The sequence below is a fragment of the Pituophis catenifer genome, unplaced genomic scaffold (assembly GCF_029215685.1).
Source record: "Pituophis catenifer annectens isolate HBS135680 unplaced genomic scaffold, rPitCat1.0.hap2 SCAF_11, whole genome shotgun sequence".
Taxonomy (NCBI): Eukaryota; Metazoa; Chordata; class Lepidosauria; order Squamata; family Colubridae; genus Pituophis; species Pituophis catenifer.
Window position 1 is genome coordinate 4,811,959 of NW_027256891.1, and position 60,948 is coordinate 4,872,906.

At 43.2% G+C, this 60,948-nt stretch overlaps 2 protein-coding genes across 2 annotated transcripts; one reads left to right on the forward strand and one right to left on the reverse strand.

Annotated features, from left to right (window-relative positions):
- The first annotated feature begins 25,989 nt into the window (after window positions 1-25,989).
- On the forward strand, window positions 25,990-52,577 carry LOC139322673 (ligand of Numb protein X 2-like). The gene is made up of 9 exons (XM_070951849.1): window positions 25,990-26,378; window positions 29,428-29,654; window positions 34,707-34,903; window positions 36,297-36,653; window positions 40,910-41,098; window positions 45,624-45,798; window positions 45,971-46,199; window positions 48,471-48,629; window positions 49,898-52,577. The coding sequence occupies exons 1-9, from the start codon at window positions 25,990-25,992 to the stop codon at window positions 50,031-50,033; spliced, it is 2,058 nt and encodes a 685-aa protein (XP_070807950.1). The 3' UTR covers window positions 50,034-52,577.
- Window positions 52,578-53,928: 1,351 nt separating this feature from the next.
- On the reverse strand, window positions 53,929-60,083 carry LOC139322859 (uncharacterized). Its single transcript, XM_070952109.1, has 4 exons — window positions 60,003-60,083; window positions 59,409-59,517; window positions 57,512-57,670; window positions 53,929-55,186 (listed from the first exon to the last, which is right to left on the reverse strand). Exons 1-4 carry the CDS (start codon window positions 60,081-60,083, stop codon window positions 54,792-54,794), a joined length of 744 nt encoding a protein of 247 aa, XP_070808210.1. The 3' UTR covers window positions 53,929-54,791.
- Between the last annotated feature and the right edge of the window lie 865 nt (window positions 60,084-60,948).

The following is a 60,948-nucleotide window of genomic DNA, read 5'->3' on the forward strand; positions in this document are numbered from 1 at the left end:
TAGTCCAACCGGGAGGTAACAAGGGCGTGAGTGACCGTGCGCAGGGTGTCCCGGTCCAGAAAGGGCTGCAACTGGCGGATCAGGCGAACCTGATAAAAGGCCCCCCTGGCCACGGCCATCATATGCTCTTCTAAAGACAGCCGTGCATCCAGGAGGACACCCAGATTGCGAGCCCTCTCCGTGGGGGGCAAAGATTCACCCCCAATAGTCAACGATGGCACCTGCTGACTATATCGGGGCGCCGGAAGCCACAGCCAGTCGGTCTTGGAGGGGTTGAGTCTGAGCCTGTTCCTCCCCATCCAGACCCGCACGGCCTCCAGGCAGCAAGACATCACATCAAGGGCATCGTTGGGGTGGTCCGGGGTGGAGATGTACAGCTGAGTATCATCAGCGTACAGATGACACTTCACCCCAAAACCACGGATGATCTCACCCAGCGGCTTCACATAAATGTTGAACAGGAGGGGCGAGAGGACCGACCCTTGCGGCACTCCCCATGCGAGACGCCTCGAGGTCGACCTCTGTCCCCCTGCCAACACAAACTGCGAGCGGTTGGAGAGGAAGGAGGAGAACCACCACAGAACGGTGCCCCCTATTCCTAACCCCCTCAACCGCTGCAGCATGATACCATGGTCGATGGTATCAAAAGCAGCTGAGAGATCTAATAGGACTAGGACAGAGGAGCAGCCCCTGTCCCGAGCCCTCCAGAGATCATCCACCAACGCGGCCAATGCCATTTCTGTGCTGTATCCCTGCCTGAAGCCCGACTGGTACGGGTCTAGATAGATAGCTTCATCCAGGTGCCGGGGAAGTTGTCGTGCCACCGCGCTCTCAACAACCTTCGCCACGAAACGAAGGTCGGAGACTGGACGATAGTTGGCTAATTCAGCCGGGTCCAGGGAAGGCTTCTTGAGGAGGGGCCTCACTACCGCCTCTTTCAAGGCGGCAGGAAAGGCACCCTCACTCAGAGAAGCACTTACAATCCCCTGGAGCCAGCCTCGTGTCACCTCCCGGGAGGCCAGTACCAACCAGGAGGGACACGGGTCCAATAAACACGTGGCGGCACTAGTCTTACCCAGAACCCTGTCCACATCCTCGGGAGTCACAGGATCAAACTCCTCCCAGATAATATTCTCAAGACCTGCCCTCGTCTCCTCCTGTGGACTCTTCCAATTGGAGTCCAAGCCATCCCGAATCCGAGCGACTTTATCGTGCAGGAATTGCACAAAATCCTCAGCACGACCCTGCAAGGGATCTTCCCGCACTCCTCCCCGAAGAAGGGAATGGGTCACTCTAAACAGGGCGGCTGGGCGGTTCTCTGCAGATGCGATAAGAGCGGAAAAATGGTTAGATTTTGCCCCTTTTATCGCCACTAGGTAGGTCTTGATATAAGACCTCACCTGTGTCTGGTCGGAATCGGATTGACTAGCCCTCCAAATGCTCTCTAGGCGTCTTTTCCGACGCTGCATCTCTCTCAGCTCCTCAGAGAACCAAGGAGCTAATTGAGATCGGCATCGGGTCAGAGGCCGCAAAGGCACGACGCGGTCCAAAGCTCCAGCAGCCGCCCTTTCCCAGGCGGCCACCAGCTCTTCAGTCGAGTCGTGTGTTAGAGTCTCAGGAAACGGCCCAAGCTCCGTCAGGAACCTTTTGGGGTCCATCAGGCACCTGGGACGGAACCATCTAGTCGGTTCCGTCTCCCTGCGGCGGGGGCCGGCGGTAGGAAAGTCTAATTGAAGGAGCGAATGATCTGTCCATGACAAGGGTTTAATGTCTAAGTCCCCTCTACCAAGATCATTCAACCACTGATCAGAGATGAAAATCAAGTCCAGAGTGTGTCCTCCTATGTGAGTGGGGCCTTGAACTAACTGGGTCAGGTCCAAGGCCGTCATGGAAGCCATGAACTCCCGAGCCACCTCTGACGCCTCACCCGCAGACGGAAGGTTGAAATCCCCCATGACAATAAGTCTGGGGGTATCAACCGCCACCCCGGCAATGACGTCGAGTAGCTCAGGCAGGGTCGCTGCCACGTGGCAGGGAGCCAGGTACGCAGTCAGCAAACCCATCTGCACCCCATGGCCTCACTTCACACAAAGGGACTCACATCCGGCTATCTGAGGAACAGTGGTCTCCCTCAGACAAAGACTTTCCCTAATAATCACCGCCACTCCCCCACCCCTCCCCTGGGCCCTTGGCTGATGAAATGCACGGAAACCTGGTGGGCACATCTCAATGAGGGGGACCCCCCCTTTGGCCCAACCAGGTCTCCGTAATACCTGCCAGGTCCGCACCCCCCTCCAAAATAAGATCACAAATGAGGGGGGCTTTATTAACCACCGACCTGGCATTAGACAACATCAGCAGCGGACCCTGGGCCTGAGGCTCTACACAACGCAGGACACGAGTCACGCATTGGGGGCCGGAGTGCGCAATCGCTCGGAGACAGCGCGTGCGCACCCCCGACACTTGATATGACCCCCTGCGCCCGTCATACCGGCCCCTCCCACTCATTATTTCAATTACACAGCCCTTCCTGTCGTCCCCCTGCTTCCCAGTTAAGTTTCCTTTCACGACCCCTCTGCTGCAGCTAATTGACCCATCATCCCGCGCGGTCGCTATCCGGAGCCCCCCAGGTCCACTTTTACAACAAGAAGACCAAAGAATACCTGATCAATACTTAAGGAAGCTCTGGAAATAATAAAGTTGCAAATAATAGCCGGCTTGAGTCTTCGGAGAAAGGCGGCATACAAGTTGAACAAATAAATAAATAATAGCTATAGCCAAGAAGATCAGCAAATACAAAGCTCAAATTGCCCGTTATAGGCAGAATTGCCAATTTCAGTTAAATCAGAAACGTTTCCACCACTTTGCCATCTATGGAGAGACTACAATGAACCAATCAACACCTGACAACAAGAAACAATCCAAAAAAATACAGCAAAAATGTAGCTTGGATAAAGGAGGTAGACAACAATAAAATAAAAGTGTGAAGTGAACTTGGAATAACAGCAGAAATGATGGAAAAAAGGTAAGAAAGATAAAGAATTAGTCAGCACCAGGTGAAGATGAAGTGCATAGTTTTTGGTTGAAACATCTGACTAGTCTACACCCACTCATTGCCAAGCAGTTTAACAACATACTGCAAGCAGATGCAATTGAAGATTGGTTAACACCTGGCAAAACCTACCTGATAATGAAAGATTCAAAAACAAAAAGGGGGGTGGGATGCGCACCAGGCAACTACAGACCAATTACCTTGTAATTGCACACGGCAGTCAAGAAGAAGGTTAGAAGTGAATATATCGTGATAGTGATGAGAGAGATTTTAAAGTCTAAACTCAGTGGAGGAAATATCATTAAGACAATTAATACGGAGGCAATTCTAGTAATTAGATACACAACTGGAATAATGGACTGAAGTCAAGCAGAACGAAAAGCCCTAGATAGGAAAATCAGAAAAAATAGTGACAATGAATCATGCCCTTCATCCTTCAAGTGATGTTGACAGATTCTACTTACCTAGGAAAATAGGTGGGCGTGGGATGTTGCAAGTACATCAGACAGTTGAAGAAGAACAAAGGGCTTTGGGAGAATATTGGAAGGCCATGAAGAAGATGCGCTGTTGCTAATGGACCATGAAGGTTTACGGAGAGGCCACAATAGCCTACAAAAAAGACCAAATGGAAAATGGAAAAGAAAGTGCAAAGTACAGGTAGTCCTTGACTTACGATCACAATTGAGCCCAGAATTTATGTTGCTGAGAAATTATTTAAGTGAGTTTTGCCCCATTTTACAACTTTTTCCACCATAATTTTAAGTGAATCATTGCAGTTGTTAAATTAGTAACATGTTAAGTGAATCTAGTTTCCCCATTGACTTTGGTTGTCAGAAGGTCACAAAATATGATCACGTGGTCCTGGCACACTTACAACCAGGGGTGAAATGCTCCTGGTTCGGACTGGATCGCCTGATCCAGTAGCGATGGCAGTAAGTGGTTCGGAGAACCGGTAGCAAAAATCCCTGCCCCCCCCCCATGCCCAGCTGAACCGCACGATCATCAGAGGCTTTTTTTTTACTTTTAAAAGCATTTTTTTCTACAAAAAAAAAAGTTAAAAAAAAAGCCTCTGATGATCGCGTGGCTCAGCTGGGATAGTCAAAGCCTTTTAAAAGCATTGTTTTCTACAACCTCTTCAGCCGAAGAGGTTGTAGTAAAAATGCTTTTAAAAGCCTCTGATGATTCCAGCTGAATTGACTGATTGTCAGAGGCTTTTTTTTCTTTTAAAAACATTTTTTTTTAAAAAAAAAGAAAAGGAAAAAAAAAGCCTCTGACGATCAGACAACTCAGCTGGGATCGTCAGAGGCTTTTAAAAGCATTTTTTTTACAACCTCTTCAGCCGAAGAGGTTGTAGAAAAAATGATTTTAAAAGAGAAAAAAAAGTTGGCCACGCCCACCTAGTCACATTACTCCCCACTAAGCCACGTCCACAGAACCGGTAGTAACAAATTTTACATTTCACCACTGCTTACAACCATCATAAATATGAACCAGTTGTCAAGCATCTGAATGTAAATCATGACCATAGAGATACTGCAACTGTCATAAGTTTGAAAAATGGTCATAAGTCACTTTTTTAGTAACTTCAAATGATCACTAAATGAACTGTTGTAAGTTGAGGCCTGTATTACAAAGTATACGAAAAACCTAGTCGGTAAAGCAGATAGCAAGAAGACCTGGCAATGGCCAAGAGCAGTAAAGTTGAATAAAGAGACAGAGGGGCTAATTCTGGCTGCAGAAGCCAAGCCTTAAGATTAAATGCACAGAAAGCCAGAATTGAGAAGACGGCAAAAGACAGCAAATGCCGCCACTGCCAAGAACCTGAAGGAGCTGTGGACCACCTAGTTAGCTGCTGCAAGAAGATCACACAGATTGACTACAAACAATGGCATGACAAAGTAGCAATAATGTCTACAAGCAAGAACTGCTGGGACCCCAAAGTAGAAAAAGTAATAGAAAACAAAGAAACTAATGTGCTCTGAGGCTTATCTGCCCCATAATACCCCAGACGTTACAATTGTTGAGAAGAAAGACAAAAAAGTCTGGATAGTGGATGTTGCAGTACTTGGAGACAGCAGAATAAGAGAAAGACCTGGAGAAAATCACAAAAACATAAACGTAGAATGACTCTGGCAAAAGAGAACAAAGGTAGTACCAATAGTAGTAGGTACTATTACTATCCCAAAACAAGTACCACCGGCATTGATAAGGTCACCATCAGTCAATTCCAAAAGGCAGATTTAGTTTGGAGCATCTTACATCCTATGATGTTACCTTTAATACCATGAAACAATAGCAATAGCACTTAGACTTATATACCGCTCCACAGTGCTTTCCAGCCCTCTAAGCGGTTTACAGAATCAACATATTGCTCTCAACAATCTGGGTCCTCATTTTACTGACTTGGGAAGGATGGAAGGTTGAGTTGAACCTTGAGCTGGTCAGAATTGAACTGTTGAACTGCCGGCAGTCAGCAGAAGTAGCCTGCAGTACCGCATTCTAACCATTGCGCCACCACTGCTCATACAACATCTGCTAACAACATCTGCCTATCCCAAGTCTTATCCAACAGCTGGATAAAAATACTAACTTCAGTCTAAACATCTGACTGACTTTGTGACCAACTAATAATACTATAGCTAAATGGCACAAAGTAGCACAGAATACTAAAACTAGAAATTCGAAAGTCTGTCTTGGAAAAATAAAGATTTTAACCTGGTTTTGCACATACTAGTGCTAGCTAACTCTGCTTATATTGTGTGTTGTGTTGTATTTCATAATTAAAGAATCACAACAGAGATCTGATAATAAGAGGTCTCACTTCAGAAGATGACACTATAGAAAATAACTTTTCTATAGAAGAAAATTTAAAGAATTTAAAACTCAAGCAGGTTTCGGCAGGTAGAAATAAGCCTTTCAGGGTGACCAGAGACTTAAAAATAAGATCTGGTATTTTGAATTGTGAGTAAAAATGAAGTTTTTCAACTCTGGTTAGATGTCCCTTTGAAATCTTGTCCAAGCATAAATTTAACTCTCTTCATGCCAGCTAATTACTTTCAAGTTGTCTTGTATGAATTTTAAACAATTAGAGTGTCACCTTTAGAAGATAGAATTAAAAGGTACTTGAGCTTCTTTGAGACTAACGTATTATTCACAAAACAGATTTCCTTCGTTTTATAATTATGTTCCCCCCCCCACCATGTGTAATGTGAAATCAAACTAGGGGAAAAAAGAGAGTTGGAGTATGGTGTCAAATTTTGTAACCCAAATTTATAAAATTTTAGAGCCGTATTCTTAAAGCCCTACATTTCTCAGATGGACTTCCTTCCTTGTCTCCTGTACTATTTAAAGTGAAAGCATTTTATCCCATCTTTTCTACGTACAGCTGGATTTCTAATGTGTGTAGTTATGACAGTGGTTCAATGCATCACAGCACTACAGATTTTATTAGCATTCTTCTTATGTTGATTCACAGTAGATTCACCAGGTCAAAAGCTCATTTTAGGGCTGAAGATCCGTTTCCAGCTTTGGAACACAATGTGGTACCCCCAACTTACTTTCTGGTGTTAGGAGAACTCTTTTCCCTTTATATTTTGCTAAGAGTATTGGATAAGACGTTGATGGCCGTTTCAACCTCATAGTAACAATAGTCTTTGTTCAGTGACCATTCAAAGTTACGACAGTGCTGATGAGGGAACTTCTGACTGATCCTCATGGTTGTGGCCATTGCAGCATCCCTGCAGTCACCTGATGCTTGGCAGCTGGCTCACAATTACGATGGTTGCCTCACCATGTGGTCACATGATCACCATTTGCAAGCTTCATTGCCGGCTTCCAACAAGCAGAGGCAATGGGGAGGCTAGCAGGAAGTTGTGAATCACGATCATGTGATCGCAGGAGGCTGAAACCCTGCTGGATTTGCCTAATTATGACACCTGGAACTGCTAGAACTGCCATTTTAAGTTGGCACAGTCACGCTTAGCAATGGACGTACTGGTCCCACAATTGAGTGCAGAATTTCTGTTGCTAAGCAAAACAGTTATTGAGTGATTTTTTAATGTTTTTTCCTCCGTGGTTAAGCGAATCATTACAGTTGTTAAGTGAATCACACACTCATTAAGTGAATCCAGCCTCCCCTGTTCACTTTGCTTGTTAGAAGCCAGTTAGGAGGGTCACAAGACACCTGCATGCTGTAATGGTTGTAAGCGCGAAAAAGTCATAAGTCACTTTTTTCAGTGCCATTGTAATTTTGAACTGTCACTAAACAAATGATGTAAGTTGAGGACTAACTGTATAACAAGTGTAGAAGTGCATAACAGGTCTGGAGACAGGACACAAAGTAGGAAAACACTGCCCATCCTAAAGGTGAATTCAGAAAGTGGTTTTGGCAGTAAGATCTCTTGGACATTTGCAGACCTTTGGCACAAATTCATTGTATTGGTGCGAATTGCACACAGCAGTGTTTTCTGTTTGAATTCTTGGATGAAAATGATCAATTGCATAATAGCATAATTGCATAAAAGATATTTCTGTAAAACAAGGGAAACCCGTACCTCCTCTTCTTTTGATTGAACATCACAATGTAAACTCTTGAGTCCATCATTTCTTCCAGTTTCATGTTCAGCCCTGTCACCACTTCAGTTAAATGTTATCAAGGTGACAAGACAATTGAATATTTGGGTGAGGGGTCTTTGGTGCCCTCTGAGCTTGCTTGTTTTCTTGCGGATGTTTCATTACCCTAACTAGGTAACGTCATCAGTACTAGCAAGGAGTGTTGTTTGCTGTCAGTTTATATTCTGGTTTCTTGCCCGTCTGTGTGGGTTGGGTTGATCTTAGAGATTCGTTGGTTGGGCTGTTTACATCAAGAATATCTCAGAAACCACAAATAGACTACTACAACCACATGTAATCAGCGTAGCACACAAGCCAACTAAAGCCCTTCAAAACATCTTAAGCAAACCAAAAGACCCAGCAACCCCAGAAGAAAAAACAGGAGTCATCTACAACATACAGTGTAAAACTGCAACCACCACTATGTTGGACAAATAGGCCAAAGACTGGCAAAACATATCCATGAACACCAACTGGCAGAAGACATGATGAAAATTCTTTAATTTCACAACATATAGATTTAACCATAGTTTCAATTGGGAAAATGTGACCATCCTAGACCAGGCCAAGTCCAGAAATGCCAGGGAATTTCTAGAAGCCTGGCACTCGGACAAATCAGCCATCAATAGACACATGGACAACATCTATAGACTATGCAATAGAGACAATCAACCAGCCCAAAAGAGAACAAAAAGACTCCACCAGCACCCATATTAGCATAATGCCAAGGTCAAAGTCAGACCAACCATCAAATAAGCAACACCCCAGTCAAACTGCCATGAGCCATCAGTAAAGGGCCCAGCCAAAGAATCCCTGCCCCAACCCACACAGACAGGCAAGCCACCAGAATATAAACTGACAGCAAACAGCACTCCTTCCTGACACTGATGATGTTACCTAGTTAGGGCAGCGGTTGGCAACCTTACACACTCAAAGAGCCATTTGAACCTGTTTTCCACAGAAAAGAAAACACCGGGAGCCACAAAACCCTTTTGACATCTAAAATGAAGATAACACTGCATATATCGTTTTTTACCTTTATGCTATGTATAAAAAAACCTTATTTATCCATGGTTGGCTTACTGGGGGTCAAAAAGCTCAATAAATTGTGTGTCGGCGGGTGTCACACATTGGTGGTTGTGACGCATATTTTGGGTGACGGAGCCGCAGCAGAGGGATGAAGGAGCCACATGCGGCTCCAGAGCCGCGGGTTGCTGACCCCTGAGTTAGGGTAATGAAGAAACATTACAAGAAAACAAGAAAGCTCAGAGAACACCTAGGACCCCTCATTTCTTAACGCATTGCTTAACGCATTGTAAGCCGCCCTGAGTCTCCGGAGAAGGGCGGCATATAAATCAAATTAAAAAAAAAAAAATTTCAATCCTGAGCTACAAATATTCTCCTTTATTCGAATATTTGTGCATTGATGACCCTTTCAGTTCATTTTGTGTGTTCATACAGTTCTTAAATAGACAAAAACTAAGCTTTGTAAATAGGAAAAATTTCCAATCAACAAGCAGGTTAGAAATAAACCACCTAGTAAGTCATATTTGATTGAAAGTAAGATAATGGCTTTTCTCCTTTGTACATTTGTGCCTGGATCCTTTGGCATTTTGGAGTATTTTGGGTGACTTAGTGTGCATTGACAGCTTATAGAAAATGTATTAAAGCTTCTTTGATGTCTCCTTTGCATTCTGTGAACTCAGGCAAACAGCAAACAGCAGTTTGCTTTATAAGCATTACTTGGTATCCTGCCAAAAATTGGTGGCTGTGGGCAGATTCTTGTCCAGGATCTATTCCAGTTTTGATTTTTGCCATCTTGAGATAGAGCTAATAAATGCTGCTCTACGAAATGTCCAAGCACGAAGTATTGAATTACAGATAGTCCTCAACTTATGACCGGTCGCTTAGCAACCTTTTGAAATTATAACAGAGCCCCAAAAGTAAGTTACGACCCAGTTTCAAAGTTCTGATGTCACACACACACCTTGTGGTCATATGCCGGCATTTTTGGTGCTTGGCATCCAGCCCTCATTGACAGCCAATTGTAGTCCTCTGTGGTCACGTGACTGTGATTTATGAAACCAGCTTTTACTTCTGGTTTATGGTGACATAGTACAGAGCCCTGTAGTTGAACAATGGGTTCTCTTCACAATTGCCATATTCGCTTAATGACTGCCACAAAATTGTGTCCAGTCATGTGGTGATCTGCTTTATAGCCGTCACGACTTATGACCGTAATTGCAGGGCTCAATTGCGGTCCTAACTCGAGGAATATCTGTAGGACCAATGTTTTGATTTAGTGTAGAGAATCTTTGTCTGTGTCTAATACTGCTAACTATTCTCTTGCCCTACATTCTACTATTTTTGTATTCCTCCCACACTGCGCCAGTAAATACAAGCTGCTTTGTTGGAATTCTTCCTCTTGAACTTTTTGTAAACTTCTATTGCAGCTGCTTTCCTGTGTAACCTGACGTACAAAATACCTGTTGAGATCCTTACAGCAGATAAATTTAGGTGGTTGAACAGAAATGTATAGGCATTAAGCACTGGAAAAGGAGTTATCTATAACTTAGAGCTTAGGTTTAATTACTCAGAAAAGTACATTGTTTATAGATTTGAGGCTAGGGAAGTTATTTCCAGTTAAGGAGGCCATGAATGAAAAAGAATAAAGATCAGTACTCACACTTCCTACACCTGTATAGTATTTGATAATTCTAATACTTACATAACCATATCTGTGTGGCATTTCTGCATTATTATTTCTTAGAATATTGTTGCATTGTATTGTTGGTTATCTCTCTGATGTTGTTTCGTGATAATTGAAATGATGGTGAAACTCCATCGGTTTATTAGGATACACGACATGCACTTATATTACGAGTGCTTTAATACATACATACATTCCTACATTCACACACACACATACATAATGATAATGAAGTTACATTAATGAGTTGTTGCCGTTTTACAAACCTGTGAAAGGCTGCTCAGGGTCTTCAGAATATGGATGGCTGACAGACAGGGCTGGGGAGCTTAGATTCACCTGCTAAGCTGCCTCTTGGCTGTCATTTTAGCCAGAGATGATGGCACTGTGAGCTGAGCTCGATGGCAGAAAAATGGTGGTGAATCCATGCTGGTATGGATGCAGAAAGCTGGTTCAGAGTTATAGACAAGAAGCAATACAGGTAGTCCTTGACTTACAACTATAGACAAGGGAACCATTTCAGGAGCGAGATCATTTCATTGCAAATCCCTGTCTCGGGAAATTCCAGATTTTCTTGCATTGTGCACCTTCTGTTATGCCTTACAGGTAGTCCTCAAGTTACAACCATTCATTAACCATTTATTTGAAATTACAGTGGCACTGAAAAAAGAGACAGCTGTTCCACACACTTATGACCATTGCAGCATCCCCACAGTCACGTGATCCCGTGATCGAATTTCAGGCACATGGCAATCAGTATACATTTACAATGGTTGCAGCACCCCGGGGTCTTGTGATGGCCACTTGCAACCTTCCCAGCTGGCTTCTGACAAGCAAAATCAATGGGGGAAGTCAGATCAGATTCTGTTAACTGTTGCATGATTCACTTAGGGATTTGCTTTTTCAAAAGGCAATTCGTTTTTGGAATTCGTTTTTTTTCTTGAGGAGGACATTTCGCTTTTCATCCAAGAAGCTTCTTTCAGTTCCGAATGAATCAGTCAGTCAGACTGAATCAATCATTCAGCCAGAACTGAAGAAGCTTCTTGGATGAGAAGCGAAATGTCTTCCTCAAGAAAAAAAAAAAATTTCGAGTTGCCTTTTGAAAAAGCACCTTTGAGATGAGCAAGATGGTTGTTAATCACCTGATTTTGCAAATTTTGCCATAGTTAAGCAAATCACTGCAGTTGTTAAAGTCCAGTTGCCTTTTGAAAAAGCACCTTTGGGACAATCACGATCTGGATGACAGAGAATCTCCATAGACATTTAACCATTTGCTTAGCAATGGAAATTCTGCTCCCGATTGTGGCCATAATTCGAGGACTAGCTGTACACCTCTTTTAGATTGCCTGGGGCTTCCAACCATTTAACATGTCTTTTGAGACATAGGCAATTGCAGTAATATATTTGTGAGACTTGAATTTATAGAAGGGTTTGCGCTTCACTCAGGCAACATAAAGCATCAGACTTCTCAAGATCAGATATCATTAGTCACCAGGTAGTAATTGTATGTGTTTGTGTACAGTCTATATTGCACGAAATGTTCTTTTGTTGTCAACTAATACTTCCTGTTTACCTGTCTTTTCTTGTTTCTGATCTTTGCCATAATTTCAGTTCCTTCTCACTGTGTAGTCCAGTGCTGCAGTATCTTTCAAATGGCATCTTTTACAGAGGTATTCTAGTTTTATTAACACATGTATCCCTATTAAATGCAAATATTAAATGGAGTCAAAACATACTATTGTGTCTCGGCTGCATCACCTTTCAATTTCTTAGAATTGTTGGGGAAAATGAGGCAATTTGAGTATCTTTCTATAATTAATATTTGCAATTTGAGCAGGCTGCTAACCTATTAAATGCATTTGTATTTGCATTATGGCTAATTACGGATTTCCAAATGGTGCTTTATGGAACTCTGGTCAGTGATAAAGGTTAAGCTGATTGATGCTTTCTCCCAGTAGTGGCACTAAAAAGGCCAGTGTGCTCAAATTGGACATCAGCAATGAGACCAACACATATATCCACCAATCAAAATAAGAAATAGATTTTCCCTTAGGCCAATATTTGAATTTAAAGGCTAAGAGCCAGAATTTCAAGGTCACTGCTTTTTATAAGCTAGTTTTATTACAGATACTAGAAAAGCCGCCTCTAGCTACTCCCAACTGGAAACCTCAGGTTTTATATATATTAACAGTTCCGGGATTCAAAGCTTACATCTGCTCTTATTAATGCACCTTAATGGAATAAAAGCAGGGGAGGGGGCTTGACATCTGCGCTACTGTTGCAGAATAAAACCTCAGTCTCTTTGCTTGGTCCTTCTAGCCCTTACTCCAATTTTTATTTATTTCCTCTTCTCCCAAGAACAGAATAGGCATCTTAAGGCAGGGGTGAAATGTAAAATCTGTTACTACAGGTTCTGTGGGCGTGGCTTGGTGTGTGTGGGGGGGGTAATGTGACTGGGTGGGCGTGGCCAACTTTAAAAAAAAAACTTTTCAAAGCATTTTTTCTAATGCTTTGAAAAGCCTCTCTGCTGATCAGGGAACTCAGCTGAGTTCATCAAAGACTTTTCAAAGCATTTTTTTTACCACCTCTTCTGCCAAGAGAGCCTTGGTGGTGCAGCAGACTAAAGTGCTGTTAAGTAGCACCAGCTGCCTGCAATTACTGCAAGTTCAAATCTCACCAGGCTCAAGGTTAACTTAGCCTTCCATCCTTTCGAGGTAGGTAAAATGAGGACCCGGATTGTGGGGGCAATAAGCTGACTTTGTATTAAAAAAGAACACCGCTTAGGGGGGGTCAAAAGCCCTACTAAGCAGGTATATACAAAAGTATGAAGGCTATTGCTTAACGCATTGTAAACCGCCCTGAGTCTCCGGAGAAGGGCGGCATATAAATCGAACCAATGAATGAATGAATGAATGAATGAACGAATAAATAATGAGGTTGCAGAAAAAAATGCTTTGAAAAGCCTCTGATGATCCCAGCTGAGCCGTGCGATCATCAGAGGCTTTTTTTTTTCCTTTTAAAAGCATTTTTTCATCGGAAGAGGTGTAGAAAAAATGCTTTTAAAAATAAAAAAATAAAAAAGCCTCTGATGATCGTGCAGCTCAGCTGGGCATGGGGGGGGCGCGCAGGGATTTTTGCTAACGTTTCTCTGAACCACCCGCCGCCATCACTACCGGATCGGGTGATCCGGTCTGAACCGGGAGCATTTCACCCCTGTCTTAAGGTCTAAAAAGAGAGATTTGTAGTAAATTAAAATTTTAGCAACTGAAAACCAAAGAATTGTTTGCCATTGTAGAGGCAATTTTCCGCTAAGCTCAAACAACAGTGAAAGTAGTTTACCAAACTTTACATGAAGTGGCCCAAATATTTACATAATTTTTGTGATAATGTCACCATGCAAATGATAACCTACTCTCCAGACATTTCTCGGCATTGAAGAATACTCATGCTCTCGGCAACTTCATCTTCTGCTTGCCCCCTGTGGCAGGGGTCCCCAAACCCCGGTCCGTGGCCCAGTGCTGGACTGCAGCCAGTTTGGAACCGGGCAGTGGGAGTGGTGGGTAAGTGCATGAAGCTACATTCATGAAAGTGGTGGCGCCTGTGTGAAACCATCCTCTCTCCCCCTACTCTGCTGCTGCTACTTCCGTCAGTCCGCCCAGCTGGAAAGTTTGGGGACCGCTGGTCCATGGGACAGAGGCAGTCAGAGCTCCAGTGAGGCTACTTGTTTGCTGAGGAACTGTGGGAAATGAAGTGATTGGAAAGCTGCCTAGCACAATGGTGAAAAACAGAAGTGGCAGTGACTGAGTTCTGGTAACAGTGAAGTCTGAACCTGTGCACAGGTGATAATAGTGGAAAACATCAGCTCACGTCTGTACTGTCTGCATTTGTAGATTCCACCCTAGTCCCGTTCAAAACAATCTGGATGCCGCTGTGGAAAGATGGCTGGGACAAATCTCCTGTGGGCATGTCAGAAGTGGTGCATTTATTCTGGGCTGGAATAATTAAGGCAGAGCTATGGAGGAGAACAAGACAAAGCTTTGTGATGTGATCTAGATTCTTTCAAGCATGTGGAACATGAGGAAGTGGAGAGGGTTCTTTGTGGTTTGAGTCAGTAGGCTTGAGCAGTGCATTTTTCTGGTTCTTTTTGGTGGCCAGGCAGGGTGTGAGATAATTAACTCTTCCTTGTGGGAGGAGGTAATGCTACCTGCCCTAATCAGGTAGCAATCCTTTGGAATCTCTCAGTGTAATTCAGTACCATCAACAGTATCTTTGTACTGTTAGTGATTAATGATAGTGATGGTGGTTGGCAGCGATCAACCCCGTTGCCTAAGTCGATAATTCCTGTCTGTAATTGTATATGAGAATTCAGAGAATGCAGAATAACGGAGTTGGAAGGAACCTTGGAGATCTTCTAGTCCAACCCTCTGATCAAGCAGGAGACCTTACACCAGCGGCCCCCAACCTTTTGGGCACTGGGGACCGGTTCCATGGATAGAGGTTTTTCTGTGGACCGGAGGGGGCATGGTTTTGCATACTTTCTGCATCCCACGGATGAGGCTTTGCTTGTTTGTGTGGGCCAGTTTCTGGCATGCCACAGCCCAGTGCTGATCCATGGACCAGGGGTTAGGGACAGTGGTGGGATTCTGCTGGTTCTAGGCGGTTCGGCCAAACCGTTTGTTAAATTGCTGGCTCGCCCCGCCCCTTGCCCCACCCCTCCACACCACTATTTATTGGCAATAAATAGTGGTGGGCGGGGAGGGGAGAGGGGTGGGCGAACCAGCAATTTAAAAAACGGTTCGGTGTTTTTTTGTAATTTATTGGCCTCGCAGCACACCGAACCATTTGTTAAATTGCTGGCTCACCCACCCCTCGCCCCGCCTCTCACCCGCGCAGCGCCAGCCTACCCTAGCTCATCCAGTCGCTGGGGGAGACGTGCGACTTTTCTCTGCCCCGGAACACTGGCTGCCCAGGCTGCAGCTGAAGCTCCGCATCGTAATGGGCTCCAGGAGGAGGAGGGGCGCTGTCTGCCCCATTGTGAAGCTCAGTAAGAGCAACCAGAGCCAGGTGGGCGCATGCGCAGTGGGGCGCAGGTTTAAGGTGCCGCCTCCAAGCCAAGGGGCGACCTGATGGTGCGGTAGGTGCGCTGCTGCCACCGCCTGAACAGGAGAGGAGAAAGAGATGGAGAGAAAGAGAGATGAAGGAGAGAAACGGGGGGGAGGGGGAGAAAGAGAGAAAGAGATGAAGGAGAGAAAGGGGGGAGAAAGAGATGGAGAGAAAGAGATGAAGGAGAGAAAGGGGGGGAGAAAGAGGGGGAGAAAGAGATGAAGGAGAGAAAGAGAAAGAGAGGGTGGAGAAAGAGATGGAGAGAAAGATGAAGGAAAGAAAGAGGGGGAGAGAAAGAGAGATGGAGGGAAAGAGAGATGAAGGGATGGGGAGAAAGAGATGAAGGAGAGAAAGAGGAGGGGGAGAAAGAAAGAGATGGGAGAGATGAAAGAGACACACAGACATACCTGTTTAAAAGAAAATACTGGGAGCCACAAAACCTGGGTGGGAGTAAGTGATATGGAGTTGGCAATGCCCACCCAGGTTTAAGGTTGTGTTTAAGTGTTTACATGTGTTTAAGGTTGAGTGTTTAAAGTTGCAGACCCCTGACCTACCCAATCCGATCGCTTCACCCTGCAGCCAGCCCTGTAGGCCTGCGCCTGCCTCCCACCTGGACAGCAGCGGCCTACCAATCCCACTTGTATCACCTTGCCCTGCAGCCGGCCCGAACGCCTGCCTCGGACTGCTCCAGCAGGTCATTTTTATTTAATCAATTTAATTAAGAATGCTGCAATGGGCATAAATGATGATTGGTCAAAAGTGCAAGGATCTGTCAGAAATCACTTTTTTCAGCCCTCTGGGTAGTCTCTATGTGCATATGGACTACTCGGAGGTCTGGAAAAATTATTTTTGACAGGTCCTCACACTTTTGACCAATCCTTGCACTTACGACTGTCCTCACATTTTACGTTTTGTGCCCTATCTTCTCACCGTGGTGAAGAGAAGTAGTTGTGAAATGACTGACACAGTTGTTAAGAATGCTGCAATGGGCAGAAATGTGAGGATGGTCAAAAGTGCGAGGACCAGTCAGAAATGACTTTCTTCAGCCCTCTGAGTAGTCCCTATGCACATAGCCACGCCCACCCAGTCACATGGCCAGCTAGCCACGCCCACCCAGTCACATGACCACCAGGCCACACCCCCAACTAAGCCACGCCCACAGAACCGGTTGTTAAAAAAATTGAATCCCACCACTGGTTAGGGACCCCTGCCTTACACCATTCTGGACAAATGGCTGTCCAACCCCTTTGTAAAAAACCTCCAGTGAGGGAACACAGAAGTCCACAAGTCTTAAAGTTGCCAAGTTTGGAAACCCTTGTTGTAATGTAGAGATAAGGAAGATGTCCTTCCTGGAGATGCTCAAGTGATGTTGCTGAGGCAAAACAAGCCAAGTGCAGGACATGTCTAGATCATGTTCAGAAGCCGTTCAGATGGACACCTGCCTCAGAGGAAGGAGAAGGGGCAGCACGATCAGACTTGAACGTTTCTGTTCTTAATAGCCAATCTCAAAAAGTGTGGTTTTAACCATCCTGTGGTGTTGATTTGTTGGCCTGTCTACCTACAGTTCTTCCTTTGGCCTGAGTTCATCGTAGACTCTTGAGTATTTAGTGGGAATACGTTGGATCTAATTTAAGACCTGGAACCCTGCCCAGAATTCATTAAGGTTAGAAATGTTTAAAAAATAAATAAGTGCAACGTTTCTTTTATGCAGTGAGGTAATGAATAAAAGGTAATTGCATACCAGTAACCACAAAAGGCAAATTTGCCACAGCTGAAGAATGAAAGTAATTCTCAGCATATTGCTCTGGTTGTTACTTGTGTTGCATGTCAGGAGGATTTGAATCCCTTTATTTTCCTCATTTGTCCTCTGTTGGACTCTCCACCAGCCCCGTGTTTTATAGAAGTCACACATGTTTCTTTTTCTGGATGGCTTTGTAAACACCCTCTCCTTTGGGGAATACCAGGAAGTGAGTGTAGTTTTACAATGCTTTTGTCTGTTGGTTCATAGTGCAACAATTGGGTTTTGAAAAGAAAAAAAAAACTTGGTTCTGTGTCAGGGAAATCCTGATCTAGAATAATAACGCTCATTTTTTCCTGAGTTAAGGACAAATTTAACTCAGCTGCCCAAAGTATTACTAGGTAGAAAAACTATCTTCTGTCCTTCCTACAGCAAAGGATACTGACGGAACTGCCACAATTTAAGCCTCTAAATAGAAATGATCCTTGGCTCCTTTTGTTGAGAAAAGGTATCGTTTAATTAGAGGCCAAGGGTATTGCAGTATTGCAAAGCCAGAACTGAGAATTGTGTGCCAAAATCCTTAAGTTTATTTATTTATTTATTGGTTCGATTTATATGCCGCCCTTCTCCGGAGACTCAAGGCGGCTTACAATGCCTTAAGCAATAGCCTTCATACTTTTGTATATACCTGCTTAGTAGGGCTTTCGATCCCCCCCAAGCGGTATTCTTTTTATACAAAGTCAGTTTATTGCCCCCACAATCCGGGTCCTCATTTTACCTACCTCGGAAGGATGGAAGGCTGAGTCAACCTTGAGCCTGGTGAGATTTGAACTTGCAGTAATTGCGGGCAGCTGATGTTAATAACAGTGCTTTAGTCTACTTTTCCTTCCCTTAACGATCTCTCATTGCCCACCCCAGCATAACCAATCAGGTTCAGGCAAGAGGTTTTCATAACGGTCAGACCAAGCTCATTTTGATATGTGTCTCCCTCCTCCTTCTAGCTGCTTGGCCTTGAGGCAGCATCTCAACAAGGCACAGCACTTACTTCCGTTTTCCCAAACCTTCCCCCCTTCATCCCCCCTACCCACAGTTCATGGCAGTATGTCACCACATAGCAGTAAAGCACAAGCAAGCATAAGATGGAAGCTGACATATACTTTATTCAATTTGGACCAAGCTTGGATTCCTAGTTGAACACAAAGCTCAGAGGATGACTCTGGATAATTGGGAATCCAAGCGTGGTCCAAATTCAAGTGACCCTGTCACTAGATCTCTTTTTAGCAGGGATGAGCAACTGTGACAACTTTATGGTCTGTGGACTTCAATTCCCAGAATTCCTGAACCAGCCACGCTGCTTGGGAATTCTGGGAGTTGAAATCCACAGGTTTTAAAGTTGTCATAGTTGCCCACCCCAGCTTATAAAATGATTATATTTTCTTTAACATTCCTATTGCTGCTTCTTCCTTTTTCTCCCTCCCCTCATGTAGAGAATACAGGGCATCCTCAGCTTACAATTTACAAGCATCAACACCCACAAACTGAAAAGCAAATTTCTCTGATTCTTCGTAGGCTGTGAATTGTGCGATTTTGAGTAGGTTACAGTAGGATTGGATCATTTTCAGTAAATCATCTGGTAGCTGTGGGAAAACACACAACTTTTCTGAAAAGGTTGATTTCTCTTGTAATTGAGGTGGAAGAATGTGGGCTCAAGGTAGTCTGTGGCTTTTCTTATCTAAGGTTTTTTCTTCAGGAATATACTTGGAAAACTGGCATAGACCCTTAAGGGATCTTTTTTAAACAAGTTCCTTCAGATTTTGTTATCACAAATTATAGCCAAGTACTTAGTGGATGGAAGAGAAAGCTGCTTTGCAGAGCACCTGCAACCCCTTTGGAAAAGGTAAAGAATTACAATATCTCTAGTTTTTGGTATTTCAACTTCCTGGAAAAAACCCTGCGTTATAGAAAGAATTCTACTGGACACTCTTTGCTCTTGTTTTGGCTCTTAGGCTTTCTGGAGGCGAGTTTTCCTGTTGAGCACTGAAAAAGTTTAATGAAAGAGGACAGAATTCGACAGGACTGCAGGGCCAACTTCTTCTAGTTTTTGAATGGGCTGGAAGATATTGAGGGTACATAATTAAGAGAATTGCTTCCAGCCTCCAATTCTTTCACTTTTTAGAAAGGTAAAAGAAAGTTTTCTGTTCTGCAAGGACTTTCGAATTTTATTAATAGAGGTAGTCTCACTGTTTGCAATAGGGACCAGCAACTCCATTGCTGAATGACATGGTTGTAAAGGGAAACATGTGACTACACCTTAACGCCATCAGTTCCTGCTGCAGTTGTTAAGTGAATCACCACAGTGATAACATGTGACCATGACTTTTGACTTCCTGCTGGCTTCCGCAGTGACTTTGCTTGTTGGAACCAGGTTGTGAAGTGACTATGGTGCAACTTCGTAAATATGTGTCAGTTGCCAGTTAGCTTAATTATGATCACATGACTGCAGGGATATTATAATGGCTGCAAATTCAAGAACTGATCATAAAACTCCTTTTTCAACGCTGTTATAACTTTGAATAGTCGCTGAACAAGCAGTCAGTAAGTGAGGACTACCTGTACAAATTAGATTTTAGTTATTTCAAATTGCTAACTGCTTTAGATGCCTCTGGGTAAAAAGGCAAGGTTTCGATTGATTGATTGAATAAATAGAACTTTCTATTTTACTCTCCTGACATAAGGGACAGAGTAAAGAAGTCCTTGCAGATTTTATTCCACCAGTCATTTCCACCTATGGGGGGGTGGGGGGGTGCTCATCTCCATTTCAAATCCATTGAGCCAGCCTGTCAGAAGACATTTCCGCCAGTGCTATTTCCTCCTCACCGATGTGGTATCTCTTTATCTACTCGCATTTGCATGCTTTCGAACTGCTTGGTTGGCGGGAGCTGGGGTGAGGACGGGAGCTCACTGCATCGCATGATGCTTGGGTCTCAAACTGGGCTGCCGGCTTTCCAACTGACAAGCCCAGTGTCTTAACTGTTGAGCCACCACGCCACCAATAAGCAACGGAGTGGCATCTCAATATTTCGCGAATGGTATTATGAAGTTGGTTATTAGTGAACTCAGTAGGAAAAAATGTTGGAAGGATTGCACAAATCCTTCTGTTTGGGAAAGAATCTTTGGTTCTGTTACTCCTGGTTCTTCTGGTCCATACGGGACATTGATTTTTTGCATCTCTGTTGTTCTTACGCCTAGTCTCTGGTGGAATTGTTGGGCAGTCTTGGCTGTAAAAACAGAACATATCTCAGCCAGCAGGCTTAGGTGTATCTTTTTATCTACTACGCACCAAAACGGTATTGGGGGTGCTACTTGTTTGTTTGTTCTGGAATGTTGCACATCCTGCCTCATATTTCTATTTGGCAATCTGCTTTGCTACTGTATCATTGAAATAATTGGGGAATTAAGTATGCCTAAATTTGCAGACATATTAGTATTAGAACTAAAAAATTAAATCTAAATTAGATCTAAATTCTAAATTGGAACTGGGTATTAGTACTTTGGGTAAACATTTGTAGAAGTGAATTCTCAAAACGGCCTCAGTTAAATAGAAAAGTAAAAAAAATGCAGACTTCCTTTAGACCATTGTGTTCCACAGTTTATTTGTAGATTGAAAATTCAGCCGAAATAAAACCCAACTAAAAGATGTGTTGCCTTCCCTTGTTCCTTTAAAATGTTTCCTGAAGTTACTGATTAAGTAAGTAACAAGAGAAGGCATGGTGAAAACAAGCATGAGCAACTTGCTAATATTGTAGTGAATAATTTTAAATTAACGAGAGACTTGTGCTATGTTTGAAGGTCAAGGTGTGATGTTGAGTGTATGTAGGTGTGCGCAGAGCACCTGTCGGGACTATCTCAAACCAGACACATTGTTCTCGGAGGTCGCATGGCAATTGCAGAAGGAGCTGAGAAAAAGCCCATCTGCTGCTTTAAGATCCTCCCGACAGGTGTGATGGGTGTGGCCACCTGTGCTCCAATCACATTTTGCCCTCCTGTTCCTTCCTTATACACAGAGTGGGCAGCTATGGCTCCTTTACAACCGGTGGACTTCAATTCCCAGAATTCCAGAGCCAGCATGGCTGACCGGTTGTAAAGGGGTCCTAGTTGCCCACCCCTGCTATACAGGTAGTCCTTGACTTACAACAGTTCATTTAGTGACCATTCAAAGTTACAACGGCACTGAAAAAAGTGACATGACCAATTTTCACAGTTACAACCTTTGTAGCATCCCCATGATCATGTGATCAAAATTCAGATGTTTGGCAACTGGTTCATACTTATCTCACCATTCCTGTTTCCCAAGGTCATGTGATCATCTTTTGCAACCTGTTGACAAGCAAAGTCAATGGGGAAGCCAGATTCCCTTGACAACCAGGTTACTAAATTATCAACTGCAGTGATTCACTTAACAACTGTGGCAAGGAAGGTTGTAAAATGGGACAAAACTGACTTAACAAATGTCTCATTTAACAACAGAAATTTTGTGCTCAATTGTGATTGTAAGTCTAGGGCTACCTGTACAGCGTTCATATAAATGTTTCGTTAGAATCTTGTGGGGAAACACAACAGAATAACAAGAGTTGGAAGGGACTTTGGAGATCTTCTATTAGTACAATCCCCTGCTCAAGCAGGAAACCTTATACCATTTCAGAAAAGTGGCTGTCCAGTCTTTTCTTAAAAACCAAAATTGATGGAACACCCACCAAGTTCTGAAGGCAAACTGTTCCATTGGTTAATTGTTCTCACTGTTAAGAAATGTCTCCTTAGTTCTAGGTTGCTTCTCTCCTTGATTAGTTTCCATTCATTGTTGTCTTGCCTTCTGGTGCTTTGGAAAATAAGTTGACCCCTTTAAATATTGGAACACTGCTATCATGTCACCCCTAGTCTTCCTTTTCTTTTCACTAGATAGACTAGACCTGTGATGGTGAACCTATGGCATGCGTGTCACAGATAGCACACGGAGCCATATCGGTGGGCACATGAGCTCAGCGCTCATATGTGCGCATATATGTGCGCCAGCCACCTGATTTTCGGGCCTTCTGGGCCCACCGGAAGTAGGGAAACAGGCTGCTTCCTGCCTTTGGAGATGGGTGGGGAAGGCCTGTTTTTTGCTCTCCCCAGGCTCCAGAGTCTCTCTAAAAGCCTGGGGAGGGTGAAAACAGCCTCCCCCCACCCGGAGGCCCTCCGGAGGCTGAAAACGGCCAATTTGCCAACTTCCGGTGGGACCGGAAGGTCCATTTTTTGCTCTCCCCAGACTCCTAGAGAGGCTCTGGAGCCTGGGGACAGCAAAAAACGGGCCTACTGGGCTCCCATGCCATCGTGTGCCCAAAGCGGGGGGAGTGCGGGAGGAGCATTAGGCATGCATGCTCAGGGGGGTGGGACACATAGAATTATGGGTGTGGGCACATGTGTGCACAACCCCCCGCCTGCGCTCCCCCCACTTTTGGCACGCGATGGCAAAAAGGTTAGACATCATTGGACTAGACCAACACAAATCCTGCAACTATTCCTCTCCCTCTAGAGCACATGTGTCCAACCTGGGACAACATTAATGTGGGAACTTCAACTCCCCGAATTCCCCATCCATCCATGCTGGCTGGGGAAATCGGGGAGATTAAATCCACAGGTCTTAAAGTTGCCAAGGTTGCAGACTCGTGCTCTAGACTTCCTGCTGCACTTATCAATCTGACTGCTCTTTTTAAAAGCATTCCCTCCCCACCCAAACCGTTTCTGGAGGTTGGACTCTGGTTGTTTCCTTTAAAAAAAAAGAAAAAGCTTTAATGATCAGGATGTTCTTGTTTTAAGGCAGAGTTTTGTGGAGAATTAGATTTAACTAATCTGCGCATGCTGACAAGGCAGGAAGACACAACATGCCCATCCTCTCTCTCTCTCTCCCCCCCCCCAGAAAAAAAGATTAGTACCAACCTTGCAAGTTGAATCTGATCAGTGCTGGGGCAAAAAAAAAGCGGGGGAGAGGGAGAGAGACTGGGAACATTCTGGAAATTGAGATGCCAGGTTTCAGGTGGGAAAAACTCAGACAAAGTTAAAATCTGTTCATGGCATGGGCCCTTCGTGGCATGGGCCCGGGGTACTTGCAGGACCACCTCCTACCGGCCTCCCTGCGCCCAGTGCGCTCACATAGGACTGCCCTCCTTCAGGTGCCATCGGCCAGACAATGTCGGCTGGTGGTGCCCAGGATGAGGGCGCTCTCTGTGGCCGCACCGACCCTCTGGAACGAGCTACCCACTGGGCTCCAGACGGCCCCCGACCTCCGCTCCTTCCGCAGCTACCTGAAGACATGGCTTTTTCAACAAATCTTCTGATCTGTTGGGAATTCAGTTTTAATTGTTGGGTTTTTAATTGAATTATTTTTCTATTTCATTTTATTGTTGTTGTTTTATTGTTGTGAGCCGCCCCGAGTCCTTCGGGAGAGGGGCGGCATATAAATGTGAATAAATAAATAAATAAATAAATAAATACATACATACATACATACATACATACATACATAAATAAAATCCACTTCAGTGAAAGAGAGGAGAAGCTTCTTTCAAGGGAAAGGCGAAAAAAAACCCTTCATTTTTCAGAATTTTGGAGTGTGTCAACAGGTGAAAATGAGGCGTTACTAACAGTAGTAGAATCTGGCAGTGATAACTCAGAGAATGTGACTAAATAGACAGCAGTTGTTTTATCTTATTTTTTTCTCGAAAGCATGGGAATCCTGTTTTCAGATTTACATTTTGCCACCTTGTTAAATTGGCAAAATTAAAAAAAAAACATCCTGGTTTCTTAAGAGCTCCACAATTTAATTCTATTTAAATATGCTTAATTAGAATGAATTAGTATAATTACCCTATTGTGTGTATTAGAGCTTTTCATTTAATGTGGATGAGTAAAGCAAAGTACGTCAGATCAAGTTTATGTCATTAAAAAGCAAAATAAACTTAGTTCAGTAAAGTATAAAAATGAATATTGCATAAAGGTAAGTTTTCTCCAACTTTCACTTTTTCTGGAAAATGATGAAAAAATACGCCCTCCCCCCAGCCTCATGATATCAATATTTCTAGAACATTTGCACTTCTAGAAGGATTCAACTTTTATTCTCTGGAATTTATCCAAAATTGATTTTTTTTGTGTCCTTGAATGCCTGCTGTGAGTTGCAGACAATTTTGGAATAGATTCAGATATGCAGGTGATAGTGAGAGAAAAACCTCTGGATCTTGCAGAAAGTAAAAATGTGCTTAGTATAGATGTAGGCTGTTTGCTGCAGCTCTGTGTTGCAAAGAACATTTGATATTTTTATTGCTGCTCTTCTAATTGAGCCATTTTTAAAAACTTCCCAGGGAGCCAAGCTTTATTAAGGCATGATTGAAAATGTAGAGGTTCCCTTCCTCTCTCTGTATCTGAGTAGAAAAACTGAATAAATTAAATCCACAATAGTGAAATGGAATCTACTACAAAGAAATTAATTGAAACCCCCATTAAATGCATGTTTAGTTTTGTGGGCTTAATGGAGCACTAGGTGTCAGATATTCTTTTGCACACAATTGACCAGTTGCAGCTTGCAGTCTCGAAGAGGGCTGCTCACCTTCCTGTTTTGCAGACAGGTGTGGATTACCTTTTATCTCTTAAATTCAAGTCTAGTTTCCAGGAATTTAAAGCAGATTCAGAGAAACTATTGAAGCTCCATCCAGCAGTTGCTTGAATGCTAGAAAACACAGCTCAGCGATGAAACTCTAAATAGATCAAGAAGAATGGTGATGTTCAGGCAGAAATTGACTGATTAATGCAGAACCAAATAATAAAAGCTCAGAATGCTTATTTTTAAATCTTAGCCTTCCTTCCTTCCTTCCTTCCTTCCTTCCTTCCTTCCTTCCTTCCTTCCTTCCTTCCTTCCTTCCTTCCTTCCTTCCTTCCCCTATAAATATTTCAGTTTCTCCCATGTATAGTTCATATTGATTTGCACTATTAACATCAAATCTTACCTAGTTGTCTAGGTAAATATCTTTCAGTCCAAGATGCAAAGTTGATCATGGATTGTGTTTCTCTTTCTTACTCTTTTAACGGATGTGTTCTCTGATTGGCTTCTAAGAACTCTTGTTATCAATGAACAAAATTTGAAAGCTACAGAACATTAAATTAGATTCATGCCATTATATGTTAGATAAGTGGGCTTTAGAAAATCACAGATTTATTTTACAACTAGAATAAATAAAATCCTTTTCAATTTAATGTTTGCAGTTGATATGGCTGCCTTATGAGCTAGAACAGCCCAGCTGACTGCACAAGAGGAGTAGAATTATGCTGTATTGAGCTAGACTAGAATAACCAAACCTTTCAAGTCTGGTTGTGTTTTTCCTCTCCCTACTCTCTGCCGCGTCCCCCCCCCCGCCCTCCAGTCAGGGAAAAGCTAGCCTGAGCCTCTTCCTAATACTACCTCCTTTCCCAGGGCTTCAGGAACGCTTCTGGTTTCTGTAAAGGCTTCTGAATATTCCCTTCAAGGTCATCTCTTTGCCTTTCTATAGTACTTCAGAGAAAAAAGTTCAATGTGAAGTCTGCTTTCCCCAAAACATTGGAATTTGATCATCCTACTGGTGGTTTTACTAATTTAATCTGATCTAAAGCTATACAGTATTCATTTTTCCTTTTCATTTTAGGAACTTGCTCTTCATCATTGCCAGTGGAAAGGAGGATCGGTTGACGTAAGCTCATTAGAGGTTTCAAGTCATGGCCAATCCTGCAGGAGAAGAACCTGTCTCCAAATCTGGAGAACTTTGCCACGAATGTGGACAGATTCACCTGTTGCCTGACAACCATCTTTATAACTTCCAGGATGAAGTAGATGATGACTTGACTTGTCACATTTGCCTCCAGCCTTTGCTCCAGCCTATGGACACGCCTTGTGGACACACGTACTGTTTCAGATGTCTTGAAAACTTCATGCAGGAGTACAGCTTCTGTCCCATGGATCGGAAGAAACTGTCCTTTCAGAACTGCCGGAAGTCTAGCTTGTTGGTGCGGAATCTGCTGGATAAGCTCCTTGTCCTTTGTCCCTTTCAAGAAGACTGTGCACAGACGATGCAGCGATGTGAACTCGAAGCTCACTTGCAGAACAGGTGCGTGTGCCTAATTTTCCCTTGTAGCCTCAGCGATGCTTGCATGTTATTCTTTATTCTGGACACGGCTAGTAACTTACAATTTTATGTCAGCCTTGTGCTGAATATTGCACATAATCATGACAATTCAGAGAGGAATATCCTTGAGTGACTCATATTCTGTCCACATTACTCAATTAAAAGCCGTAAGTGTCTGAATGACGCTAGGATGACATTCTGCTTAGTTACCTATTAGTTTTGGGAAGAAACTGAAACTAATTAAGGAAGGCTGGGTGGAGAAAGAAACTTGAATGGAAGAAATTGAATTGAGAAATTTAAGTAGGGAATTACTAAAAAAAAAAAAGGATGTTTTTGAAAACAGAATAACAGAGTTGGAAGGATAATTCTAGTGCAACTTCCTGTTAAAGCAGGAGACTCTATGCCATTTTAGATAATCTATCCAGTCTCTTCTTTAAAATCTCCATTGATGGACACTCCCGATGTTTCTGGAAGTATTAATCTGCACTTTTTTGGTACTTGAAAGTTTTAGAAGGAATGTGATAGTTTGAAAAAAACATATTTGGCTCAAGGTAAAACTCCAACTATTTATAAATTCACTTAAGGAAATTGTACATATAAGAAGCATTTTTTAAAAAACTATAGATTGCCAATGTGCCTGCTTCTTCTCAGGCTCACCTACTTACTTATATCTCAAAAATAGTATACAGTCATACCTTGGTACTTGTCTGCTTTGAAACTTGTCGAGTGTCATATTAAATGCATTTTGATGTGAAAATGTTATCCCAGTATAGGTTGATTTATGATCACAGTTGAGTCACAAAATTCTGTTGTTAAGCGAGACAGCAGTGAATTTTGCCCCATTTTGCAGCTTTTCTTGTTAAGTGACTCACTGCAGATTGCTTGCCAGAAGGTTGCAAAAGCTGATCAGATGATCCTGGGACACTGCATTCGTCGTAAATATGAATCACGTGCCAAGTGTTCAAATTTTTATCATGTGTCCACGGGGATGCTGCAATGGTCATAAGTGTGAGAAGTGGCCATAAGTCACTTTTTTCAGTGCCGTTGTAACTTTGAACGGTCACTAAATGAATTGTTGTAAGTTGAACTACATGTACTCATCATTTGTTTGGTATTTATTTTATTGTTTATATTTATATACCGCCCTTCTCCTGAAGGACTCGGGGCGGTGAACAGCCAACAAATAAAACACAAGAAATACAAAATTTAAAAACACTATTAAAATCCAATTAAATTAATTTGGCCCACAATTAAAAGCACACCTGAATTAAGACCCATAATTAAACAATTTAAAAATTAAAAGAATTTAAAAGAATTAGGCCAGCCCGGCTTGTTGGAATAAAAACGTCTTTAGGGCACGGCGAAAGGTGCGAAGATCCAGGATCCGCCGTATCTCCAGGGGCAGCTCATTCCAGAGGGTAGGTGCCCCCACAGAGAAGGGTCTCCCCCTGGGGGCCGCCAGTCGGCATTGTTTTACTGACAGCACCCTGAGGAGCCCCTCTCTGTGGGAGCGTACTGGTCAATGGGAGGCCATCGGTGGCGGAAGGCGGTCTTGTAAATATGTGTAAGCTAGAACTTGTCAGTGTTGGCTGCCTTGTAACTTGCTATCTTTTCCAGCCAAAACAAAGGATCATATGTTTTACACCCTTATGACGTGAAAAGATGTTTTCACGCTTATGACATGGTAGGCCTTGCCCTGTGCACATCCCCTTGCAGTGTTATCTTAGCTTCTGTGGTCATTTTGAGTATGTTTGTGCTTTTTTCATCAGTACTTTAAGTGACATTTTTATTTTATTTAATCTAAGTATTTATTAATTTTTAGGTTTATTTCTCATGCAAATAATGATATACAATCCCATTTTTTTATTTACATTGCCTTAAAAATGTGCATCGTCTTTGGTTTGGGAATGCATTGCATTTATTTACATTATTCTTTATGGGAAAAAATTGTTTAGTACTCTTCATTTTTGGTACTCACTGTGCCTCCTGGAACCAATTAATGATGAGTACTGAGGTATCACTGTATATTTGAAAGATCAGGGTTTCATTAGCAACTGTTCTAATTCCTTTCTCTCTAGAGCAGTGATGGCTAACCTTTTTGTCATCGCGTGCCAGGAGGGGGGACGGTGGAGGTTTGCGCACGTGTGTTCCCACACCCATGTCTGAGCCCCGCTCTGCGCATACGTGTGCAACCCCCCTTGCCCCCCGCTCCTGGCACATGATGGCCCGGTAGGCCCGTTTTTCTTTCTCACCTGGCTCCAGATCCTCTCTATGCATCTGGGGAGGGTGGAAACAGCCTTCCCCTCCCCCTCGGAGACCCTCCGGAGGCCTGAAAGGGCCCATTTCCCAACTCCTAGTTGGACAGGAAGTGACTTTTTTGCTGTCCCCAGCCTCCGGAGGCTTCTCTAGGAGTCTCTGGAGGCTGGGGACAGCAAAAAAGTCACTTCCTGTCCAACCGGGAGTTGGGAGTTCAGGCTTCCGGAGGGCCTCCGAGGGGGAAGGCTGTTTTCGCCCTCTCCAGGTGCATAGAGAGGATCTGGAGCCAGGTGAGAAAGAAAAACGGGCCTTCCCCACCCTCCCCAGGCCCTCCGGAGGCAGGAAACAACCTGTTTCCCTACTTCTGGTGGGCCCAGAAGGCCCGAAAATCAGCTGGCCAGCACGCGCATGTGCGCCAGAGCTGAGCTGGTATGCCCACTGATATGGCTACACATGCCACAGGTTCGCCATCACAGCTCTAGAGCATGTATGTCCAACCTTGACAGCCTTAATGTGTGGACTTCAACTCCCAGAATTCCCTAGCTGTCTATGCTGGCAGAATTCTGGGAGTTTAAGTGTGGAAGACTTTGCCATGGTTGCACACTTGTGCTCTAGACTTTCTGCTGCACTTATTAAACTTTTGCTTTTCTTAAAAAGCATCCCTGTCCACCCAAACTCAGACACAAGTTACAAAAATATTTCAGGTGGTTAATTTAGGGTGTGAGAGGACTGACATGGAGCTCTTTTGGGAATTGGTGTTTGCTGTCTAATGCAGGTGTCCTGGCTTCAAGAAATACATGGAGCGCCTGGAAAGGAAGAGGCATCCTCGGTCCAGGATGAAGGGAGATTCTCTTTCTAGGCTGGAAACAAAGGCTGTCAAGGATCCCGAAGTATCAAATGGAGTGTCCTCTTCAGCCACTGGAGGCTCGGTAGCTGCCGTTGTGTCACCAGAGACCCCAGATCCTGGGCTGGTTAACCCAGCCTTTGATGGGAGTGAAGAAGGTAGGCCTCTCTTAAACTTGTAGAGAAATGAAGGCTGATGTGGGAGCGCATGTGAGCAAATTTCCAGAATAATGGAACTGAAAAACAGAGTTGGAAGGAACCTTGGAGGTTTTGTAGTCCAACCCCCTGCACAAGCAGGAGATCCTTTACCATTCCAGATGAATGATTGTCCAGCCTCTTCTTAAAAGTCTCCCGCGATGGAGCATCCACAACTTCTGAAGCCAAGCAGTTCTCACTGTCAGGAAATTTCTTTTTCGTTCTAGGTTACAATAAAGTACTTAGTTCTCTCCAATAGTTTCCAACCATTGCTTCTTATCTTGCCTTCAGGTGTTTTGGAAAATAAGTTGACCCCGCTTCTTTGTGGCAGCCCCTCAAATATTGGAACACTGCTAACATGTCACACCTAGCCCTTCTTTTCACCAGACTAGACATACCCAATGTCAGGGTTCCAAGTAACACCCCCAACCCAATTTTTGCAGAGAAATTATATTGAGGTCTTCTGTCGTGTCTTCTGTGTACAGGTAGTGCTCAACATACGATCACAACTGAACCCCAAATTTCCATTGCTAAGCAAGTGAATTTTGCCCCATTTTACAACCTTTCCTCCCGCTGTTATTAAGTAAATCACTGCAGTCGTTAAGTTAATAACATGGTTGTTAAGTGAATCTGGCTTCCCCATTGACTTTGCTTGTCAGAAGTTTGCAAAAGGGGATCACATGACCCTGGGACAATTCAACCGTCATAAACCGTCCTAAACCGTCATAAATACAAGTCAGTTGCCAAGCATCTGGATTTTGATCATGTGATCAAGGGGGTGCTGTAACAGTCGTAAGTGTGAAAATGGTCATAAGTCACTTTTTTCAGTGCCATTGTAACTTCAAATGATCACTAAACAAATGGTTGTAAGTTGAGGACTATCTGTACAGGCAGTCCAGCAGACAACTGTACGAAGTCACAACGGATCCTGAAAAAGGAACTTATGACTCAGATTTGAAGTTCTGAACTCCCTGGTCATGTGACCGCCCTCTGAGTGCTTGGCAACCGGCCTGCATGTATGGCCATTTGCAGCAGCCCACAATCATGTATCACAATTTATGAAGTTTCTGCCAGAAACCAGCATTTACTTCCGGTTTCTGGCAAAAAAATTACCCCTTTAGTGAATTATGTCCATGTTTAACAACCGCCGCAAACAAGATCATAAAATCAGATGATGTCACATAGTCACCTGCTTGATGTCCATCATGATTTATGACTGAAATTTCAGGTTCAATTTGGTTGTAAATCGAGGACTACCTTAATAAATACCCACTGATTTGATAGATAACAAATCTGTAATTTTGACGTACAAAATTGTGTTTATCCTCTAGTTCCGTGGATTCTCAGAATGTGATGAAACTTACCTTTCAAAGACATTGTTTTGGGTTTTTCTCCTTTTCCCTTGGCAGCTTTAAGTCTTGTGGAATTCTGGGAGTTGAAGTCCACAAGTCTTAAAGTTGCCAAGTTTGGAGACCCCAGCTGTAGGGAATTAAAATAGTGAGGTTCAAATGTTCAAATTCTCCTCTTGGGTGGTTCGTGAAGTGTGTGACTAGTCTGGCTTTGCTGCAGCTCAATTTCCTTCTGGTGATTCTGAACTTAATCGTCGTTTCAAAATGTCAAGCATTGCAGCACACTGCTCTGAATTGATAATGGTTCCAAATTCAAGGAAGTCCTTGTGAATAATAATATGCATCCCAGAAAATTATCACCATGAATTTTTTTCACAAATCTTAGGCTTATTTCCCCCCCTCCCAGAACCTTTGTAATTACATTATGTGAATTGATACTCATTTCCAAGGTCGGTCTAGTGGTTAAGGCACTAGACTAGAAACTGGGAGACCGTGAATTCTAGTCCTGCCTTGGGCATGAAAGCTGGTTGGGTGACCTAGGGCCAATCAGTATCTCTCAGACTAACTCACCTCACAGGGTGGTTGTTGTTGGAAGAAATAGCAGGCGGAAGGAGCATCAGGTATGTTTGTTGTCTTGAGTCATTCATATAAAATAAAGGCGGGATAGAAATAAATACATAAAAATAAATAAAAAAAATGATCCCATGTTCTGTCAGCTGTCACAATGCTGTGAAGAAATTCCTTCTCTTCCTTCTCATTACTTCTTTCATTCCCATGGGGAAATAATGCATGTCGCTCAGGGTAGAACACTGGAGTTCAACCACTAGGGTGGATGATGATAATGAAAATCTGCAAACAATCAATCCGCCTCAGAGAGCACCAAAGACCCTGCGGTTCTTTCATTCTCATAACATGAAAATCGTTGCAGGAATCAGGTATTACTAGCCTAACAAAGAGAAGAATTAGGGGTGGCATAATAGCAGTCTTCCACTATTTGAGGGGCTGCCACAAAGAAGGAGGGAGTCAAGCTATTCTCCAAAGCACCTGAGGGCAGGACAAGAAGCAATAGGTGGAAACCTATCAAGGAGAGAAGCAACCTAGAACTAAGGAGAAACTTCCTGACTGCGAGAACAATGAATCAGTGGAACGGCTTGTCTCCAGAAATTGTGGGTGCTCCGTTGTTGGCAATCTTCAAGAAGAGACTGGACAGCCACTTGTCTGAAATTTATTTATTTATTTATTTATTTAATTTAATTTATATACCGCCCTTCTCCCGAAGGACTCAGGGCGGTGAACAGCCGTAATAAAACAATGTACAAAATAGAATTTAAAAGCAGATTAAAATAATTAAATCACAGGCCGAATTTAAAACTCTCATTTTAAAACCAATTTTAAAACCCCATTAAAACCAAATTAAAATCATTTATCCCATCAGAGCGGCTTGCTAGAATAACAAAATGATCTAGGCTTGGACTAGCAATTTTCAACTGTGAAGCTTTCATCTCACCCACCCGCTTTTCATCTTTGCACAAGCCTTCCAATATTGAAGAACATCGGTGATACGACCCACACATTCCTGTGAAATGCCAAGCTTGACACAGTGTCCCTTTGAGAGTGATATGTTGATTGTCTCTCACCAGTTATCAGCCTTTCTCGTGTGCAAAAATCTATCTCTGCATTTTTTTTTTTTTGACCAAATGATGCACAATACTCCTGTCAATGAAATCGCCGTAAACGGTCTTCATAGGGCAGTGGATTTCAACTGGAGGGAGTCCTTTGGCAGTTAAGAATTCAGTCACAGCCCTTTGAGGAGTATTCACTGCAGGCTTCCATTTCATGAATAAAAACAGCACAACCTTTTCACACAGCAAATTCCCCTAACTGAAGTGAAAGAATAACAGAATCACAGAGTTGGAAAGGACCCTGGAGGTCTTCTAGTCCAACCCCCTGCTCAAGCAGGAGAACCAATAGCAAATGCTGAAGAACATGCCAGAGCTCACAAGTGTTATCTATTGGCAATTTACTACCTTGGAGGCATTACTTTTCATTTGATCCCTGTAACTTCTGTCCATGGGCCATTGTCGTGAATGGACTATATTTGTACAATTAATCGTCAGATTAACTGCCTCAACTGATTAATTTCTAAGTAAAAATGATCCCTAACTCCATTTGTTGAAAAAGGTATATTTTACTTGGAGCCATGTGAATTGCAGTAGAGCAAAGCTTTGCAGTAGAGCCTAAGGCTTTGCGTGCCAGGTTTTCCCAGTTAACTTTCCTCCCTTGGTTCCTTCCCATTGCTTGTCTCTCAATGTCCAATCAATCTAAAAAGAGATGCTTTGGAAACATTCACTCTACTTGTTGCCATTCTTCTCCCAGGGAAACGGCCTTGAAGACTTCTGGGTTCTCACAGTTCAGTTCCCCTTTCCCCTAAGGCCTTGCCCCCTCTTCCAGCCGCCCCCGAGGGTTCATGGCAGACTGGCAGTGAGGTGGCACTTCTGACATTGATACTCGTTGATGAAACAAGGAGGCAAAGTGCCCTCAACAACTAAAATATATATTTGCCTTGCTTTTCCGTTTCATGTTCCTTTTAAGGATTTTAAGATATCCAGGAAAAATTCCATATTAGTCAAAAAATTTGATTTGAGTATAACTGGCCAGAAGGCATTTTGGGATTTATGGTAGATCTCTGTATGGATTTCTGTATAATTACAAAAACCTTAAAAGTTTGCAAATATTGCATAAATAAATGTATTCTGTTATGATTATACTTGTGTTGATGGAATAGCACTATGCAATTGTGTTGTTCAGTTTGAAAATTGTGTCATGTAGTTTTCATCCGTAATAACAGAAGGGCATACTTTGACTTGCATATCTTTGCTCAGAAGTAGTGGTTGAAAGTTTTTCCACAGTTTTCTACTTTGGAAAAGTTTTTCATCAACTTCAGGCGTCTGAAATGTACTTTGGAAAAGCTTTCCAAAGTACATTTCAGATGCCTGAAGTCAAGTAATTCCAAGGTTAGCTTCTAGAAAGAAGGAAGGACAAATTCTAGATACAAAATTTAGTATTTATTTAATTATTAAGAAATTTATTTAATGCCTATCTTTGGCGGTGTACAGGATAAGAACATTAACAAGCATGAAAATCTTCAGATATAAAATGACAAAGCAGATAAATTAAAATAATGAACACAAGACAGCGACAAGGGAGCTGGATACATGGGGGAGGAATGGGAGGTGGGATTAGCTTTTAATTAGTCAGCCACTTCTAGTGTGAAGCTCCCCCACGGGGGTCTCCAAGCCATTAGGCAGAGCCAGGGCTTCAGGCTCTTATGAAAAATCAGGAGGGTGGGAGCCCATGTCATCTCAGGGGTTAAGAGGTCCCAAAGGACAGGAGCCACAGCCGAGAAGGCCCTTCTGGACCCCACCAGCTGGCATTCCTTGACTGATGGGACCTGCAGAATGCTCCTCTGCCGGTGGGACGGGGTGGGTCAGTCCCATCAGTGTGAGACGGTTCCTCAAGCAGCCAAAATTCCACCTTCACCAAGCTGGAGATTGCAGGATCACTGGTGAGAAAGGATGGGATGGATGCAGGTTGCTCATATTTGCTGTACGTTGTTACAAATCCAGGCCTTCCTCTTCATTCATGCACTTTCTGACTTCTCTGTCAGATTTACCTCAGAGAGCGAGTCTTGTGGCGGAGACAAACACCATCGAAATCCACCGAGAGGCCCCCGAGGAAGAGCTTGGCATGCGTATAGTTGGTGGTAAAGACACTCCTCTCGGGAACATCGTTGTGCAAGAGATATTTCAGGATTCCGTGGTGGCTGCCGATGGGAAACTCGCACCTGGAGACCACATCCTAGAGGTGGGTTTGCTATGGTTAAAACCTCATGGTAAAATGACCAGTTGGTAATCGGCTGTAGCAGATTTTTTTTTTTTTATTGAAAAAGTTTTACAAACAACATTTTTCCCCCATTCCCCCCCCCCATCCCTCCCTAACCCCCCCAAACCCTCCCTCCCCATGACTTCCCCAAGGTGAAGTCCATCCACATTGTATTATATCATACTTTACCACCCCTCTATTCTCCTCCCTGTGCACTATAAATTTCTACATAACAATAAGCTGTTTTGCCCCCTATAAACTATACATTTCTACACAACATTTAGCTGTAGCAGATTTTAATCAGAGTTAAAAGCTAGTGATATCATCAGACTTGGATTTTTTAAGGTTGTACAGGTAGTCCTTGATTTACAACCACAATTGAGCCCAGTTGTTAAGGGATTTGCCTCATTTTACAACTTTTCTTGCCACAGTTGTTAAGTGAATCACTGCAATTGTTAAATTAGTAACCCGGTTGCTAAATGAATCTGGCTTCCCCCTTGACTTTGCTTGTCAGAGGGTCGCAGAAGGGGATCACATGGCCTTGGGACACTGGAATGTCATAAATGGGAACCAGCTGGCAAGCATTTGAATTTTGATCATGTGATCATGGGGATGCTGCAACAGTTGTGTGAGAAATTATAAGTTACTTTTTTCAGTGCCATTGTAATTTTGAACTGTCACTAAATGAATGGTTGTAAGCTGAGGACTACTTGTAAAGCATGGAGGAGAGAGAGGAGTGGAAGCCATAAAATAGGTACGGTGTCAGGAAGTGTGGAAGCTGGGCAGTGCTTTTGAATGAACCATGGTGTATTAAGAATCTTTGCAACTTTTCTGGTTTACTTTTTCTGATTTTTATGAGAGAAAAGAAACACTTTCGAGGCCATGGTTTGCAAAAATTACACTTTACTAAAGCCAAGTAGTTACAGAAGAAGCAAAGCTAGATCTGAGGCTTTCGTGCCCAAAGCATATGGTTAACTTTTTCCTTGTTCCCACCTTTTCCCCTAGTTATCATCGAGTGTCCAATCAGGTGCCAACAAATTGTTTGGGCAACGGTCCCTGCCTTTGCGGGGTGATTGATTCTGCATTCCACAGCGTGACCTTGAGACCTTGGAACGGCCGATTCCTCTCATGCTAAGCCCTCCTTTATCCTGCCCTGCAGCTCTCCCTCCCCTTCAAGCATGGTAGGCTGCCAGCAAGCAATGCATAGGGTAGCAGGATGGCAGTCCTGACAGTTTTTTGTAGGATTTCCTTCCTACAGTGCTTACATTCTTTCATTTTCTTTTGCCGTAGTACACAGAGGAGGGAAGGGTATCCTGAGAGAAGGACCTTTAGGAAACCATCTTCTGACCAGCCCTTCTTTCTGTCCTTCTCCCAGGTGAATGGTGTGAACATCAGCAGTGTGACCCACTGCCAAGCCATCTCGCTCTTGCGCCAACCCTGTGATGAGCTCCATTTCCTCGTGCTCCAAGAAAAGGGCTTTACCAACCGGACGGCTCCCCCGGTCGTGAACCAGGAAGTGGTCCATGTTATCCTCGTCAAAAGAGACCGATCCGAACCCCTCGGCATTAAACTGATCAGAAAAACAGACGGGCCTGGGATCTTTATTCTGGACCTGTTAGACGGAGGGTTGGCAGCCAAGAATGGGAAGCTGCGTCAGAACGATAAAGTCCTGTCTATAAATGGTCAGGATCTACGCCAAGGAACGCCTGAAGCAGCTGCCCAGATAATCCAGGTAAGTTTGGAAGACAGTCCAGGTAGTCCTCAATTTATAACAGTTCAGACCGTTCGAAGCTACAACGGTACAGAAAAAAGTGACTTGTGATCGTTTTTCACAGTTAACAACCATTGTGGCATCCTCATGATCATGTGATCAAAATTCATGCTTGGCAACTGACTCATGTTTATGACGGTTGCAGTGTCTTGGGATCGTGTGATCCTCTTTTGCAACCTTCTAACAAACAAAGTCAATGGAGAAGGCAGATACATTTAACCAACTGCATTACTAACTTAACAAATGCAGGGATTAACTTAACAACTGTAGCAGGAAAGGTTGTAAAATGGGGCAAAATTCACCTGACAACTGTCTTACTTAGCACCATAAATTTTGGGCTAGAGTGTGCGTTCTAAATCAAGGACTACCTGTAATCTGGAGTATGGTAGTTCAATCTAGAGAAGCTTTGGTTGTATGAAGCCGCTGCAATTTGAGAGACAGCGTCTTGATGTGTATCCTGTAGTGTGGACTGTTTTGGATTGCTGCAGCTATCACAGTGAGATGTTTCCTCACCCTTGTAATCTGAGGTCTTTCTGTGGAAAGTACTACAGCAGTCCTCGACTTTGGACCACATTTGGAACTGGAAATTTCGTTGCTAAGCAAGACGATTGTTGTCACCCCTGATTCTATGACCTTTTATGCCAGGGTTAAATGAATCATGCGGTTGTTAAGTGAAACTTTATTGAATTTGCTTGTCAGAAGCTGACTGGGAAGGTCATAAACGGCAATCACATGACCTCATAGGATGCTGCAAGACTCCTAAATAATTTTGATCACATGACTGTGGGGATGTTGCAATGGTTGTAAATGTGAAAACTGGTCACGCCATTTTTTTCAGTGTCATTGCCACTTTGGTTGCTAAACAAATGGCTGTGAGTCGAGGACGACCTGTGGCAACTAAACTTGGCTCCTCCTGCATTCAGAGCATGTTTGCCAGCGAGGAGATACGGCCCCTCCCCAAGACGAGGAGGAACCACAGACTGTAATCAAAGTGAGATAATTGCCTTGCACGTCTTCATTTTCCTGTCAGCTCAGAAACAAATACATCAAAGCACATCATAGTCTGGGGTTGGGCTTCATTTTAATTTTCTTTCTTTGATTTTGGCACGGAATTCCTGGAATCCGTTCTGTTTATGCACCAAGGTCTCCTAGCTTTCCAGACATGTTTTTTTCCCTAAATGCTGTTAAGCGTTTTTCAAATATTTGATAAATACTGGAGCACTGACATGATTTAATTTTTCAGCTGCGAAATTGGAAAGATATTGAGTAAGAACTAAGAAGAAGAAAGGGGACAAATGAATCTGCAAGAAAGGTTGGGGAAAATAAACCAAGTGTGTCACTTTGTGAATTCATAGTGCTGGTGGGGAGTTAAACAATAAAACAAAACAATTATTGGTAAAATAGAAAGAATTGGGCCACGTTTTACGGAGCAAGGATTGCAAGCACGTGTGAAGAAATACAGATACAATAGAAACACAAATGCAAGGAGTTAAAGCAAATATTTATGAGCAGTGTATTTATGTACTAGACAGATACAGCCACCCATCTCATGCTTGTGATTCTGGGCTGTGTACACAACTAAAAGAAAAAAAAAACAATTACAATAATTAAAAAACAATTAAAATTAAATTAGCTGCCCAGAGTTGCAGTTACAGTCAGATGGGCGGCATATACTTTTAATAAATAAAAACAGTTAAAACTATAATAACAAAACGGGCCTGGTGGCTCAGCAGACTGATAGCATTGTGATTAACACCAGCTGTCTGCAATTAGTAAGTTCGAATCTTGCCAGGCGCAAGGTTGACTCAGCCTTCCATCCTTTCTCAGGTAGGTAAAATGAGGACCCAGTTTGTGGGGGCAATAAGCTGACTTTGTATAAAATATACAAAAGTATGAAGGCTATTGCTTAACGCATTGTAAGCCGCCCTGAGTCTCTGGAGAAGGGCGGCATATAAATAAAAATAAAAATAAAAAAAAATATGAGAGAATGCCGTACACACCACACAACCGTTTAATCGGCCCCACACTTCCATGGGATCCCCAAGCCCCAAGAGTTTGAAGGGTCTTCTGGATTTCACACGATGTGTTAAAGGGACACATCCACTTTAACACTTCTCTACCACAGCAGAAAAGGCCCTCTTCCTAGGTCCTGCCAAAAGCTCTTTGGCTGATGTTGACCCAAAACTATGGCCCTCCTGCCAGATCTGTTTGGGGAGAGGCCGTCCCTCAGGTAACCTGGCCCCATGCCATGTATAGCTTCATTAGTCATCCCCAACATCTTGAATTGAAACTGGAAAACAGTACAGCTCACAGAGCAGAGGTGTAACCTATGCGGTTCTAGGAGCACACCTAACTAATAGAAAGGAAGAATATTTGTAGCTCAGGGATGAACTGTGTGGTCCTTGGTGCTCTCTCAGCTTAGCAGTAGCACTTAGACATATATACCACATCACAGTCCTCTCTTAAGTGGTTTACAGTATCACCATCTTGCCCCCAACAATCTGGGTCCTCATTTTATTGACTTCGGAAGGATGGAAGACTGAGTCAACATTGAGCCGGTCAGGATCGAACTGTTGGCAGAATTAGCCTGCAATACTGGATTCTAACCACTGCACCACCACGGCTCTTGGTGGCTTTCTTATAGACAAACTAGGCAATGAGGGGTCCTTGGTGTCCTCTGAGCTTGGTGGTGGTCTTGCAGACTTTTCATTACCAAACTAGGTAACCTCATCAGTGCTGTTGCTTCTGTTACCTAGTTTGGTAATGAAACATCTGCAAAAAAAAAATCCATCACATTCAGAGAGCATCAAAGACTCCAGTATGTGCTTTTATTTGGATGCTGATGATAAGTTACACAAAAATAGGACGGGAAGAAAATATGCATTGTTGCTAAGGAATTTCATTTGGTGATTAAGATAATGGGTAACTAATCCCCTGTCTTTCTTTCTAACAAAACCAAGAGAAACTCTGTTGAGAGACTGGTATGCTGACTCATATTTTATTGTATAAACCATAATTGGTGTGATGTACAAACCTTAAGCTTTATACTGTGGTTTGCAAATCATAATTATGGGATTGCATTGAGTAAACAACAACACTGTGCTGTAGTGTGATGTGTCAACAGGTTTTAGAATAATTGTATTAGTAAATGAGCAATTATTTTAGGCCACAGTTTAAGTGTTCACTTGAGCTGGGTTAAGAGTAAATCCAAGAATTCGACAGAACAGATTAACACTAACTTGCATTAATATTCCAAGGTTATGCATTATAAATTGCAGTTGTCCAGTTTTTCTAAATATGCACAGTAATCGTGACCCTTCCTGTTATAAGAGAGGAAATTTTTTGGGGTGGGGGAATCAGGAATTCCTTCTTGGATTTTTCCATGCCGATTTCCTGTTCTGGCCCTAAATTTTGAATTCAAGGATATGCAGGTAAAACAAAAACTGCTGCAGTTTTATAACGTGATGGTGCAGTGGTTGGAATGCAGTATTGCAGCTAATTCTGCTGACTGTCAACTGCCGGCAGTTCGATCCTGACAGGCTCAAGGTTGACTCAGCCTTCCATCCTTCTGAGGTCGGTAAAATGAGGACCTAGGTTGTTAGGGGCAACATGCTGACTCTGTAAACCGCTTAGAGAGGGCTGTGAAGCACTACGAAGCAGTCTAAGCGCTATTGCTTATGTCATGCTTAATAGTTATGTAGAGCCAGTTTGGTTTAACGGTGAAGGCACCAGGCTAGAAATCCGGAGACCACGCATGAATGGCGGCTGGGTGACTTTGGGCCAGTCCCTCTCTCTCTTAGGGTGGTTGTTGTGGGAAAAATAGAAGGAGAGATAGGTATGTTTGTCACTTTGAGTTATTTATACAAATAATAAGGTTAGGATATAAATAATGACATGTTTCATTATCCATAATGAGTTACGTATTGAATATGCAAATGGCTAATTGCTCACTTCTATTTCAGTTATTTTAGGTCTCTGTGTTTGAATAGATCAGGTGCCCCCATTTGACATATATTGAATGCTCTATTTTTTAAGGCTGTCACAAAGCCACTTCAGTTTTAAAAAACAGAACAAACCCTTAATGGAAGCCTCCTCTAGCTTTCCCAGAGACCCTTGAGGACTTTTAAGAGCCTCTGATTAAATTATCTCATTGAGCGCTAAAGAGGTTGGGCTGTTTCTCTTCTAAGCGCCTCCTTTTCTGTGACGTCCCCTGACAGAGCAGTGAAGCCCGGGTCAGCTTTGTGGTCCTCCGTCAGTCTGGGGTGCAGCATCCGGAAGCCGCTGAGGACAGCAGCAGCACCTCCAACGCCAGCAGCAGCAGCAGCAGCAACGGGGGAAGCCCTGTGCAGCACAGTCGCCGGAAGCCGGAGCAAAATCACTTCCGGCGAAGATCCAACTATCAGAAGGTATTGGCCACTCAGTCAGTTTTGGTTGGGACGTCGACTTGATCTCTGCTCTGCTTTGAGCAAAGATTGTTATCAAAATGCCATTTGTGAAGGAACGATACGACATACAGGTAGCCCTCAGCTTATCACCGTTTTTCACACTTATGACCGTTGCAGCAGTCCCATGGTCACGTGATCAAATTTCAGCTGCTTGGCAACTGGCACATACTTATGATGGTTGCTGTGTCCGAAGGTCACATGATCACCTTTGTTGACCTTTGGACAAGCAGAGTCAATGGGGTAGCCAGATTCACTTAACAACCGTGTTACTAACTGTGGCAAGCAAGGTGGGGCAAAACTCACTTAACTGTCTTGCTTAACAACAGAAATTTGGGGCTCAGTTGTGGTCATAAGTTGAGGGCTACCTGTAATTGGTTAAAGATCTTTGCATGGGAATGTTTTTAACTTGCAATGTTAAGATGATCTCCTTTACAAAGGTCTACATTGCTCCAGGATGCAGATGGTGTCCTTTACTTTAATGTATAAGGAAGAATTTAGCTCCCCACCCATCCCTCCCAAGTCTTAAGCCCAGCCCCTAGAACCCCCCAAATGGCTCTCAGATGGTAACTTTTAAAATATGACCTGGGCGGGATTGTTAAATACATTGTGCGAGAGTAAGTAATTAGGTTAACTAGATTTCTGTAAACAGAAGTGAAATGAGATGAAAAATAATTTTTGCTATGGCTCTGCTCTCTGTTTTTGGAAGCAGCCTTTGATCATGGGCACCTCTCAGCCTGGCAAGAGGGTGTGTCATTTTGTGTAATGGCTCTGCCAGTGGGCTGGGGGGGCCTAATGGAGGCGCTCTAGGCTGGAGGCGGTTGGTGCAGCGACATAGAGACCTTGGCTTTTATTTTGGCAGTGGTTTGCTCTCCAAACGTGTTTCAATTTAGTTGCTGAACATTTCGTTAGAATATGAGTACGTAACATCATCATCAGGAGTACATAACATATGAGTACATATGAATGTGAGTACGTAACATCATCATCAGGATTTTCTGGCCCTTTTCTCTCTAGCTTATTATCTTGTGTGCCAGTTTGGTCAGTTGGTCGTGTGCTTGGCTTTCAGTCTGCATTTAATTCTTGTAATTTTTAAATTAGTGTTATATTTATAATTGTTCTTATGTTTATATTTTCTATTGTGTTACCAGGATGATGAGGGGACCGGAGGCTAAAACATGCGATGAACTGTTGCAGGAATTGGGCATGGCTAGTCTAGTGAAGAGAAGGATCAGGGGAGACATGAGAGCAGTCTTCCAATATTTGAGGGGCTGCCACAGAGAGGAGGAAGGGGGTCTAGCTATTTTCCAAGGTACCTGAAGGCCAGACAAGGAATAATGGATGGAAACTGACCAAGGAGAGATTCAACCTGGAAATAAGGAGGAATTTCCTGACAGTGAGAGCAATCAACCAATGGAACAGAAGTTGCCTTCGGAGGTTGTGGGAGCTTCATCACTTGAGACTTTCAAAAAAAGATTGAACTGCCATTTGTCAGAAATGGTGTAGGGTCTCCTGCTTGAGCGGGGGGTTGGACTAGATGACCTATAAGGTCCCGTCCAACTCTGTTAATCTGTAACTCAGAGACTCTGAATAACAAGATGGGCAGCAAATAAATTTAATAAATAAATAACTAGGAACTTAGAAGTTGTACAGAATAGGAAACTGATGACAGTGGGTAAGAAAAGAGCACATGGCAGGGAGTTGGTTATAGTGATTTGATGCTCTAATTTCATTTTAAACTGACTTTGCAACATTTTCCCCCTTGCCACTTATAAGGGCTCATGTGGAATCTTCTGGGTAAAAACACAAGAATGTCATGAAAATGGTACAAAGTGCCCAGTCATTAAAGTAGCAGAGAAAGTCAAAAGTAAGGCAAGGTAGAATAGAACGTAGGGGGAGCGGGAAATGTGTGTGTGTGTGTGTGTGTGTGAGAGAGAGAGAGAGAGAGAGAGAGAGTGTAAATAAATCTGTATTGATTTGGGGAGAGAAATTCAACAGTGGAAGTGCTGTTTGTGAGAAGGCCTGTTCTAGTGTCATCATCAACGTCGTCTTCTGGTAGAGAAACACTGATTTCACTGGATGGGATCAGGTAAAAGCCTGATCATAGAACATAAAGCTGGAAGGGACCTTGGAGACCTTATTCCATCCCGGACAAATGGTTGTCCAATGTCTTCTTGAAAGCTTCCAGTGATGGAGCATCCACAACTTCTGGAGACACTGTTCCATTGATTAATTGTGCTCATTGTCAGGAAATTCCTTCTTAGTTCCAAGTTGGATCTCTCTTTAATGATCTTCTACCCATTGATTCTGACCTCAGATGCTTTGGAGAATAAGTCAATCCCCTCTTATCTATGACAGCCCCTCAAGTATTGGATGACTGCTATCATGTCACCCCCTATTAGTTTATATTTTACTCTTTTCAATAAACTAGACATACTTAGTTCCTTCAATTATCCATCATATGTTTTAGCCCCCAGACCCCTTATCCTGGTTAATTAAAACATAATTACAGGAGCTATGGTGACAAAGTGGTTAGAATGCAGTATTGCAGGCAAACTCTGCCCACTGCCAGCAGTTTGATCCTGACCGGCTCAAGGTTGACTCAGCCTTCCATCCTTCCAAGGTCGGTAAAATGAGGACCCAGATTGTTAGGGGAAAAATGCTGACTCTGTAAACTGCTTAGAGAGGGCTGTAAAGCACTGTGAAAAGTCTTAAGTGCTATTGCTAGTGTATGAGATTGCTAATTTTCCATGACTGGCGAGGATCTGCATATTACTCTCAGAACTTAATTGTCCAAAATCTATTGCCACAGAGAAGGCTTCTGTCTCCTGGAAAAAACAGTATGATTAATGAATTTTCCATACCCTGTTAATCCCATACAGATGGTCCCTGTAGGGGGTATTTCTCATTTTACCATTATTGGGAGTTCATCTTAATTCTGCATTGAAGCAGTTATTTATCTGTCCCTATTGAAGTGTGAACAAAACAGGCATGATTTAAATCATGATTTAAATCACTAGTAAAAAGGCTTGATTTAAATCAACTCAATTTAAATCATAATTTTTAAAGAGCAACTGTCATCTCTGTCCTGCAGCGACTTTCTCTGACCTGCTGTTGACTCACCGACAGTCCCAATACAGCAGAATATATAGCCTCATGCCACATAATTAAGCTCCATTTCATGCTACATAAACTAAATTATTAATGTATCTTAAATAGAAAACTATCTTTAGATAAATTTTTACTCTAAAAGCATTTTATTAAAATAAATTTGATAAAAATAAAAAAAAACCAATTTAAATTTTAAGTCTGATTTTTTTTTTTAAATCATCAATTTTTATCCACCCTGGAACAGAAAATGCACCACTACAAACATTCCGTATGGTACAGAAATAGGTTAGGCAACTGGTGATCCACACAAAAGCATAAATATACTTTTTGAAATAATTTTCAACAGCTGCCCTTAATTATATTCAGGAACATTTTGCAAAATGCTTTCTGCAAAAGATGGGCTGACATGTTTTCTAGCCAGGATGCCTGTCTGACTCACTTCCTGTTCACCTTTAACTTCAGGAAAGGAACTGACTCTGTATCCCTTTCATGAAAATTAAGCATATAGTGAAGACCTGAGAGAGAATAGGTCACAATTGTGAGGGTGTCGGGCATAACATTTGCAGCTGAGAAACATGTTTTGAATACATCATTTTACCTTTCTCTCTCAGCCTATTACTTAGGAATTCAAACCTAAAAAAAAAAAAAGGTTTTTGACTCTGAAAGTTGTCCCAGACAAAATACTTTTGTGTTTCATTTAAACATAACTTTTTTTTTCCTTTCTCCAAATCAAACTTTTTAGAATTTCTCATGTCTGTGGAGATTCTCAGTCATCCAGGTCATGGTTGTCCCAAAGATGCTTTTTCAAAAGGCAACTGAACCTTTTTTTCCCCCTTGAAGATGTTTCACTTCTCATCCCAGAAGCTTCTTCAGTTCTGACTGAATGGTAGAGAATGGAAGGATTTATATTCCTTGCAGTATTCAGGTGACCCTGAGGGCACAGATAAACCTCCAAGTGACCTCAACGACTCTTGAGAGTGCTAATGACCAGGTGACTGCAAGGAATATTAATCCTCCTATTCTCCACCATTCAGTCAGAACAGAAGAAGCTTCTTGGATGAGAAGTATAAAACATCTTCAAGGAGAAACAAAGGAAGTCCAGTTGCCTTTGGAAAAAGCACCTATGGATTCTCATGAGAAATGTCTTCTAATATTTTTAATCACTATGTAGCTCCTCTGGATATCACCATAGTATCATCCATCCTTTGCAAAATCTCCCTTGGAAATGAAAATACAAAAATGAGCTGCTTCAGTCTGATGTAATGGGGATTCTGCTGGCTTGGGATATATATCTTACCAACTTAGTTAATTAACATTAACTGTTGAAAATTTAATATATGTTATTTTCTTTCTTCCCTGTCTTCCTCTGAACTTTTAGATACTCCCCCAAGGATACTTCAGCCAGGAAAAGGTGGTTACCATAAAAAAGGACCCCAAAGAGTCTTTTGGGATAACGATAGGAGGAGGACGAGACGGCAAAGCAAAACTCCCTATTTATGTAACCAGTGTCCAACCAGTTGGATGTCTCTTGAGGGATGGGAGGATTAAGAAAGGTAGGATACACCCCCCCTTCTTCTCTTTTTTTAAAAAAAGTTGATTAAACTGTCACTGACATAGGAATGGTGCTTTCATGAATTTGCAAAGATCTTAGTGAACGAAACTAGGAAGATGCATTTTTTACCAAAATCTTGGTTCTAATCTGTCTCCTCCTGATTTCTGTAACAGGAGATATTCTTTTGAGCATCAACAATATCGATTTGACTCATCTCAATTATAACGAAGCTGTCTCTGCACTGAAGTCAAACGCAGCATTGCAGACAGTGGTGCTGAAAGCGCTGGAGGTTGTAATCCCAGAGAAGGCGTTGGAAGGGGCTGAGGGCCTGGACAGCAGGGAAAACGGGCACAGCTGGGCAAGCTGGTCTCCTCTCTGGATCACCTGGCTCGGATTGCCAAGGTAAGGTTGGTGTTGGCAGAGGGAATCTTCCTGGTAAGTAGTTCTTGTTTATCTCAGCCGGATCAACAAAACCGTGTGATGCTTTAGGGCAGTGTTTCTCAACCTTGGAAGCTTGAAGATGGGTGGACTTCAACCCCCAGAATCCCCCAGCCAGCAGCTGGGAGTTGAAGTCCACCCATCTTCAAGCTACCAAGGTTGAGAAACCCTGCTTTAGGGCATTTTTCTTGACTTAGCCTTTCAACAGTCGTGCTTGAAAGTGTTCTTAGGATGCCACCGGAATTAAAATACAGAATTCAGAATAATAACGCTGGAGGGGAACTTGGAGTCTTCCAGTCCAGCCCCCTGGTTGAATGGAGACCCTGTACCATTCTGGTCAAAGGGCTGTCTAATCTCTTCTTGAAAACCTCCAGTGATGGAGCACTCACCACTTCTGTTTGTTCCACCGATTAATTGTTCTCACTGTCAGGAAATTTCTCTTTAGTTCCAAGTTGGATGTCTCCGTGATAAGTTTCCATCTCTTACTTCTTGACTTGCCCTCAGGTGCTTTGGAGAAGAGATGAACCTCTTACTCTCTGTGATGGCCCTTCAAATATTTGAAGACTGCTATCACATAAGCCCTAGCCTTTCTCTTCATTAGGTTAGACCAGGGGTGTCAAACTCTATTTCATTGAGGGCCACATCAGGGTTGTGTTTGACCTCGCGGGTGGTGGTGGGCATGGCCAGCTCAGTGTCACTCGTGCCAGGGGGCCCTGTGGTGGCCTGAGCGCTCTGCCAGTGAAAACGGAGTTTGGGCCAGTCCTTTGCTGTTCCCAAGGCAGCACTGCAGACCAGATCCAGCCTGCGGGCCTTGAGTTTCATACTCCTGGGCCAGACATACCAGTTCCCACAACTGTTCAACCCGTTTTTTTGTGACAGCCAGTTAAATATGTCACCACACTCTTCCTCTTCATTAGACTAGACAGTCCCAGTTCCTGCAACCATTTTCATATGTTTTAGCCTCCAGTCCCCTAATTATCTTTGATGCTCTTCTCTGCACCCAACATCTTTTTTGTATTATGGTGACTAGAACTGGATGCAGCATTCCAAGGGTGGTCTTATCAAGGCAGTATTAGAGCAGTACTGTAATTTCCAGCGATCTTGATGTTTTATCCCTGTTGATGCAGCCTAGGACTGTGTTGGCTTTTTTAGCAGCTGCAGCACACTGCTGGCTCATTCTTAAGTAATAGTCCACTAGGAAACCTAGATCCCTCTGCTGTTGAACCAAGTGTCACCTATTCTGTATCTGCATTTGGGTTGTCTTGCCTAAACAGCCACCGTTAACACTTGAATTGAAATGCTGTCATTTAAAGCTGTTTCACTGTTCTAAACCTGAGACGATTGAAAATGCAGACCTGCAATGCTAAAGGACTTTCCCCACTGTTGTGCTTAAGCCCAGCACACCCTTCCTTGAATCCACACAAAACACCTGCCTTGTGAATCCCCTTCCTCTCCCTTTTTCCTTTTAGTCCAAGTTCTGGCTACCTTCCATGAACCTGATATGTGAGTGTGCTGATTGTTACAGCCAGGTGATTGATTTTATCCTGTGGCTTTTCAAAGGACATTTTTTAGTAGGTGATCAGGCAGGGAGACTCCCCCCCCCCCCATTCCAAATCAGGGGATTGCAGTAGATTCCCATAGAAGAGAACGTCTGTAGGGCTCCACTCCATATTGCAGCGGAATTGGGGAGGATTCTGCCTGGGCTTCTTTAGACTGACTTGGCTGACCCTCGTTCCAAACCCTCCTTAAGCATCTTCCAAGTTTACATGATGTGAAATAATGAAACATGGGAAGCCAATATGACGGATACTGCTTTGGAGGAAAGAGATGGATCTTGGCATGATTGTGTGAACAAGTAAAGCATGATGGAATGGAATCACTGAATAACTGAAGCTGACCCTCTGGACTTTTTTTATGATGGGATGGATGTTTATGTGTTCATGACTGAAGCTGATAAACTCAGGGAAACTGGAATATAAACTGCAGAAGCCCAGTTTGTCATCCTTTATTATTTCTTGGACACTGGAGTGAATGTTACCCGAGATAACTGCAGGACTGTTTCATAGTTCTACCACCTGGTGCAATTCCCCACCTCTGCATTACAGGAAGTTCAAGTCCACAGGTCGTAAAGTTGCCATAGTTACTCATTCCTGCTGTGATGCTTCTTCCTTCTCTCTACACAAAGGTAAGCGATAACTCCAATCGGCTGTTCTTGTTTGTTTTTTTTCCTTTCAGCCAGCTCCACTGCTGTCAAGATATCGTCTTGCGCAAAAGCAACTCGGAGAGCTGGGGATTCAGCATAGTGGGTGGATTCGAAGAAAGCAAAGGAAACCAGCCGTTCTTCATTAAAACCATCGTGCCTGAGACTCCTGCCTTCTGGGACCGGCGGCTGAAGTGCGTGCATTCTTGCTCCTATAGTTTGGGTTTTCCACTTGAGAGGCAGCCTGGGGTAGCGGTTAAAGGCCCCAGGCTGGAAACCAAAAGACACTGAATTCCTGCCTTAGGCATGAAGCCAGCTGGATGACCCTAGACCATCCCTCTCTCTCACCCCTAGGAAAGAGGGACCCATGACATGCTGAAAAATGTTGCCCAGAAAACTGCAGGGCTAGTCTAGGCAAGCACCAGAAGTCAAGATTGACTTGGGGGAAAAAAGGTCAATATTGCTTTAAGATTTCCCCAGAGCATGCAAAAACTGCAACTGCCCCTAAGAGCAGGACTTGAAGGTGAGGGTTGAATGGGCAATTCAGCTGGCTTTTCATGACCTCACCTCAAATAGCCCTTAGACTTAGAGTGCTTTACAGCCCTCTCTAAGCAGTTTATAGAGTCAGCATCTTGCCCCAAACAATTTGGGTCCTCTTTTTATCGACCTCGGAAGGATAGAAGGCTAAATCAACCTTGAGCTGGTCAGGATCGAACTCCTGGCAGTCAACAGAATTAGCCTGCAGTACTGTATTCTAACCACTGTGCACCACGGCTCAATGTCTGGGAAGGAAGTGTTAGTTTCCCCCCTTTTCTTTCCTGAAAAACAGAAGGAGTGACTCGGTACGCAGCATGTAAGAAGCAAGGCTGTAATTGAGAGAGTCAGCAAATGCCATCTTTATAAACTGGGTTACACACCTGTAGTATAGTGATACCTCGGTGCCCATCGTTAATTGGTTCCAGGAGGCGCAATGAGTATCAAAAACAGATTTTTCCCATAAGGAATAATGTAGTGAGTCACAAGGCAGGTGACACTGAAAAGTTCTAGCTTGTATGTTGAGTACCAAACAAACAATGAATACCAGGAAAAAACTTTTGCTACAAAATTCAATGAGTTTTGAAGCAGTTGAGTACCAAGGTACCACTATAAATTCATTTGCAATTGGGAGTTAGTGCATGAATTGGCTTGAAAATATTTTGTGCTGGATGTTTGTTATTGTTTCTTTCTTTTGTCAGATGATATTTAAAAACTTTATTATTATTTTTTTATAAAACAAAAACAAAAGAAGTGCAAAAAAGTAAAAATGGTAGGAAGAAACAAATGTACAAGTAAAGTGACTTGTGTTTGTGTAAAAGTGTTGTAGGGATTGAACATAAGGCACGTTTTAGTTGCTGTCCGAGTCCCAATGAAGGAGACCTTGAGGATGCTGTTGTAACAGGGCTCTTTCCTTTCCCCTCACTAGGTGCGGAGATGAAATTGTGGCTGTCAACGGAGTGTCTGCTGTTGGGATGAGCAACAGCCAGCTCATTCCCATGCTGAAAGAACAGCGGAATAAAGTGACTCTAACGGTGGTCTCGTGGCCTGGCAGCCACGTCTAAGGTGCCAACTGCAATAGGATGCCTTTGGGGGAGCCTTTCATTGGAGTGAACCAACCAACCAGTGGCTGAGCAGGTCTCAGACAGGCTTCCTCCAAGGTGTAGATTCTTTTACGGAAAAGGCAAATGTAGCTTGTTGTTGAGTTTGATTTTAGATCCATCCACTCGGTAAGCTAAAAACTGTACTCTAATAAGCAGCAGGAGGTATCTCGTGCTATGGTTATTTTTTGTTGAACAGGGAAACTCTGAGCCACAGCCTCCTCCTCCTGAATTCTTCCCTTAAACCTGTCGAACTAAAGGACAGCAGGCTGAAACTCAACTGATTGATGGCCTTTAATACAATAATCTCTGCTCTTAATGAACTGAAGTAGCAACCTTCAAGATACTAATCGTTGCAATGGGTGAATCATTTAGCTCAATCTCACTGTAGTTACTGGTGCCTTGCAAAGTAGGAGGCCTGGGAAGACTCAGCCATTGTTGAGGTGTATTTATGCCTCTTGCTCAATCTGATTGTTTAGCCTTGAGCCAGTCTCAAGAGTTATGTATGGCCTCACAGCCTTGTTTGACTTCAGGAGTTGCTTTCAAGGAGGTTTGGAAGCCCCAATGGAAGGATGTTCCTACTCAACTGAGCCCCCTTTCTGGGTTTCTCTCCTGTCACTTATTTCCCTTGTAAGAGGGGATATAAATGAGCTCCGGAAGAGCATTCCACTACTGAAAGGCAGACTTTGGCCATTTGATATACACTTAAATAGAGGCTTAATGTGTCTCTGCAGACAATGGGGTTTTTTCAAAGAGGGCCAGCTGCCCTATCCCTCCCACAGGGATTCCCATCCCAACAATCTCATTAGGACCACAATCCTGGTTGAGTTAGCTTCTTATCACAGCAGCTCATTAAGACGGCCAAAGAAAATACTTAGGAGGAAATAAAGCCATCTACCCCTGCTGTCCTTTCAGGGGCATTCTCCCTCTGCACACATAAATTTGCGGACCTTCAGCTGTCTTTTTTATCCACGGTTTACTGGGGAAAAAAGGAGAATAACAGGTGTTCAGCGTACCATCCTTACCCGCTTGGAAAAGCCACCTCCCTGAGTTGTTTTCCTTTGATCCCCTGCACTGTTTGTTTGTTTTTAGATTGGTCATATCCCTTAACTAATTGAGCATCTTTGTGATTGCTTAACAAGTATGCTTAACAATCCTAACAAGATTGCTTAACAAGAACGTCCTTTTGTCCGTGGCAGAGGCTTTGTCCTGTGAACAGATGCACAGCAAATTAAAAAAAGGAATAAGCAGCCCACCCTATGGAAAGATAGCAAAACCTGTGCCTAAGGAAGTCTTTTGCTATGTTTTCTTGCATATGTGTGCATGCATGCATATGCTGACACTTGAAGATAGACATTTTCTTTTTATAAAAGTAATCTTTTTTTCCTTAAATAGCCTTAATAATTATTTTCTAAGCATAGGATACACTACATTTATTTCACCGGGTTGAAAACCTACTTTCTGTTGTCCGTGCTCTACAAAGTTTCATGATTTACAAAGGGATTCCACTAGCCCATTTGCAAATATTGTGTGGTTGTGGAATAAGTTAGAGAATTTATTAGTTTGTCGTAATTAGGAAATTAATAGGGCCTGCTACCTCCAATTATAAAAGGGATTTCTCAGACCTTGATTTGCACAGAAACTTTAGGTTGCTGAAACACGGCAACCTTCTACTATGGGGCTCTCCAACCTTGGCCTCTTTAAGGCTTGTGGACTTCATCTTCCAGAATTCCCCAGCCAGCATGGATAGCTGAGGAATTCTGGAGGTTGAACTCCACAAGTCTAAAAGCTGCCAAGCTTTTTGGAGGCCCTGCTGTACAATGTGCTTCTCTCACTTGCTCACAAGATGGGTGGGTGAGTGGGAGGTACACACATCTCAGGAAACAACTTACAAGGGGCTTCTGCTTCCCCCAGGACCTTCGCTTCCTGGAGGTTCTGGTGTTCCTCTCAGTTGGAGCCTTATTTCAACTGAACAGCAAGTCAGGCTGACGAAAACACAGGACTTGGCATTCACAGAGGCTGTGTGAAATAGCAAATAAACAAAAAAGGACTTATGATTTATGTTTAAATCTGATTCATGCTTGGACTCTGTTGCCTCATTTGAATCTGGCAAGTAGGTACTAGTGCTCCATTTAAGGATGTTGATTCACTTAAAAATGTATTTGTCAAAGTATATTTCTGAAAGTCAGTGTCTGCCTTCAGATGTGCTTTGAAAGGATATCGGTCTGCCTAATTGACTGACTTCTGTCTTCGAGTTTGAGTCCCGTATGACCACTGTAATGTGTGACTCTTGCAATAGCTATAAAAAGGATGCCAAGCCTTTTTTTTTTTCTCAAATGAAGGGGACGTGCGTTTTCATTTCATTGTATTGTCTGATTTCAATGTGCCTTCAACAATCAGCAGGAAATCTAGTAGCTACTGTATTATTTTGCACCAAAGAATTTGTTGAAACTTGTAGAGACGTTTGTCACTGCTCTGATACATTTATAAATTATTATTCTGAAGTTACGCAAGACGTTTGGGTTTTCTGTTCCGACCAGATCAACTTTCACAGACTTCTTTCATTTTTCCTTGTGATCACTGGTATCTTTCTATTATGCAGAGAAGACTGGGCTCCCTCCTGCAAGCTTGAAATGTATTCTTACCTTAGTTGTGGTGTTTGGAAGATCATATCCCTTCCTAGCGCTCAGCATCTGAAATATTCCATGAAGATATTCCAAGACAGATTGGGCTCTTAACAACATTCCTAATAAAACATTATGGCAGCTTTTATCAGCCATAAAGGTAAAAACACTAAGAACCGTACACTTTATAAATAGTCATCTTTGAAGGCCACAAAGTCATTGAGACAACCAAGTTACTGAAGGTTTGGTTTTTGTTTTTTTTTTAAAAAAAAAACAAAATGCTCTCTAAAATCCTTGTATGGGGAGCCTATAATCTGTTTTGGCTATTCTGCAGTATCATTTCCATGATTACACAGCATGTCTAGACCAGTGTTTCTCAATCTCAGCGACTTAAAAACTCCCAGAATTCCCCAACCAGCATGGCCACTGCAAAGGATTCTGGGATTTGAAGTCCACACATAAACAGTACGCTAGAGCAGCTGCCCTCAACCTTTTGGGCACCAGGGACCAGTTACGTGGAGAGAGGTTTTTCCACGGACCAGAAGGGGTCTGGTTTCACGCACTGCCCGCATCCCACGGATTGGGCTTTGCTTGTTTGCATGGACTGGGCATGGGGGGGGGGGGGCTGCTCCAGAGCAGTGTTCGTCAATCTCGGTAACCGGAAAATGTGAGGACCAACTTCCAGAATTGACCCTCAAATGATGGCAGGATTCCAGTATTTGAGGGCCTGCCATGAAGAAGAGGGGCTCAACCTATTCTCCAAAGCACCAGAAAGCAGGACAAGAAACAGTGGATGGAAACTAATCAAGGAGAGAAGCAGCCTAGAACTAAGGAGAAATTTCTTGACCGTGAGAATTAACCAGTGGAACGGCTTCCCTTCAGAAGTTGTGGGAGCTCCATCACTGGAGGGTTTTAAGAAGGGACTGGTCAGCCACTGGTCTCAAAATGTGTAGGTAGTCTGCTTGAGCAGGGGGTTGGACTAGATGACCTTAAAGGTCCCTTTCAGCTCTATTCTATTCTGATTGAACTTCAAGTTGCCACGGTTGAAAAACACTGGTCTAGAAAGTGAAATGTGAACTCGTGGGCCATATTTTGTCCTCCTGAAGACACTGTTGGCCTGTATCATCCGAGAGACTTAAGAACACACTACTTCCATATGACAAACAAAACAGCAAGAAAGCTTCTGTGAATTAAGTTTGCAGTGTAAAATTTAGTATTAAGTGCTGCTTTCACCGAGTCCTAGATGCCATGACCACACAGAAACTAATCACATTCCCCCCCCCAAAGTTTTCTTTCCTACGTATTTTCTGTTATCGACCCATTCACAGCACCATCATAGCATACAAATCAAAATACAATGGGTATACTGGCTCACATGTCCAAGGTTGTTAGTTTCATATAAACACTCAAACTCGCATAACTACAATACAAAAAAAGTATAAATTTGAAATGATTTTTAGGAAGCGTTTTTAAACATTTCCCACGGGTGGAAGATAATGCAAGGATGGGATGTGCGTAAAAGAGCGATGGCCTTAAGAGTACCTTCTCACGTATTCTTTTCCAAAGGAAACCACAAATCCTATGTCTACATTTAGTGTTTTAAGAGTTGTGAAAAGTGACTCTGAGACTTAGAGATAAATTGCCAATGTTTAACTTCGTTTAGGTAAAAAAGTACTTACTTTTGATAAGTAAGTAGCTTGTGTCAAACTACTTAAGGCCGACTTTGAAAAGGTGGCCCTATTGAAGTTCACCACGAAGCCCACTCAACCTGGTCATAATAAAACTCTCTGATCTGGAAGACTCCAGAGGCCTAGGTAGAAATGGCCTTCTCAGAGAAACTGGACATTTCATGGGCCAGAACTGTTCCAGTGGCTGACTTGTGGTTTCCCACCAAGCTTTCCTTGAATGAAGTCCAAAGTTCAAAGCTACAATTAAGGGGCAAAAGAGAAATGGGACTAGCTTATAGGAGCCAGATTGCCTGGCTTGGAGGATGACCTAACACTGGTTTCTTCTTGTACCAAAACAGTTCCATGTCCTGCTTCTTTTTAAAAACGGAAACAGTAATAATTCCCCAATATTGTCCTAGTCTTTAAATGCATTAATTCCTGCTGAAACGGACTCCCATCAGAAGCCATAGGATCTGACACAATGGAGTTGGCCTGCCTATAGAACCACTCAAGGCCAGAGGTGCTGGATTGGGTCCTCTCCTCAAAGTCCTGCACTTTCCATGTTGGCAACCCAATCTGTGTTCATGTTTGGGCACCTCTGTCGTCTCAGACATGAAGCCCACGAAGAAGATCACCCAAAATGGAAATGTTGGCTGGAGAGGCACCACCCTTGGTTGGTGGAGTCCAGGTTCGCTACTCCTTGGCGTCCTGTTCGTTTCCTTCTGCAAGTCCATCTTCACTTGCCTCCTTCTCCTCTTTGTTGCGCTTGTTCTTTTTGTGCTTGTGTCGACGGTGGCTTTCCCCTTCTTCACTCTCATGCTGCTTGCTGATGGAGGACCAGGAAAGAAGCACAGCGTAAGCTCTGATGAACAAATGCAACAGAATGGTTGATAAAGGATCCAATCTGGGTCAGTCACTGGGACCAGAAGTTTAGTCTTCTGAGCTTTCAGATTCGTGCTGGAGCCCATCCTCAGGGAACTTCTCTCTCACCTGAATGTTCTCACCAAATTCTGGTGAGAGAGAGAAGTTCCCGGAGGATGGGCTCCAGCACGAGTCTGAAAGCTCAGAAGACTAAACCTCTGGTCCCAGTGACTGACCCAGATTGGATCCTGCAACATTATCCTGGGATATGTTGCCTTCATTCATGTGGCTTGTTGATGTTGAGCTTTTTAAGCCCTAACCTAGAAAGATAACACTTCTTAAAGAGATTCCACACACACCTTATTAGAAATCAGTAGCTCAACATTGTGATAGGCAAGAAAAATATTAGTCTATGAAAAGAACAGAAGGCAGTGTGCTAGTAAACAGACATATTAAATAGATGCCATTACTTAAAAACATTTTGTGTCATTGACTGGATAAGCCTAACGGTTAACCCATCATGCCTGCCTGCTTCCAGTATTCACATAAGGTTGAAGAGAATACTTGAGTACAATCAATTCTGGCCATCCCAAACGAGGCTGAAAAAACCTGATGACCAGCATGTTTTCAATAGCTTATCCTGCCTCCTGGTGGGTGGTCCATCATTTGACAATAGAGGTGTCCCAAAAAAGTTTGGGAAACCACTTTACTGGGATGGTATAAGATTTCCTGCCTTTAGCAGGGGGTTGGACTAGAAGACCTCTGAGGTCCCTTCCAGCTCTATGATTCTACATTTTCACTGTGAGGGTCACTAATTCATTACCTGCTTTAGCACAGACCTTCTTCCAGCCAATGATACTGTCAGCCCTACAAGGCAGACCAGCCTAAGAAACTAAAATTATAGAGAGTGATGACCATAAGGGAGCCTAATAATCATGGTTGCAAGTTAAGATTGTCATAAAATGCGATTTTACCTTTTTTTGCATAAAATTTAAGCAAATCACTCGGCCATTAAGCAAATCTTAATAGGTGGTCGTAAAGTGAACCAATGGCTTGCTATGGCAGTTTTGCCAAAAACCGGAAGTGAGTGGCAGTCATAAAACCCTGTCATGTGACCTTGAGACACTGCAAACAGGTGTAAGTGTGACCTGGTGGCCCTCACCTTCGGAATTTTGAATCTGGGTCATAGGTAACCCCCAGGTAGGTCCATCCGGTCTCTAAATGACTGGTCACAAGTCAAGGACTACCTGTAGATCAGGGCTACCTTCATTGTAAAGTTCTAGTAACTCCCTCCTCCTTCCCCTTATCTTCAGGTGAACCAGGCAGAACTTGATGGAGACAGTCTCTAAGTAACTTCCTTGACCAGGGCACAAGAATCTCTTATCTAAGTCTTGCCTTGGCAATGGCCCTCCCTCCTGTCCTCCCTCTGCCCTCTTCAGCTCCCCCTCATGGCAATGCTGGCCAAGAGGTTCCCTCTGGTGGAGACTCCAGACTTTTGAAGAATTTTCTCCAAGTCTAGCTGAAAGATAGCCACAATATGGGAACAGTCTTTAACTGACCAGAAGCTTTTAACTAGAGCAGGCAAGGTAGAGATTTGTTTTCACTAACTCAAACTTAGTTTGGAATACAGTTCAGCGCTACTATAGGTAGTCCTCAACGTACACCAGTTCATTTAGTGATTGTTCAAAGTTACAACGTCACTGAAAAAAATGAGTTGCCACCGTTTTTCACTGTTATGACCTTTGCAGCATCCCCATGATCATGTGATCAAAATTCAGATGCTTGGCAACTGGTTCATATTTATGACGGTTGCAGCATAAGCAACAACCATCATAAGCAAAGTCAATGGGGAAGCCAGGTTCACTCAACAATCGGGTTGCTAACTTATCAACTGCAGTGATTCATGCAGATAGATTAACAGAATTGGAAGGGACCTTGTAGGTCATCTAGTCCAACCCCCCACCCAAGCAGGAGACCCTACACCATTTTTGACAGATGGCAGTCCAATCTCTTCTGGAAGGCTTCCAGCGATGAAGCTCCCACAACTTCTGAAGGCAAAGTCTGTTCCATTGGTTGATTGCTTTCACGGTCAGAAAATTTCTCCTTTTATTCACTTAACAGCTGTGGCAAAAAAAAGCCATTAAATGGGGCAAAACTCACTTAACAAATGTCTTACTTAACAACAGAAATTTTGGGCTCAATTGTGCTTGTAAGTCAAGGACTACCTCTATTATCACTACATTTAAAAGCATTTGGCCTGAACCAAAAATAGGAGCAGGCAGTGACTTACCGGCGTGATGATTTATGTTTGCTGCTCTCTTCTTTGTCTCTGTGCCTCCTTTCCCGGTGACGATCTTCTCGTTCACGACTGCGATCTCTACTCCTGCGGTAGTCACGCTCAAAATCGTAACTGCGTTCCCGGCTATAATAACGGTACCTCTCATCGTCACTAGGAGAGAAGAACGAAGTATGGGTGTCAGGCTCAAAAACCAAGAGCAACGCATGGACTACTTCTGAGTAACAGAACAACAGAGTTGGAAGGGACCTTGGAGGTCTTCTAGTCCAACACTTGTTCAAGCAGAAGACCCTCTACCATTTCAGATAAATGGCTGTCCAATCTTTTCTTTAAAACCTCAAGTGATGGAGCAACCAGAACTTCTGGTGGCAAGCAGTTCCACCGATTAATTGTTCTCACTGTCAGGAAGTTTCTCCTTAGTTCTAGGTTGCTTCTCTCCTTGATAGGTTTCCATCCAGTACTTCTTGTCCTGCCCTCAGGTGCTTTGGAGAACAGATTGATCTTGTCTTCTTTGTGGTAGCCCCTCAAATATTGGAAGACTGCTATCATGTCACCCCTGGTCCTTCTCTTTGTTAGACTTTACTTCGTTGTTTGCCTACAGACAAAATCTTGCCAGACTAAAGCAACTATCTGCATAAATATGGATATACTCCATCTTGATCCTTTTCCTGCCTACCAGACATTCCAAGCTCTGCTGCCCCTTGGCCCTCTGGGGGGGCAGCTCCTCCCTCCTGGGACTCCAGACTACATTCCACCACATCAGAACAGGAGTGGGGAGGTTATTCAGTATTCAAGCCGATTTCTGATTTAGGGTGGCCATGCGTGGGGTGAACATCTTAATTTTTTGAAGGAGCACAACAATCTGACATGCCTATACAGTACAGGAACTGGCTGGGGGAGACAGGAATTTCACACTCCGAATTGGAGAATCAAACAATAGGCATCCCAATTTTTAAAATGCTAATCCCAGCAAACCATCTGGGAGGTCTAAGGAAGGGGATGTGTGAGCAGTTTGTCTCCCAAAAGCGTCCTCTTCCGTTTCTACTTTTAAACCCAAATAAATTCTTTTAAAAGCTGAAAACAAACTGAAAGCCTATCATTATGGCCTCAGGTAGTCTCAACCTGGTTATTCATTTCTTCTCGCTGTGGTTTGTTCTTAAAATTTCCGTTTGTGATATTTTGTGGACTTAACACTAATGTGTCAAAATAACTTGACTTCGCTGCCAAGAAAAGCTGAGTTATTTCGGGCAATTAAACTAAGCTTATCTCTTACCAGCTATGGAATCTAACTTCTCAGCTCTTTAGTTCACCCTTTGTCTTGTAACATGAAAGGCTCATGTTTTTATCTGTAATACAAGCCAAGATCTTCCACATGCCGATTGTTGACCAGAAAAAAAGATAGGACAGAAAGAAAACAATGAATGCAGGTAGTCCTCGAGTTACAACCATTCATTTAGTGACCAAAGTTACAACAGGTTAGAAAAAATGACTTATGACTGTTTTTCACACTTACGACCATTGCAGCATCTCCACGGTCTGAAAGCGGTTGGCTGAAAGCCAACCGCTTGGCAACGGGTTCATATTTATGACGGTTGCAGTGCTCCAAAGCCACGTGATCCCCTTTTGCAACCATCTGACAAGCAAAGTCAATGGGGAAGCCAGATTCATTAGCAACCATGCTAACAACCATGGCAAGAAAGGTCATAAAATGAGGTAAGTCTCACTTACCAACTGTCTTGCTTAACAACATAAATTTTCAGCTCAATTGGGGTCGTATGTCGAGGACTACTTGTATATTATTGTAGTGATTACGTTGTGATTCTGGCTTCAGTTTCAAACTTGAATTATGTAGCTGTACCATGATAAATATTGCGGTAGGAGCCACACTCACTTGCTATATTCGCTTGTGGTGGGGGTCCGGTCCCGCTCTCGGTCCCTCTCTCTCCTTGAGCCCGCGTATTCCCAGTGGCTGCTGTCGGAAGCACTGGAGGCCTTGTCAACTGTGGTCACCCAGGGAGTGTGGGAAGTCGAAATGGGCGGGTAGGTGATGAAACCTGAATCTAGAGAGAAACAGCAGAGCTTTGCATCAGCTGGAGTGGACACTCATAGAGGAGAGGACATCAACTACGTCATCGCTTGCATGACGGAGCTAGAAATAATATCAGGTTTATTAGGAGAGAGAAATTTTATCAGTGCACTAACACACTGCAAGTTTGTTCAGCTCAAACTCAATTAGGGAAGAAGAGGGTCTGTGCATATAGAACAGGGCAGTGGTGAAATCCAATTTTTTTTTACTACCGGTTCTGTGGGCGTGGTGTGGCTTGGTGGGCGTGGCTTGGTGAGTGCGGCAGAGAAAGGATATTGCAAAATCTCCATTCCCACCCCGCTCTGGGACCAGCCAGAGGTGGTATTTGCCGGTTCTCCGAACTGCTCAAAATTTCTGCTACCAGTTCTCCAGAACCTGTCAGAACCTGCTGAATTTCACCCTTGGAGCAGCGGTGTCAAACTCAAGGTCCGCGGGATGGATCCTGCCCGCGATGTGGTTGGATCTGGCCTGCAGGGCCATCCTGGAAAATGTAAGGGGCCAGCCCACGTCACTTCAGCCTGGTCTACCCAATGCAAAGAGGAAACATGCCAGCAGTTTGGGGAGTGGGTCAAGCTGGCCACGCCCACCCAGCTGGCCACACCCACACAAGGTCAACCACAACCCTGATGTGGCTCTCAGTGAAATTGAATTTGACACCCCAATATAGTGTGTGTGTGTGTGTGTGTGTGTGTGTGTGTGTGTGTGTGTGTGTCCAAACGTGGCAACTTTAAGACTTGAGGAAGAAGTAGGATTGACTGGCTGGGGAATTCTGGGAGTTGAAGTCCACAAGTCTTTTTTTATTGAACAATTTTTTTTTATTTTTTTAAAACACATCATCATACAAAAGTCTTGAAGTCCACAAGTCTTAAAGGTGCCAAGTTGGAGACCCCTGATACAGAGAAGGGCTAATCCTGCTCCTTATTTTTGAAAGCACCTTTCCACAAAATACGGGGACAGGAAGATGAATATGAGCAATGGTGACCTGATTCCTGACAAATATGTTGAATGTATCCTTCCATTTTTCATCCTGCACTGTATAGGCATGTCACAGATTGCTTTCCTCCTCCAGAAAATTATGATGATGACCCCATGCATGGCCAACCTAACTCAGAAATCACCTTGAACACTGGACAACCTCCCCACTCCTGTTCTGATGTGGTGGAATGTAGTCTGGTGTCCCAGGAGGGAGGGGCTGCCCCCCCAGAAGGCCAAGGAGCTGGAATGTCTGGAAGGGAGGAAGAGGATCAAGATGGCCTCACGGACTATACAGGTAGTCCTTGATTTACAACAGTTCATCTAGTGACTGTTCAAAGTTGCAACGGCACTGAAAAATGTGACTTTTGAC

What these genes read in the sequence shown, in the direction of transcription:
- LOC139322673 (XM_070951849.1), top strand. Translation starts at nt 25,990, where the DNA reads ATGGCCAATCCTGCAGGAGAAGAACCTGTCTCCAAATCTGGAGAACTT. An exon ending in CTGGAGACCACATCCTAGAG is followed by an intron (nt 34,904 to 36,296) that starts GTGGGTTTGCTA and finishes TCCTTCTCCCAG; the next exon opens with GTGAATGGTGTGAACATCAG. An exon ending in GGATGGGAGGATTAAGAAAG is followed by an intron (nt 45,799 to 45,970) that starts GTAGGATACACC and finishes TTTCTGTAACAG; the next exon opens with GAGATATTCTTTTGAGCATC.
- LOC139322859 (XM_070952109.1), bottom strand. Translation starts at nt 60,083, where the DNA reads ATGGCCCTGCAGGCCAGATCCAACCACATCGCGGGCAGGATCCATCCC. An exon ending in ACCACAAGCGAATATAGCAA is followed by an intron (nt 57,671 to 59,408) that starts GTGAGTGTGGCT and finishes CTTCTCTCCTAG; the next exon opens with TGACGATGAGAGGTACCGTT. An exon ending in AAACATAAATCATCACGCCG is followed by an intron (nt 55,187 to 57,511) that starts GTAAGTCACTGC and finishes GTCCTCCATCAG; the next exon opens with CAAGCAGCATGAGAGTGAAG.